The 71164-nt window shown below is 44.7% G+C and overlaps 1 protein-coding gene and 2 long non-coding RNA genes across 9 annotated transcripts; 2 read left to right on the top strand and 1 right to left on the bottom strand.

Annotated features, from left to right (window-relative positions):
* Positions 1-34186: 34186 nt before the first annotated feature.
* Positions 34187-37414, bottom strand: LOC144616150 (uncharacterized). The gene is made up of 2 exons (XR_013555180.2): positions 37324-37414; positions 34187-35939 (listed from the first exon to the last, which is right to left on the bottom strand). It is a non-coding gene; the product is annotated as an uncharacterized LOC144616150 (long non-coding RNA).
* An 860-nt stretch (positions 37415-38274) lies between these two features.
* On the top strand, positions 38275-58099 carry PITX2 (paired like homeodomain 2). 6 transcript variants are annotated; one of them, XM_060654425.3, is made up of 5 exons: positions 38434-38519; positions 42302-42357; positions 42839-42976; positions 54148-54353; positions 56842-58099. In XM_060654425.3, exons 2-5 carry the CDS (start codon positions 42312-42314, stop codon positions 57403-57405), a joined length of 954 nt encoding a protein of 317 aa, XP_060510408.1. In that variant the 5' UTR covers positions 38434-38519; positions 42302-42311; the 3' UTR covers positions 57406-58099. The 6 variants fall into 6 exon arrangements, with proteins under 6 accessions (XP_060510412.1, XP_060510408.1, XP_060510407.1 ...); XM_060654424.3 differs by lacking the exon at positions 38434-38519 and adding an exon at positions 41269-41656; XM_060654426.3 differs by lacking the exon at positions 38434-38519 and adding an exon at positions 41720-42110.
* A 1028-nt stretch (positions 58100-59127) lies between these two features.
* On the top strand, positions 59128-70695 carry LOC132692196 (uncharacterized). Of its 2 annotated transcripts, XR_013555182.2 has the most exons (3): positions 59128-59634; positions 60075-60217; positions 70522-70695. It is a non-coding gene; the product is annotated as an uncharacterized LOC132692196 (long non-coding RNA). The 2 variants fall into 2 exon arrangements; XR_013555181.1 differs by lacking the exon at positions 59128-59634 and having other exon boundaries at positions 59877-60217.
* Positions 70696-71164: the final 469 nt, after the last annotated feature.

The following is a 71164-nucleotide window of genomic DNA, read 5'->3' as shown; positions in this document are numbered from 1 at the left end:
ACACAGAGTTTGATAAAAGGAAACCAGTCTCTAGACAGAAGGTAAGGTGGGATGATAGGAGTCTGGGCCCTAATGACACCTTAGGGCTGCACTCTGTACTGACTACATCGACATTTCTTTTAACTGAAAGAAAAATCGATGTTTATGTTATCAGGCCACTCTTATTTTGAAAGGTTTTTCTCCCCTTCTTTACAGCCAAACATAATCTTAAATGGTACAAATTATCAAATTTTACCTTTAAACATAAGAACAATTTGATTTATGAGTACAAAATACATATGGTCAGTTAAATGATTATGGAATTTAAACTATAAAGGATTACTCTAATGAAACGTTGAAAATTATGGCTGCAATTTTGAGTTAGCATCCAAAATGGAAATTTTTCTTATCTTCCCCAATATTACTTGCCTCTGTACCTTGCAATACAACATGTGATTTCTCTGTGGCCTAAATATTAATAATATTGGTTATTAGTTAGTGAAAACTAAGATGCATTTCTGTGTCTTTGCAAGTTCAGAGTGAGGTATGTATATTTGTTCTCGCCGTATTCTGTAAAAGAGCACACGTACACATAGAACTTTCACTTGTAGGATCATGAGTCCCTTATAAACAAAAACTCATTCGATCAGATTTTCCTCAATGCCTCAGTCAGCATATCAACCCTTTTAAGTGATTAAGGCTGCATTTAGCACCCCTCACCACAATGACATAAAATTGAAATAACTTAGACATGACTTAGAAATCTGCTTGTTCCCTTCAATAGAGATTTTTAGGTATGGGAACCAGAAGACATGGATTCTCGTCTTACTTACCCAAGCTCAGATCTCTGCTCTTGAGCGGGACCCTTAAATGCTTTTGATCTCATTTTTCTGATTTATTAAAACGAACGTTCAAATGAAACTATCTCTATCATCTTTCTCTACTTTACCAATTGTTTTCCCAGTTCCAAAGATCCCCTGACCCTGTGACGACAAGGCCAAGCTTGTAGCAGCTAGAGCAAATGACATAACCTCACACTAAAAATCCTTAGGTGGGGCGCCTGGGTGGCTCAGTTGGTTGAGTGTCTGACTTTGGCTCGGGTCATGATCTCGTGGTCTGTGAGTCTGAGGCCTGCATCCGGCTCTGTGCTAATGGCTCAGAGCCTGGAGCCTGCTTCGGGTTCTGTGTCTCCCTCTCTCTCTGTTCCTCCCCCACTCATCCTCTCTCTCTCTCTCTCTCTCTCTCTCTCTCTCTCTCTCTCTCAAAAATAAATATTAAAAAAATATTTAAAAAAAAATCTTTAGGAACATGGGAGTAGCCCATGTGTTAGTCAGAAATGGTTACACAATTGTGTAAGTCATGAGGCTGTGTTTTCCACCCTCCATGACAACTTTTAGTGACACCGATCGTTACCTTTTACTGGGAGTTTATTATTTGCCAGGCACTGTGCCAAGTGAATTGTATACAATATCTCAGTTAATCCTCCTGACAATCCCATGAAAGCAGTGATATTATCCCCATTGCATAGATGAGGAATCAGAGGTTTAGAGAGATTAAATCATTTGCCTGAGCTACACAGAGCGTTGACTAGAACTCAGGACTGCCTGGTTCCTGAGCACGGGTTCTGCAGCACTGTGAGGAGATGTCTACAGGAAGTCAGGTGGTCCTGGCAAACTGCTCTCCTGATCCCACCCCTAGAGGCATGCCATTTGAGTCACTCATATTTAATTACACCATGAAGTCTCCATAGTAAACTTCCTTCCTTTGTGTCCCTCCGGACTCCATTCCCTTACTTCTTCTAATAATAGATGCGAACATCAATTGAGCACTAGCCACAGAGCTCTGTTCTCTAAATAGATGGTCTCATTTATCTTCACAAAAATCCTCTGAGGTAGATACTATTATTTCCTCCACTTCACAGGGAAGGACACTGAGGTACAGAAAAGTTAAGTATGTTGCCCAGCTAATAAGTGAAAAATACATGTTTGAACCTGGTTCTAATTCCTAAGTAAAATTATATATATATAAATATTATAGATATATAAATATTTAATGTAATAATATTTAATTAAATAAATATTTGATTAAATAATATTTAATTAATTAAATATTTGATTGATAATATTAATATTAATAAAATATATTAAATTAAATATAAATTATATACAATAAAATATTAATAAGTATTTAATTGTAAATATAAACATTATAAATATATACATATATATATATATATATATATATATATAAAAATTCTGGTAACATTCTAAATTAACATACATTCAGTCTTAACAATGTGCTGGACCTCGTGCTAATGATTCACATAAACTGTCACATTTAATCCTGTAAGTAGGCTTAACTGTTTTTGATGTTATTTGAAAGGTAACAAAACCCAGGCAGTCTTAGGAAAGTCATGAGAGAAAGTCAAGCAGGGGCTGTAGAACAAAATGGTTACAAGATCAGGCTTTCACCTCAGCCAGCTGGTTAGAACTACCAGGCATGTGCTCTTAACAAGTCACTTCATTTTTCCCTGCCTCAGTTTCCCCACATGTGAAACGGGAGTGCTATGAGGATTAAATGTGTTAACATATGTAAAGCTTTTAAACCAGTGTCTGGTGCAGAGTAAGAACCGGATGTATGAAGGCAAAATCAATAAAAGCCCAGACTTTGCCTTTTACTACCAAAGTTGCTTTATCTTTTTGTGCCACAGTCTTGTCATTCGCCAGATAGGAATAGTACCAGTACTTACCTTGCAGTGTTATTTGGAGGAGGAAATGGGGAAATGTGTATAGAGATTAAATGAGCACATATATGTCAGGATAGCACATGGCACCGAAGTGTTCTTTCGTTGTTGTTGTTGTTATTAGGAGTATAGCATTGTTACCATTTTGGTCCTTTTCTCAGTCATACCAAAAACTCCTCCTCTCCTTCAGCAGTGATCAAGCCAGCCCTGCCTGAAGTTTTTTTCCTCAAGGGAACAGAAGTGATGATGCCTATGGTGGTCTGCAATTTGAATCATTTCAGATGAGGAATACATGCAGGTCGCAGAATGCCTTTTTCCTCAGAACTCACCCGCAGGAGGGCAAGAATGCTTCTTAGTACCTGGGCATGAATGGTACTCACTACACCATGCAAACAAGCACATAATCATATCCCTGACTTGAAATGTTTTGTTTTGTTTTTTTTAATGTTTAGGAGAGAGAGACAGAGTGTGAGTGGGGGAGGGGCAGAGAGAGAGGGAGACACAGAATCTGAAAGAGGCTCCACGTACTGAGCTGTCAGCACAGAGCCTGACACGGGGCTCAAGCTCACAAACCACAAGATCTTGACCTGAGCTGAAGTCAGTCGCTCAACTGACTGAGCCACCCAGGTGCCCCTGAAATGTTCTCTAAGAACCCGCCTGACTTGCATGATGGCAAGGCTCTTGGACCAGGGCCTTGACATCCACTGCTTGGATGACTCCCGAAGCACCAAGCCGTAGTCCAAAGTATTGACCGATTGTTTGGTTGACCAACTAATACAACAACCGGCCATCTCGGCTGCTTTGCTCAGAGTGCAGGCAGTCCTGCTCCGGAGAGGCAGGATTCCAGGATGGTTACATGTTGCCACAGCCTGACCCCCTGGGTTTGACACCTGCCTCCTCCATTTTCTGATTAGGTATACTTAGGTAATTTGCCTCACTTCTCTGTGCCTTAAAAATGTCTAAAATAGGAACCATCATAGTCTTTATTGTGACAATTCGTTGAATTCATCGTGTCAGGACTTAGGTATCAGGATATAATAAGTGCTCAATAAATGTCAGCATTATTGGCCGGCTAGCACAACTAACTTAAACCAGTCTGGGTTGCCCAGTTCCCTCACGGCCATATGGTGTGTCCCTATCTGAATGTAGGATAGAAGGGAGCTTCCCTCCTTTTGTGGGTGTAGGCTGGCAGTCCAGCAGGGAGAAAGCTTCCACAGCAGCTGTGCCCTGCCCATCACTCTAGCAGCGAATGCATGCCAAGCGAGCATACCTCCATGAATCATTTTGGCTGTTAAGAATCATTCACCAACATGACCTTCTCTTTTCTTCTTGAGCCATGCTAATAAGGCTATATCACTTACCACCCACACTTACATACACATGCAAAATAAAATTTAATCTTGTAACAATTATGTCATGTAGACGTGTCCTTGGGCACCAAGAATGATACCTGTTCTTTTTTCCCCTTATTCTGTCAATAAACATTTACCGGAATGTCTCACTACTTAGACACAGGGCTATGCACTACAATTATAACAGTGAAAATCATTTTAGACCAGAGTTTAAAATCTGGAGGGATGAGGGGCAGAGGAGACGGAGTGTAATGAGAAGTAAACAAGCAAACATAAAACCCTGTGGTAAGAAAGCATAGAGTTTCAGGCAGGGTGTTTGGGGAGCAGGGGGGGAGCAGGGGGTTAAAAAAATTAAGCACCAAACCAAAAAATCAGGATCTCAAAGAACGCCTTCCCCAAAGAAAATGGCATCTAAGCTGAGCCTCAAGCAAAGGTATGTTAATTCTCACAAGTATTCCATTATGTGGATAGAGAAACTGAGGCCGGAGGACACCAAAATACAGTTGGAAAAACACACAAGAGTCTTCGGAATAAAAAAACATCATCCTGAAGACTTGGAGCTCTTTATTTCTACCATCGCACCGTGCTCCCTCCCTTCCTAAAGATCTAAACATTTTAAGTTTATGAGTCTGACAACTTCAATGGCATTCCTTACCCAGGCTATAAAATTCTAGCCCTGCCACCACAGAGCTGTTCTTTCTGAATTTCACAAACTTAGAGATAACACTGACTCTAGTTTTCTGGCCAGCAACAGTAATGGAGCCCAGGACCTCGGTTTACATTTGAAGACTAACTTTACAACTGGAAAAAAGCTGCTGCCTGTGAAATTCAGGCCAGGGGGTGAGGGTGGAGGAAGGAGCTTTCTCTGAGATTCCCTGCCTTGGGAACTTTCTACTTATTTCGTAAATCTTGAATTTCCCTTTGAAGTTATGTTTCAGAGAGTTTTGTTTGTAACACAGAAAAATACATGTCGTAGCAATATCTACAAATATAATAATGGAAAATACTCTCTCTTTTCAAAAATAAATACTCCGTGTGAAAAAAGGAAATAATTACGTTATAATTATTTCTCATTGATCTTGACTATACAGTAAAAATAAAGAGGTTGGATCAACATGTCAGCTTTGCACAAAGGCATCAACAGATAATCTGCCTCATACCATAGTTTATGAGTAAGGTTTTGCCTATATTTCACATGTATGCCTATGTCCATCCCCTTGGTTCTAACATTGTACAAGCCTTCGTTGACCGAGAAACTCTACATGCCACGGTAAAACTAGTTCAACCGAAATAGTTAATGAAGATCCTTTGCCAAGCATGTGAAGGCTATTGCTTTTAGAGCCAAATCTGGTTGGCTTCCACGGTTACAATCATGTAATCTGACACATGCGATATCCCTGCTCCCACCCCAATCCATTCAAGTAGACTGATTCCACTGTATTAGTCCAACTTTATAAGGAAACAGAGAAATTATTATCAGAAGAGAAAAAGATGTGATTTTGGCATAATTATAATCGGTAACCTGAGGCGTGCCAAAGTTTAGTCAATAAAGGTTATTTATAAAGCATGAGGTACCACAGTACTGTTAGGAATAAATAGAACCCAGGACTTCAATCCCTAACTTCAGCTAACAACTTTCTCAACTTAAAGAATTATCTCTGAAGTTCTAGAAAAAGAATCGTAGAAAAATATCAGCCAGACTACATTTTGCATTGTTTATTGAAAGACTATTTTAGGAATGAAATGTGATAATAATCAGATGCTCACTCCTGCAAGGAAGAATGGATTCATATCCACTTTTGCTTCCATTACCTGATGGTAAACACTGTGCCTGTAGAGCTGAATATAGGCCAAAGGGCATGGGAAGTACAGAGAGAGCTGGAGGTTAGAAGGTATGTTCACTTAGGGTAATTCTTCCCTTTATTTAATACTTTACAGTTCACAAAGTTTGTTTTTATTTTGCCAAAACTCATCAGGTGTCTTCTGCGTGCTGGCATTGTTCTAGGCATTCTGGTGTAAGTAGCCAACAAGGAAATCAAAGTCCTGCCCAGGCTGTTTTATTTAATCCTTGAAACAAACCCACAAGAGGTAGACATTATCCCTATTTTATGGTTGAGAAAAGTGAAATTTAACAGGATTAAGTGATTTTCCTAAGATCACAGAGCCATCATACTGAGAAAGTAGTAAGAATCTAAACCCTGGTCATTTGACTCCCAGAGCAGCACCCTGTACAATAAATCACTCTGCCTCCAGGGGGTGCCCTCGAGCCCTCTTGTGGCCACTTTTAGAGCTTTTTCTGTTCAAACCACCTTTCGTCTGGAGGACAGTTAGTTGATCTTTGAACAAAAGGTTGGACAAAAGGAAGAAGACTCAGAAACTGGAGATGAGGATGGAGTGGAAAGGGATGATATAAAGAAAGAGGGGTGAGACCTCATTCTCAACTCTTCTCCCATCCCCATCGCCCAAATTAAGGGAAAATTGCCATTTTCCTAAAGGAGCTACTAATTGTGATATTAATGGGTTCACACTTATTTTTTTAAATAAGTTTGGCTTCCACCAAACTTTACAGTTGCTCAAAAAGCATTTAGGTGGTTATGTGCCGTATGTCAAAGTTACTCCTAGGCTCAAAATAACGTAATATTTAGCCAAAAATCATCCAGCAACAAATCCCACACTTGTGATTCATCTTCAGGCTGAACATTAGGCTGGACAGTTTTTACACATTACCATATCCTAGGACCTTCCACGGACTAATGAAACCAGAGGTTCTGGGGATGGAGCCCCAGCTAAAATTTTTTTTTTTTTTTTTTGCTTCAAAGCTCTCCCCGTGATTCTTCTGTACACACAAGGTTGATAACCTCTGCCTTTCAGTGGTTCTCCAAATGTGTCCTGGACACCAGCAGCCCAGCCGCATTACCTGAGAACTTGTTGGAGATGCAAATTCTCAGGCCCCACCCTAGATCTACTAAAGCCAGAACTCTGGGGGTGAGACCCAGCAAGCTGTTTTAAGAAGCTCCCAAGTGATTCTGGCACACACTCAGGTGTGAGAACCAATGCCTTAAAATATTTCGTTTATGATCAATCTTGTTAAACATCCAAAATGCCTCCTAAGCCAGTTCATTTCCTAACAGTAGAAGCCATGAACTACTTGAAAAACATACTTTGCATTTGGAAAAAAAAGAGGGCCATAGTAAATAAATTGACAAGAAATGCTGTAGGGGCGCCTGGGTGGCTCAGTCGGTTAGGTGGCCGACTTCGGCTCAGGTCATGATCTCACGGTCCGTGAGTTCGAGCCCCGCATCAGGCTCAGAGCCTGGAGCCTGTTTCGGGTTCTGTGTCTCCCTCTCTCTGACCCTCCCCCATTCATGCTCTGTCTCTCTCTGTCTCAAAAATAAATAAATGTTAAAAAAAAAAGTTGAAACAAAATGCTGTAGGGGGAAGAAACCATCACTTAAGTTAACTTTTTCTGAGTTTTTCTCCCATTTTTCACTGTTTTTTTTCCCCTTCTGTTTCTGCTGATCAAATGCTAAAGGTTTCAGAGTGCTAGCATAATGTAAATGAGTTCCCTCTCTCTTTAATTGCATGAGACACATGTGACTGCAGAAATATGAGTTACAGATTTATATGTATTAATCTTCGTGAAAGCAGCATTCTCCAAGTATCATGCAAGCCTCATGTGACAGTCTTGGGTGCCACAGGCAGGCATGAGTTGTTTACATTAGCAAATACATTTCAGCAAAAACACATGTTGGCAGTTAGCGCTCTCTCAGCAACTCACACAAGCCATTCTGTGGGCAGCAAGACTCTGTTAGAAGAATTTTAAAGTCCTTCTTTTATATTTGCTTCCTCACAACCATCTGAAGATCTCAAAACATTTTGGATATGTCAGATTTTCAGTTCTCTGTAAATACAAAGGTTTAATATGACGGATCCAAAACCAGAGGGTAAAGTTAAGAAATTTAGGGGTCTGCAGGCCACCCTTGGAATGAACATCTTAACATGAATGTTTTTGGGGGAAAGGCATGGGAGTAACTTTTCATTCAGAAGCCAACAAAAACAGTCCATACTGTGGAAATGGGGACATAAGTAGTCCAGGTAAGTGTAATTCTGAAGAGCTGAGGAATGACATTCAAGTGACATAGGATAAGAACAAGCGAGCCATTTCCATGGGCAGGACTGATACTCAGCTGGTGGGGCCAAGCTGTTGGTACAGGATGTAAATACTTCTGTGTTGACTGGTACAGAGTTGATGCTCTGAGCCCCCACAGTGTTGTCTCATTGCCATGGCCACCACCAATGCTCCCTGTCCTACCCTGGGCCCTTCTGCTCTCCCCACCCCAATTCTGCAGCTGCACAGGCAAGGTCAGGAAGACCAGGGAGCTCCTGGGCCCTGCTGAAGCCCTGTAGCTGATCTCTTCTGATAGCCAGTGCCCATGCCATATAGTCTATTGAGTGTTTCGAATATCACTCTGTGCCCATCTAGGCCTAAAAAGGACTCAAAAAGGAATGAAATAAATTTTAGGTGATTTAACAAATTACAAAAGCATTTAACTTCACATGGCATAGTTTTGTTCTGAAATGCCTTTGAGCCTATATACATTTTTTTAAGCGGGGGGTAGATTTCGGCACACGAGGCCCTGTTCCTGACAGTAGCATCGGCATCGGCAGCATTCCTGGTGGTCATTGTGGTGGCAGTCACGGTCACAGTTGCACTGACATTCCACCTGTGTAGCTTCTGTCATTGCACACACTTTCTAACCAGAGGGCACCGTGGGCCACCAAACCCAGGGAAGCGTTTAAAGGAGCACGCGATGTCTTGGGAGAAAAAAAAAAAAAAAAATGCATAAACATCTCAAACTTCCAAGTTCGAATGTGAAGACTTTTTTCCGCTTCATTTCAAAGCATTCGGTTCTGCTCTCTTGTAGGGAAGGTTCTCCCAGTGGACGTGTTCCAATGGGCTGTAGATGACCTGTGTTGCAGAGTCACAGGCCAGGAATGCCCTCTTGATTGACCCTCCCCACCCTTCTCTTTCAAGACTTTTTGGCCAATCAAGAGAGGGGAAGGCGGAAGGAGGCACATGGTACTGTATAGTCCAGCACGGTGTATAAACTCCTGCTCGACAGGACCTAACTGTCTGAAGCAGGCTCAGACACAGTCATGCAGCCTCAGAAACGTTTTCCAGCCCCCACCTCCCAAACTGGCTCATTCAGTTTTGCCTGTTGTCTGACCCACACCCATCAATTCTCTCCAGCTCTCCGTTTTCATTCTCTGCCAGCAAACTTAGCCGGAGCTTTACCAGTTCTTTTACTTCCTGTCCCACCCTTGACCCCAGTGTCCCATGGCTTTATGTTCTGCAACCTGGGGACAGTTGCTTCTATACGCTCAGCCTACGTTCCTGGAAGCCAGCCCGAGCAGAGCTCCCAGACCTGCTTGCTTGGCAGGGGGAGTGAAAGAGCCTGGTTTTATCTGCATCACCAGGACATTTTCACAAGAGGAGTTGCAGACCTCTGGATCATTCACTCCCCTACACCTTGCAGCACCATTTTGTCTGCTAACCACCTCTAAGCACCAACTCTTTACCAGTTACCTTCTCAGGGCTGTGGAATCTGTAGCTTACCAGTACCTAAATTATTCACGGCAGTAGTGGAGTCAGAATAAACATAAAAGAGATATTTTAAGATCTACGCAGAAAAAAAAAAACTATTTAAATAAATGTAAATAGTTACCAGCATGGAAAACGTCCACTTTACATACCTCTTCTTACACAGCTGCTAATAAAGAATTTCTAATCAAAAGAAGCCCCAAAGGCATGTATCCCATTGAAAGTTCTGTTTCTCTTTTTTAGGGTACTCATTTATGAGAAATTGTAGGAAACGATATTAATTTAGTGCCCAAGACTTTACTTTTGCCTTGAGTCCTCTCATCCAAATTCTGATGAGGTTTACTATGTAAAGAGGATTAACTTTAAGATTTAATTTAAGTACTCTAAGGATTATATTATCCATAAATGTCAGTAAATAAGTATTATCTTTCTCCTTTGGTATACAAGGTGTAACACTCCTGTACCACACTTCTTTACCAATACCAGTTGGCAAGGTTGGGGGGGGGGGGGGCGCTTAAGAAACCGATTGGAGGAGCAATATAGGTCTAAGATGTATCTGGCATTTAAATTCCTTTATCTTCCATTCACTCCAGGCTTAGATAAGTTTTGGGTTTTAATAATCAGCCCCATGGTGATATCATTAATATCATCTTTGTCTTCTGGATTTTAGTATTTCAAGTACCTTCATTTTATAAATCCCTGCTGGTGAGAAACACTACAGTAGATAGATCTACTTTAGCAGCGGAAACGTTCAGTCTAAAACAACTTTGCTAATCAATTTATTTACCACAAATATTTTCTTTTTGTTTCTTCCTAACTTTATTATCGCGTTCCCTGTTGTTACGACTCTGCTAACAGATTTGCTTATAAATTCCTCAAAACCAGGGCTTTCAAGAAATTTCCTATAAAATCATTATCTCCAACCACTGTCCTAAGTCTCATCTCTATTAGAATTATAAGAATAATAAAGCATTTGATTTTCAATGTCACTTAAAATTCTTATTTTCTTTACTTGTCAATTATTTCATTTTGGAGTTATAGTACAATATAAACATCAGGGGTTCACTTCACTTACAAAACCCCTGCAGAACCTCCAGTGACCTTATGTAGAAATACACTCACAAAAGAAGGTAATGCGATAAAGGAGTTATAAGGCAAAGAACTGGAATACCTAAAAGCAAAAAGAAGAGACAAAAGAAATAACCAGTGCTCACTTGGTTTCTAACCAAAGTTTCACTTTTGAAAATGGTATAACACAACGATCTGCTTTTTCATGGGTTACCTTTTTTTTTTTTTTAATTTTTTTAAATGTTTATTTATTTTTGAGAGAGACAGAGACAGAGCTTGAGCGGGGGAGGAGCAGAGAGATAGGGAGACACAGACTCTGAAGCAGGCTCCAGGCTCTGAGCTGTCAGCACAGAGCCCGACAAGGGGCTCGAACCCACAGACCGCGAGATCATGACCTGAATCGAAGTCAGACACCCAACCGACTGAGCCACCCAGGTGCCCCTTTCATGGATTACCTTTAAAACTGAAATCAATTTCAATCACTCCCCCACCCTGAGTGTATTCATAATAATAGCTACCATTAATTAAAGCACAGTATCAGCCACCTCTTACATGTCACCTCTGAGCCTGTGAGTGCCAGCTGCCTCTGGGACTCTAGGCCGCCTGTTTTACTTCAGCTGCTTGCTCTCAACCATCTCTGCAGGGGCTCCTCCCAGTCACCTGGGCTTCCCAAGCCTCAGCCCCACCCACAGCTCCTCACCTCTCATGCTCTGCACACCTCTCACCTTTCACCTCCTTGGCACCAGGTGCCCAGGGCTTGTTCACCACCCTCACACGAGCAACCCGGAAGTGAAAGGTTTCCACGGAGGAAACCTTTGACCAACGGAGGCTAGGAAACAGGAAACTAGAAAAACGAAATTGTTTTCCCTTTCCATCCCCATGAGTTTCCCTACGATGCAACAATCCTCACGTCCTTCAAAAGACAGTGTCAGGAGAGTGTGTGCCCAGTAGACCCAGGCTTGGTAGCATCCCCTTGTATTTGTTCTGCCTCCTTCCTAACCCCTTTCCCCTCACTCCTGTTTCCCCAGGACTGCATTCCTTTATCATTCCTCTACCCCTCTATTTAAGAGGGGTGGCACATGACTCTACACTTCAGTCTGTCTACTCTCTGAGAAACCTTGGTACGCTCGTTAGCTATGCCTTCGTAACACAACTACAAAACCTCAGGGGCATGTGACCAGCAGCATTTAATTCTCACTCACAAATCTGCCAGTTGGCTGGGCAGCTTTTTCTCAAAGTGTGACCAGAGACGTGACTCTGCTCCTGGCTGTGGGTCCGACTGGGCTTGGCTCCTTGCTGCAGGCTGGGTTCAAGTCCGCTCCACGTGTTTTGTGTATTAGCCATGGAACTTGGACTGCAGGAGCAGTGAGGAAAGTTCTTCTTACATAGATGGCATAAGTGCAAGAAGGCAGCACCGCAGCCCCTGCTTGAGTCACATCATATAACATCTCTCATAGACCAAAGCAAGCCACATGGCTGAATCCACGTAAAGAGGGGAAGAAATGCACCTAGTGAGAAACTGCCAAGTTTCACAGCAAAGAACCTGGGTATAGGGAGAGGTACAAAAAAAAAAAAAAAAAAAAAAAAAATCAGGCCAATGATTCGATCTACCATGTCTGGCTATGATAAGCAGTCTTGTAACAAATTTAAAAGGTTATCTCTAGCGTACAGATGAAGAAATAACCATCCCCAGAAACAAAGGAACGTTATCCGTTATGACTGAGCCAGGATACTAACACAAGTGAGGTCTGTCCGACTCCAAAGTCCATTTATTCGGAAATTGCGATTGAGTGCACCGTGTGCCAGGAAGTATGCAAAGTATTGGGGATACCAAAGTTAATTTATAAGTATCATTCTGACCCCAAAGAGCTTACAGACCAGTGGAAAGACATACTGACGTGCATGTACGATATAATCAGGTAATTACTCTAATGGGAGCTTGGGAGACTGGGCACCTAAGCCAGAACTCTCAGGAAAATCAGAGCAGCACTCATTTTCCGCAATTTTCCACCACAGCAAGCTGCTCATCTCCCAGCACAGCATGTTTCCTACCTACCTCCAGAGCATTTATCCAGTTTAAGTTAAGACATTCCAGCATGGTAACATCTTACGACGTAGGAATGCCCTAGGCTTTATTTACAGGAAGATAGCAATGTGGACATTCCTTCTCCAACTGAGATCAGTTTCTTGTATAAGTAATAAAAGATAAAGTGGACCTTCCTGACACATTTTCTTGTTTTCCCAGAATTTAGGCTTATGTCACTGCTTGTGCTAACAGTCATAAAAATTACTCTTTTTTAATCCAAAAGTGCAATGCTGTCTATTCAATATAATTTCAAATTATGGAAAGACATTTTATATCTCACAACACAAAATATGCTGCAGATGTTTAGGTCAAGATACCTTCCGGGGCGCCTGAGTGGCTTAGTCAGTTGAGCGTCTGACTTCGGCTCCGGTCATGATCCCATGGTTCATGGGTTCCAGCCCGCATCAGGCTTTGTTGGGGTGGTGTGGAGCCTGCTTAGGAATCTCTCTCTCTCTCTCTCTCTCTCTCTCTCTCTCTCTCTCTCTCTCTCCCCTCTCTCTCTGCCACTCCAGCACTCATGCATCCTCTCTCAAAATAAAGAAATAAAAATTAAGGGAAAAAAAACAAGAAAGATAACTTGTGAAATACTGTATTTTTATCTTTCTTCCTTCCAAGCATTGCCATCTTTGTTCAAAATACTTAGAATGAAATTATTAATAGCAATGAAATGAAAGAAGATATTGGAGGAATAGAAGGTTTCGTCCTACTGTTAGTTACCACCCAGAACCTGCACCAGTGGTTTTCCATCTTGGCTACATATCAGAATCAGAATTTATTTTTAAAAAATACTGATGTTCAGGCCACATAGATGAAATAAATCAGAACCTCTGGATGGGGTCTGGACATCATCATTTCATAAAAGCTTCTTAGGTGATTATAGTGACCAGCCAGGATTGAGAAATACTGTTCTTCTATACCAGTAACCTAGGTTTTCTTTATTATAACTTGATTTATTTCCTTACTTAGCCTGAAGTTGCTATTTGAGATATTTGAATTACAACTAAAAATGTTGTTGTAATTCACTCATTCCACAAATATTTGCTGAGTGCCTGCTACGTCCCCCGTTCTACATATAGAGCAAAGGTAAAGAGTACTAAGCAAGAGCCATAGTCCCTTCCTTTAGGGAGGTTATGGAACAAAAAGCAAACATTTAACAAGTAAACAAAGACTATTTAAAAAGTAAACCAAATATTATAAATTATAATAAGTGCCATGAAGTAAAAGCCTGTCTGGGGACAATACATGTAAGCTGAGATTTGAGGGATAAATGAGAGTTTACCAGACAAGGAGCTGGAGAAAGAGTGCTCCAGACAGAGGGAACGGCATGTGCAAATGTGCCCAGGCAGAGAGTCAGGGAACTAAAAAAAGGAGCTGTGGCTGAGACAATGTGAAGTGGGAGAGGGGGCTAAGCTGAGAGGTCTGCGTCATTAGGGACTCCAGTTGTGTTAAGAAATATGTAGTAGAGAGGCACCTTGGTGGCTCAGTCAGTTAAGCATCCAGCTTCAACTCAGGTCATGCTCTCAGTGTCCTGAGTTCGAGCCCTGTTTCAGTCTCTGTGCTGACAGCTCAGAGCCTGGAGCCTGCTTCAGATTCTATGTCTCCTTCTCTCTTTGGCCCACCCCACTTGTGCGCTCTCTCTCTCTCTCTCTCTCTCTCTCAAAAATAAATAAAAACATTAAAAAAAAGAAGAAATATGTAGTAGGGGGGCCTGGGTGGCTCAGTTGGTTAAGCAATACTTCTTGATTTGGGCTCAGGTCATGATCTCCCGGTTTGTGAGCTCAAGCCCATGTCCATCTCTGTGCTGTCAGCACAGATCTTGTTTGGAATTCTCTGTCTCCCTCTCTCTCTGCTCTTCCTCTGTTTTCTCTCTCTCCCTCAGAAACATATAAATAACTTTTTTAAAAAAGAAATATTTAGTATACTCAAAGTACAATAGGAAGCTTTCAGGTATTTAGAAATGGGGAAAGGAGGTGAGGGAGAGTGACAAGATCCAATTCACCTCAGTTAAGGAGACTAAGTGCTCCTCCTTAACCTGCCAGGAGACATTGTAGAGTCAAATGCTCACAAAGTAGTGAGTCTGTAGTTAGTGGAATAATGTAACATAGTGTTTATGAAAATAAAGCACATACTTGTAAATCACACATATGTACGTGCATGCACACACACACACACACACACACACACACACACTACTATCACCTAAGGTTCATTCATACTAGTAATAGATGAGTTCACATCAATACTCAGCAGTTCTGTGTCTTTCAATAACTGATTTTTAATACAGTGCTTGCTATTCTGCAAAATTGATAAATGGTGTTTGTAATGACCCTCTTTTATTGCCAAACCTATTTGCTCTCTTTGTTAATTATAGAACCTGGGTTCCTCCTGAGGAGAAACACTTCATCCATTTGCCAGGAAAGGCAGTAACATTTAAGCAAAATGTTGATTTTCATTGATGAACACTAGCCAGTTGATAAATCTTCAAAGAAAAATGTATACCTACATATAAGCACAATGGATTTCTGATATGCTAATAGGATCGGTCCTATGAAGAATCTCAGCAAGATAAATATACTCTGGGAGCAAATGGATTTTTTTTGAAATGACAGATTAATGGTTTTAATGACTTTTTCCAAGTCTTCCTTCCATAAATATGGTGCCTGAGAACAAGTCACCAGGTGTGTGTTTAAATTATCATTTTATGACTTAGATGAATCTTCTATTTGTTCATTAAAAAAATAATAATAAGTGTGATCCTTTATAATACCTTTCCGGGAATGTCATAACAAATTCTACAAACTTGTTGGCTTACAGCAAAAGCAATGTGTTCTCTCACAGTTCTGGAGGCCAAAGTCCAAAATCGCTGTGATAGCACGCTTTAGAGGAAAATCCTTCCCTGCCCTTCCAGCTTCTGTTGGCTCCTGACATTCCTTGGCTTGTAGCAGCATAAATCCAGTCTCTGTCTGTCTTTACACGGCCTTCATCTCTGAGTCTGTGTGTCAAGTCTCCATCTTATAAGGACACATCACTGGATTTGGAGCCCATCCAAAATCCAAGCTGACCTCATCTCAAGATCCTTAATTATGGGGCGCCTGGGTGGCGCAGTCGGTTAAGCGTCCGACTTCAGCCAGGTCACGATCTCACGGTCCATGTGTTCGAGCCCCGCGTCAGGCTCTGGGCTGATGGCTCAGAGCCTGGAGCCTGTTTCTGATTCTGTGTCTCCCTCTCTCTCTGCCCCTCCCCCGTTCATGCTATGTCTCTCTCTGTCCCAAAAATAAATAAAAAACGTTGAAAAAAAAAAAGATCCTTAATTATATCTACAAAGATCCTGTTTTCAAATAAGGTCCCATTCATAGGTACCGGGGATAGGACTTGGATATATGTTTCTGGAGGACACAGTTGAACCCACTACACTCTTGTAAGCTCTGCAGTTAATATTATGATTGGCTACAAATGAAAGAACTCTCAAAATAATAACAGCTTAAACAAGAAAAATTTATTTTTCTCCCAAGGTAAAGCTCAAGTAGGAGGAAATGTCAATATAGCTCATATGTAGCCCATGTTGTTAAGAACTCAAACTGTTTCTATCTTGTTTATAATAGGATGGCCTCTCTTCTTAATTTGCCTTATGGACCAAGATAACTGTTCTATCTCCAATCATCGCTTCTGCATCCCAGACACCTAGAAGGTAAAAAAGATAAAGGGGAGAATACAACCTTTTATTTTAACAAAATTTCCTGCAAATTTTTCATATCACTAGTATTTACATCTTGTTGGCCAGAATTTAGTCATATGGCAAACCTAGCTGCAAGGAAAGCTAGGAGTTCTTGTTTATTCTGGGCAGGCATTTGCTCCATTAAAATTTAAAGATTCTATTACTGAAGAAGAAGAAATGGAAAATAGTATTGAAAAACACCTAAACACCTCTGTCCCAATAGTCAAATAACCTCCCAAGACTGTTTTTTTAAGAACTAAACATCCTGAATTGCTATGTTCTATAAAAAATTGGTGCCTCTATAGGATCTGAATTTACTCTAACCTCTGAAATGATCACACTTTTACAATAGTTCCCCTTTATTTTTTATTTTTTTCCTTAGTACTACCTATTTGCTTGTTTGACCTCCATAGAATACTGTGATGTCTCCACCCAATGTACCAGTTAAAAAGTTATTACATTTATTGACGAGTGCAATAGTCGTTTCAATTGCCTTGATTGCTAATCCATTATTGAGGTAATATCCCCCTATATCTTATTGGGGTAACTGTCAAAACTGACACAAATGAAAGCAAATGATTCAAGTAATAGGGGACTGCATCCCAAAGAAGGAAACAAGTGAACTTGGGGAAAAATATATAGAAGAAGCAGCAGCTTCCATTTCAGTAGGAAATAAGCAGTTTGTTTCACCCCCAAATGTGGCAAAAGAACAACTGTTTAACAATAGAAACTGAAGGCCAGTATAGGTAATGGTGAGGGGGCATCTCATCTGAGCTGATGGAAGAAAGAAATGCTTCAGGATCTCCTAGAATGGTAACACTCAGAGTTAATTACAGACCACGGCATCAACTGGAAGAGTTAGCTTAACATAATACAAAGGGGGTGGGGGAGGAAAATCTGCTCTAGGAAATAGGATTTATTGGAATGAGATCAGAAACGACCCCCAATAAGCCAGCCAGAGTAGTGGGTTGCCCTAACTCCCTACTAGAGACCAAAAAGCTAAGACAAAGAAAACCAGAAATGAAAGAGCTGTGAAGTAGGGAGACAGATTGTCAGAAGGCTCTACCAAAGATAGATTCAGTTGTGTTGGGGCACCTGGGTGGCTCAGTCGGTTCAGCATCTGACTCTTGGTTTTAGCTCAGGTCATAATCTCACAGTTTCGTGAGTTCAAGCCCCTCATCAGGGTCTGTGTTGGCAGTGTGGAGTCTGCTTGGGAATCTCTGTCTCCCTCTCCTTCTTCCCCTACCCCACTTGCACTGACTCTGTCTCTCTCAAAATAAATAAATAAACTAAAAAAAAAAAAAAAAAGATAGATTCAGAAAACTCTTGTCAGGTATTGCCAATCACAACCACAGAATAGAGTATCTTCTGGAACTTTGTCCTAAGGAGCAAGCAAGCAGAGGATATTTGCCAAGTAGTAAGTGAAGAAAACATGTCTTAATACCTTCATAGGTGGAAGTTCCAGCACAACCTGCTGGTGACATCCATTTACTAATAGTGAGGACAAGTCCCAGCGAGAGAAAAATTGACTACTACTTTCTCGAACACGTGTACTTTTGTATTTAAAGTACCATGCTAATGTCTTCATTGATCCCCATCTGATAGCTCCAGTGTTAATCCTAAAAATAAGATTGTTCCTGTAATAAAACCAACAGCTAACTCATTCCAGGTCTTCAATTTTTCTGTTCCTAGTCATACAACTCAACTTGTATACACTCATCAATGAAAACAGTTTTTATTACTCCCTTGAGTTTAACTAGAGAGACAATCCTCTTATTCTGAATCATTATTAAAATGAGCAAATCCATATTTCCCATTTATAAACCTATGGAGAAAAATCCTCTGAATTCAGGCACTAGTAGAAGAATTCACGTGTTTCCAAAATGGTAGAGAGTGAAAGGTTTTTTTTCAAAGTCATAATTTGAAAGGCAGATTTCATAGTCCCCAAGACATTAAAAAAGAAAAATTAGCTTAAGTAACATTCCTACCATTATCAAAAGTGGCAGAAACGGCTGTGTGATTAAAGAAAACTTTTGTCTATTGTTGGATCAGACATCCATCATCAGACCAGCTATAGGTCAGGTAATTTTTTTCTTTCCCAAATGTCCTTTTTCCCCATCTATAATAAGGGGAGGAAAATCCCCTACAAACACCAGAGTTCACATAAAAATCATACAAGGAAACAGGTGTGAGGGCACTTTGTGCGGCACAACGTAATATATAGATGCAAGATGTTCATATTTCAACAAAAATGAACACTTCCCTCTAGGAGTACTTTGCTCACTCTGACTCACCACAGGACCAGAGTAATTGCCAGAGTGTTGAGAGGATTTTGTTTTATGTTCATTGTTATATAGTTCGTGTTCCCATTTCATCTTTTAGGTCTTTATCTTGATTCTTTGATTTGTTTGCTGAATTTTCATTTGCTTGCTCAGGAATAAAAATCTTCTGTTTGTGATCCCTCCACGGCACAGTTTTCTCATTCCACAGCATGGAATTGTTGGTGTGTCTTTAAAGGCTCCTTTCACGGGAGGGCATGGCTTAAATAAGGAGAGACTTCAGTTGTTCTTCCCTTGCTGATTAACTTAGCAAGTCTTAGAAAGACAAGACAAGTTAATTCTGTGGATGAATAGCGGGAAGAGGAGAGCATGGATCTTCAGCCTTGCATTGTGCCTTCAAACGCTGGGAAGGATTTGAGGCACCGACTGAGACACGGGGTGTTTTCCCTCAAACAAGACCCCATCCACCCTGGCCTAAGATTTTCCCGGACACTAACAGTCACTGGGTTTTTTGAAGGACCTCAACTTGAGCACTGAACCAATAAGAAGTAAGACAAAAGAGTCAGCTAATGAGTGAAATTACCAACTTTATTACCCATACCGACTGGGTTAGAGGACTTAGGTTACTGTGAGAATCTGAATGAGCTTGTTCATTCTCAGTGTTCAGCCTCATCCTGAAGGGACCATGAGGCTGACACACTTGCCCAGGTCACTGTCTCCACTTCTCCAAGTGGGAAGTGAAAAGAAAGAGATCAACTCCCCTCATGCTCAGGACTTTTAATAGAATAGCTCCCCACAATCAAGGAACTTTGAGTAATGGCTGTCCCTAGGCAAACGCTTCACCAGGAGGAGCAAGGAATTGGTCCAAAGGTTGGGAGTACACACAGATGACCACACTCACAGAAACAAGGAATGAGAGTAGGTACTTCTCCGGAATAAATACTATAGCTAACATTTCCTGTGTGCTAGGAACTACTCTAAAAGCTTTACCTAGATTACCTGATTTAATCCTCACAACAAGCTTTTCCTCTAAGGAAAGCGCCATTGTTGTCTCCATTTTACAGATGAGGACACTGAGGCACAGAGAGGTTCAGTAAGTGAATGAGAGAAAAGGAAATCATGTCCAAGTAGAAAGCTTACCAGGAGGCAAACAACATTATATCACCTCTAGAAATTCATGGACAGTCCAGCCCAGATGCAAGAGCTTCTTTTCTTCTCTGTTCAGGGTTTCTACTCCCAATACAACTGAGACTGTAAGAAAACATCTACACGTAGTGGTACTCAGGAACTGGGCTGGCCTTGATGGACATGACAGGAAGGACAGGAAGAATGTTCTCTCTTCAAAATGTCTCCCCCTTAGGCTGGCGTGGAACCTGCATGAAATCCCCACTGATTTCTCTGCTGGGATTAATGCATCCAAAATCAGTTGTGAAAAAGAAGTCTGATTAAAATAGGTATAACCATGATGTATAAACTCCTGGCAATATATTCATGTGAAGGTGGGGGTTAGCTCTAGGCAAAGAGCCCTGAGGAAATGAGGCAGGTTGAATAAGGGTGAGAAGAAGGAAAGAGAGTTCTCAGGCTGGGGAGCTCATAAGGCTCACAGGTATCCAGGAAGCAGTGCGAGGGCACCAAGGCTGAAAGAATGTCAACACAAAACAGAGAATGGTCTGCCCCTCTCTCACACCTTCACTTGATTTGACTTGATGTTCCCAAGCCTTTTGAGGGGGGAGTTTTCTTATAAAATCCCTGTCACTTTCCAGAAGGCCATTATAGCCTATCTGTATCAGAACAAGGACACTCATCTGTCCCTGAAGCTCTTCAACTATCCACTGCCACCAGCAGATACCCACTCCCTCTGTGAGTCTGTGAAGTCAGGAATGATAGGACATCATTTCTATATAACATCAGTTCTATAATATCAGTTCTTCCCCCTACTGTATTAATTTCCTGCGGCTGTTGTAACAATTTATCACAAAATGGGTGGCTTAAACAGAAATGTATTCTCTCATAGTTTTAGAAGCCAGAAGTCAGAAACCAAGATGCTGGCAGGGCCGCACTCCCTCCCGAGGCTCTAGCGGAGAATCCTTCCTTGCCTTCTCCAGCTTCTGGTAGCTGTCTGCATTCCTTGGCTTCCTTGGCTTCTGGTCACACCGCTGCAATCTCTGTCTCCATGTTCACATTGCCCTCACATCAAATTCTCCTCTAGGTCTTCTCCTCTTCACTCAGTCTCAGATTTTTTTTCTGCCTTTCTCATAAAACCACTTTATTAGATTTAAGGCCTGCCCAGATAATCCAGGATGATTTCATCATCTCAAGATTTTTAATTTAAGGGGCGCGCCTGGGTGGCTCAGTCGGTTAAGCGTCTGACTTCGGCTCAGGTCGTGATTTCACGGTTCGTGGGTTCAAGCGCCACATCAGCTCTGTGCTGACAGCTCAGAGCCTGGAGCCTGCTTTGGAATCTGCGTCTCCCTCTCCCCCTGCCCCTCCCCTGCTCGTGTTCCGTTTCTTTGTCAAAAATAAACATTAAAAAAAAAAAATTTTTTAACGTTTAACTTAACTACATCTGCAAAGACCCTTTTCCCAAATAAATTACCTTCACAGGTTCCAGGGATTAGGATGTAGCCATATATTTTAGGGTACTACCATTCAACATACCATCAGAAGAACAAGTAAACAAAATGGGAACATAAATGGAGGAGTACGCTATTTTAGAACTTCACTCCACCCCATCCATCAAGGAAAATACTAAAATGAGAGGTTGTATAGGGATGCCTCATAGAGCATACCAGAAAAGAACAATGGGTACCTGTCCCAGCAATTTTGGCAGCCGGGTGTGTGATCTTAGATGATTCATTTATGCTTTCAGAGCCTCAGTTTTCTTTTTTTTTTTTTTTTTTTAATTTTTTTTTTCAACGTTTTTAATTTATTTTTGGGACAGAGAGAGACAGAGCATGAACGGGGGAGGGGCAGAGAGAGAGGGAGACACAGAATCGGAAGCAGGCTCCAGGCTCTGAGCCATCAGCCCAGAGCCCGACGCGGGGCTCGAACCCACGGACCGCGAGATCCTGACCTGAGCTGAAGTCGGACGCTTAACCGACTGCGCCACCCAGGCGCCCCTCAGAGCCTCAGTTTTCTAATCCGTAAAAGAGGGGTTGTGTGGGATGTTCTTTGAGGACTCTTCCAATCTCACCATGTTCTATACAAAGTCAATGCTACCCAAAAGGGGAAAAAAAAAAAAAGGAAAGAAGGAAGAAACTTGGCAAAACTAATCTGAAGAAGCAAAGCGGCCTTGTTTGCCACCAGGCATACCCGATTTTCTTCTGTGCTGTAGGGAGACTCTGTGCCAGAAAAGCAAGCGCACGGGTTTCTGGAGACTTGGTTCCATCTGAAATTTGTGCCAACTCTATGAGATCTTGAAAAAGTCATTTAAGGGGCGCCTGGCTGGCTCAGTCGGTTAAGCGTCCGACTTCAGCTCAGGTCACGATCTCGCGGTCCGTGAGTTCGGGCCCCGCCTCGGGCTCTGTGCTGACAGCTCAGAGCCTGGAGCCTCTTTCAGATTCTGTGTCTCCCTCTCTCTGGCCCTCCCCCCCCCGTTCATGCTATGTCTCTCTCTGTCTCAAAAATAAATAAACATTAAAAAAATTAAAAAAAAAAAGAAAAAGAAAAAGTCATTTAACCTTCCAGAACCCGTCTGGCTTTTGTGGAAAATAGGAAAACCGCAAGAATGCCACGGGGAAATAGTGTAGACCCACGTGGAGAAGGTATGGAAGGCAGCTGCCTGGTACACATCATTTCTTTCTGTTTGCCCTGCCCAGGGGAGAGTAAATAGATCTGATCTTAACCAAAGTTGCAAAGTGTTTGAACTTCACTTTTCACCTGCTTCCCTGCACTTTTCTTTTCCCTCTTACTGGTAACCCTTCCAGGCAAGGAATTTGTCATTTATAGATGTTTATTGATAAAACTGAAATGATTCATAACCAAAATGCCACCTGTGGCAGCCTTCCAATTATTTTGTCTCTAACTGTGGAATGCATGCCACAAGATATTTGGATGTGAGCAACCAGGTGACAGAAGACCAGGGAGCAGGAGCAGAGATGCTGCTACTAAAGTCCTCGGACGTGAAACTCAGCCCCTCTGCTGACTCAAAAAAGGACTCTTCAGATATTTTAGAATTTGCATGCTAGGACTGAATGCAAGTGCACGTAGACTCCCCTCTTTCTTACAAAGTCAGGCTGAAAACTAGAAACTCATTCTAATCTGCTGTGATTTAAATAAAATAATGAGAGCACATATGCTTAAAAATAAGAAGTCTATTCCATTGTCATGTTCACCTTCCCCAAATTTACTTATCGTGACTACTTCTTCTTCACCCAAGATATCAAGATGTATGATGAATGTTTTCGGAAATAAATTTGTGTTGTGTTAATATTCTATGAGTTTTTGTTTTTTTTTTTAATGTTTATTTGTTTTTGAGAGAGAGAGAGAGAATGACAGGGTTGGGGCAGAGAGAGAGGGAGACACGGAACTCAAAGCGGGCCCCAGGCTCCATGCTGTCAGACAAAGCCTGACACGGGGCTCGAACTCACGAACTGTGAGATCATGACCTGAGCTGCAGTCGGACGCTCAACCGACTGAGCCACCCAGGCGCCCCAGTTTGAAGAGGTTTTATTGTCCAAACCTTCCCCACAGCTCTGATTCAAGAGTACAACAAATCAGATTTCTTGTTTCTTTTCATATAAATACATTTCAAAAGAAAGTGGCAAACGATACTGAATGTAATCCAGACCGGCTAATGTTCATGTGGAACATTATATTCAGAGGGAGATCATTTTTTTCATAAAATCTAAATTTGTTGTATTTCCAATACAGTTTCAATACAGTGGCATAATTAGCCAGACCTTTTGACATAGAGCATTAAGATGAATGAAAAGGGATTAGTTTTTACCTTCCCAGGGCCAAAACAATCTAGTAATTGGAATTAGCACATGAGACGTCATCTAAGAATATTCCAACACATCATTTTTTTTTTAAATTGTCTTTTTAACGTTTATTTATTTTTGAGACAGAGAGAGACAGAGCATGAACAGGGGAGGGGCAGAGAGAGAGGGAGACACAGAATCTGAAACAGGCTCCAGGCTCTGAGCTGTCAGCCCAGAGCCCGACGCGGGGCTCGAACCCACAGACTGTGAGATCATGACCTGAGCTGAAGTCGGACGCTTAACCGACCAAGCCACCCAGGCGCCCCCCAACACGTCATTTTATGCTACTAAGACCATGTCACTTATTTTTTTTTAATTGGTCTGAGACAAAGAGGTTTTCATTAACTCTTACCAACACTCTTCCGAAGAAGAGTCAGCTTCAAATAAAGCCATATACTTTTTTAATTATGTGTAACTGTGTCAAGGTGTTCTTGGGGAGAAAAAATATAAAGCTTCCTCATAACCCTTACTAAGAATCTTACCATGGGGACTTTGCTCTTACTTAAATTAAGAGTCAATCCTTTATTAAATACATCCTAACTGGCTATCACTATTATAGGAAAATCACCTCTATGAATGAGGAGATTAGGGGTAGGAGAGGCAGGGAGAGTCTGAAGTGAATTGCTTGTTCTGTTACAATTCAGCAACACTTCAGAGATTGCTTTGCAAAAATATAAGGTGTTACTTTAAAATTTTAAGCATTATCCTCTATCAAATGTAGTGTGCAGTTAAACTTTGTGCTAGAGCTTACGGATTTTGTGAGTTCACTAAGGAATGAGATATCTTTGATAAATAAATTAGAAGTATTTAAAGAATTTATATTTCAGTTCTGTACATGAGTCAGAGAGTTTTCCCAGTTTGGTTATTACTTATCTCATTTTTTATTTGTTTTTGTAGTTAAAATTATAAGCAGATAGGACTTACAAGAAATGTTGATACATAGCATATGTATATATGTGCATAAATATTTATCCATACATTTATACAGGGTGACCTATCTAAAATCATAATGCTTTACATGGACCTCCTACTAGGAATGTTTATATATTAGTTTCTCTATATGTGAAAAACAGAATATAGACAGAGAGAATATGCTCATAATTATGTGACTGTTTTAAACTCTTTCTTAATTAAAAATGGTGAAAAATCAAATGAAACAAAGCACCAGCATAAAGTTGAGGCATTTTACTTCTAAGTGGATAGCCCTGATTTAGCTTATGACAACTTATTTGTTATAAGCTTTGTCTTAGTAAGTATAAACTCAAATATAAAGAATAAAAATCTGGCAAGAATAAAAACCTTAACAAAAGCCCTTGTTGATAATAATAATGGGGGCACCTGGGTGGCTCAGTCGGTTAAGCGTCCGACTCGGTTAAGTGTTGGACTTCAGCTCAAGTCATGATCTCGCAGTTGATGAATTCGAGCCCTGCGTGGGGCTCTGTGCTGACAACTCAGAGCCTGGAGCCTGCTTCTGATTCTGTGTCTCCCGCTCTCTGTGCCCTTCCCCCACCCACGCTCTGTCTCTTTCTTTCCCTCTCAAAAATAAATAAACATTTAACAAAAATAAAAAAGGAAAAGAAAAAAAAAGAATGAAAACCACCATCCGTGACTTCCAAAACAGTGAGATATTTTTTCAGCTCAACAGTAATGTTTATCAACTAACACCTAATAGTAAAATAAATAAATAAATAAATAAATAAATGCGGCTATTATATCACAGACCCGTTGAATATCAGTTGTTTTGAAGGTCTAATTTATGTCAATTTCTTAGTTTTCAGATATCTGCTTATAATGTGAGGTAGGAAATCAGACATAATAAATCAATTAAAATCAATGGATTTTATCCAGATCAGTAATTCATCTTATTTTAGAGATAATTGAATTTTTTTCATTTCACAAAGAAATGTTTATTTTTGTTGTTTTCCCTCTATTCCTCAGCCCCACATATGTCTTTGTCCTTCACTATCTATAGGTCCTAGCCAGGTAGGCAGAAGCCAATGATCCAGTAACAAGTAGAATACAGAAATAAGTTCATAGGGGGCAGTAAAGACTCTTAGACATGGTAATAAGGAGATAATTTGAGGGCCCCACTGCTTCTACCACAGCATCATGGCTCAAGTTCCTCTGCCCTGGCAGACTCCTCATTCCTCATGGGCTATACTATATGGCCCCCAAATTTGGAACTTCTGGGATGTATCCTCTTTTGAGGAACTCTCACAAATACCCTTACCTATGGGAGACTCTGGTCTGCTGGTTTGGTGGTAAAGCAAAGTGACAACAGCCTTGAACCTGAACTAAACTCTCACCCCTGCCTTCCTTCAAATCCTGGGAGCCCTTTGAGGTCAGGATAAGCTCACTGATTGGCTTGTAGCTTTTCAGTGAAATAATCCTTGGAGGGACCTGGAAATAATGTACTTTCCCAGTGTTTACAAACCTCCAAAAGATATGTTTAAAGGAAAAAATATAAGATAGCAACATTTAAGCCAAATCACAAAATTTCTTACAATACAAATGATTATAATAAAATGACTGGGGAGGTGAGACGTTAACTTAACCTGTAGTTAGAAGTAAATTTTCAATTTAAAAATGCAATACTGTTTAAATTCAATGTGGGAAACAAAAGACTCAAAAAACACTCTCCTGGGGCACCTGGGTGGCTCAGTCAGTTGAGCGTCTGACTTCAGCTCAGGTCATGATCTGCTGGCTCACGAGTTCAAGCCCTGCATCAGGCTCTGTGCTGACAGCTAGGAGCCTGCTTTGGGTTCTGTGTCTCCCCCTCTCTCTGCTCCTCTCCCACTCACACTCGGTCTGTCTGTCTCTCTCTCTCTCTCAAAAATAAATAAACGTTAAAAAAAATTCTTTAAAAAAAAAAGTCTCCTAAAATTAATCTGCAAACCATCCTACTCTCATCTTCCCCCAACCAGGCACATCAGTATAACCATCTCTCTCTTCTTTGATTTTTCTGTGATCATTTCAATATAATTAAAAGATTCAGTCAGTCTTTTTTTTTAACTCAGCTTATGCCCATTAAAAATTTAGAAATATTGTTTCCATCATCCAGAACTCAGCTTAACAAATGACCACAAAGTGAACCTACTAAATTAACTGAATCATCTGGTTGAACCACAATCCTAGACCCTGACTCTGCTTTTTGTTCTCATTTTAATTCATTCATTCTTTTTCCTTTCTTGATTTTTTTTTTCTCTCTCTCTGTTCAACACATTCCCATGTACTTGGAGAAGGTGGAGAATGAGGAAAGCATCTATGATCTGTGTGCCCTTTCTAACACATAAGAAGAAAATAAATAAATCTTTCAAGATGAAAAACATTACTTTCATTTTTATTGACTTTTGTAGATCCTACTTGATTTTTGCAAATCAGAAACCAGTAGAATGACATTAATGCTTTGGGGAAAGAGGGAGGAGTTGTCAACGGTGGCAAAAAAGAATAAAGAGCTATAAGAATACAGTTTTAACTCCTACAACTCACAGTACCTCTCCTGTGGGAAAGGAAGAGAATACAGAATATTCTCCATAAATGCATCCTTGAGAGAAAAGACTAGATACTTCAGGGGAGAATACGGAGGGCAAACATAAAAAATAAAAAAAAAATTTTTTTAAAGTAAAAGTCCTATTGCTTTTGATTCAAAAATTGCCTGCAGGAAAAGGGACTTTTTCACATATTCAGGTGGAAAAAAAAAAGTTGCCATATGTGAATTTGTGTATATTTACACTCAGATAAGGACAATGATGGAAAACCATACTTGTTCCAGGATTACTCCAGCAGGACATTTAAACATCTTTCAGTGAGTCAGTGATTTTAGTTTCTTGGAAGTTGGGCTTGGGAAACACACTAAATACACCTGTCTGAACAAAAAGGTAGTTATTATAACTTCAAGAGTGACATAAACAAATGATCCAACATCCTCCCAAGAGACAGTGTAAATATCAAAAGCGCTAATAAGTGGAGGCTGACCCCTCATGACAGAAGGTGTGGTATGTGTACAATTTCAAGATAAGAATGAAATCATGGCACTTAAACAGCAACAGCACTGTTAGCTACATGTAATATTTGAAAAATATGACAACCATCTCAATCTGCTCAAGTAGCTCTCATAGTAAGGGTGAAATTTTATCAACATTGGTTAACTTATGGTGTATTAGAAAACTAGCAAGGAGATAAATTGATGGATTAAAAAATAAACTACTCACAGGCAGACAAACAGAAGGACAGATAGAGTTACAATCAAATGTGGACTTTACTCAGACGGAAAGATAATAACTTGCCCCAAGAAGTGATGGGTCTGCTAGGAAAACCTTGAACACAGAATTTTCTGACTTAGTTTTTAATTTAGTTCTCACAGTGTCATGCTGCATAAGAGAGAAAAACTCTAAAAGACTCTATGACACTGTTTTCTATCTGTTAAATGAGGCTAATGGTATTTTCATACAGTTTTTTGAGGGCAAAAGACATATGAAATATTTAAAAGACTCTGGAAGAGATGCCCTCTATTTTTTTTTTAATGTTTATTTTTCTTTTTGAGAGTGAGCGCGAGCTGGGGAAGGGCAGAGAGAGAGAGGGACAGAGGATCTGATGCAGGCTCTGTGCTGACAGCAGAGAGCCCGATGAGGGACTCGAACTCATGAATGGTGAGATCATGACCCAAGCCAAAGTCAGACCCTTGACCAACTGAGCCACCCGGTCGCCCCAGAAATCCCTTCTATTAATTGGAGCTATTTGACATGACATCATTTTATTCAGTAATGGGAGTTCAGTCAATAGACAAGATATACAGAATGAATTATGAAGGGTCCTCAGGGGGTTCTTTGTTGAAAAGTGTAACTGACTATCTTCCTAGATTTCAACATAAGGTGAGAGAGGGGGTCACCCTCCAGATCCTTTCCAATTCTTATTGTATATTGATCCTAATTTCTCTTTTTTTAATTTTTTTTTTTTTTTTTTTTTTTTTTTTGAGAGAGAGATAGAGACAGAGCATGAGCAGGGGAGGGGCAGAGAGAGAGGGAGACCCAGAATCCGAAGCAGGCTCCAGGCTCTGAGCTGTCAGCACAGAGCATGACACGGGGCACAAACTCATGAACCGTGAGATCTGGACTTGAGTCAAAGTCTGACACTTAACCAACTGAGCCACCCAGGCACCCCTGGATCCTAATTTGTCCTGCACATTTAGAAAAGTGCTAACTATGAGACCCATGGGATAGAGATGGAAAATAAGACAGTGTGTGCCCTCAAACTTTACTTTCAAAAATACCATAGAATTCTCAAGAGATTGTGTGACAGCACAGATTGAGAGCCCTTTAAAATAGGGGTGCCTGGGTGGCTCAGTCAGTTAGGCATCCAACTCTTAATCTCAGCTCAGGTCATGATCTCCAGGTTTGTGAATTCCAGCCCCGCATCGGGCTCTGGGCCTACAGTGCGGAGCTTGCTTGGGATTCTCTCTCTCTCCCTCTCTCTCTCTCCGCCCCTCCCCTGCTCTCTTTTTCTTTCTCTCTCAATAAAAAAATAAACATTAAGAAAAAGTTTAAAATAGGGGCGCCTGGGTGGCTTAGTTGGTTAAGCGTCCGACTTCAGCTCAGGTCATGATCTCGTGGTTTGTGAGTTCAAGCCCCGTGTCAGGCTCTGTGCTGACAGCTCAGAGCCTGGAGCATGCTTCAGATTCTGTGTCTCCCTCTCTCACTGCCCCTCCCCTGCTCACATTCTGTCTGTCTGTCAGTTTGCCATTCTCTCTCTCTCAAGAATAAATAAACGTTAAAAAAAATTTTAGGGGCACCTGGGTGGCTCAGTCGGTTGAGCCTCCGACTTCGGCTCAGGTCATGATTTCATGGTCTGTGAGTTCGAGCCCCACATCAGGCTCTGTGTAGACAGCGCAGAGCCTGGAGCCTGCTTCCGATTCTGTGTCTCCCTCTCTCTCTGACCCTCCCCTGTTCATGCTCTGTCCCTCTGTCTCAAAAATAAATAAACATTAAAAAAAATTTTTTTTAAATTTTTTTAAAGAAAGTTTAAAATACACTCAACTACCATTTTTCATTATACGAACCACTCCTCATGCTACCTTACTCACATCACACAAAGAAATAAGAATTTTTGCCAGAAAACAGGAAACTGTATTGATTCTCCCATTTCTTCTTCTCCTGTGCTTCATAAAATTGGGAAGCTACACATCAACTTACATTTATCTTTCCCTTCTGGAAAAGGCCAAAATGAGCCAATTTTAAATCATTTTTGACAATGAGACAAACTTGAATTGGGAACAACCTTTTGGATCAGTAAGTAACTGGTCTGCTGTGATGAAAGGGACCTTGTAGAAGGTTCCCTGGCATTCTTCCCTGGCTCACATTCTACCATCAACAACTAGTATACGGTCCAGCATTGCTACCAACAGACTGTGTCCTTGGGATCATTATCTTTCCCCTTTGTCTCCTGACACCCATCTACCCAGGGTTTCTTCTTCAGCACGAGAAGTCATCTTCCTTAAAATTTCAAATGACTTTACTATAATAACAAAGGCATGAGGGTGCAAACTAGACAGGTAGGTAATGATAGGTAAAATTTCATTTCTCCTTTGAGTTCAGCGTGGTTTAGCACAATAACCAGATTCCTAACAGGTTTTCTACATTTTGCTCCTCACTCCATTTGCATGTTTTTACAATGTGGATGTCCTTGTCACTCAGTCCTTACTCGCATTTCTCTTCGGTTTCAAGATAAAACTACTCAAACCTCAATTTCAACATCTTATTCTCCCTGGGAGTATCTAGGAAAGAGTTCTTGTAAACTAGATTTCCGAGCTCTTATACTGGGCTTAGGTCAACCTGACAATCTGAGCATTAATTTTCCTACTGTTCAGAATGATCCTTGAATTTACCTTCTCTTTTCTAGAATGACCCGCCCAGGACAAATAGTAGAGCTTGGTTTTTCTGTTCTCTTTAATTCAATCATTTCCCTTTCCTTCTCTCTAGCAGGTAAAACATTTCTGACTTTCTCCATCCCCCATGTAATATATTTGCTTTTCTTATCTCTGCATTTTCCTCTCGTTTTTTTTCAAATCTTCCACATGGACATTCTATATTTCTTTCTCCAGAGGATTCTAACCCTGTAGTTATGGTCACCACCAGTTCAGTGCACTAGTTAATATTTGGAGGTAGACACATCTAGATTCAAATTCCGACTCTGCTACTTACCACCTATGTGATCTAAAGTAATTTCCCACTCATTCTGCACACCAGTGGTTAGAAGCTAGATGACCTTGGGCCCACGACATAATCACTCCAAACCTCACTGCCCCCGCATTTGTAAAATGACAGTTGCCTACCTCATAATGTTGTTGTAAGGAATGAATGTGATGATCAATACAAAACTGCTTGGCATAATTGCTGAATAAACTAAGCAGCCCATAAATATTAGTTATTATCGTTATCACTAACGTAGACCCATACTGTCTACACTTTGTGGTCACTTTGTTCTCAATACAAATGCTATTATTTCTTCAACCCAGACTTCGGCATACCTCGTTAGCCAGAGGCTTTCTCTCATGGTCCATACAAAGTTTAGAGTAGAAACCTGGGGGAGCTGGAAGGACTGCCAGACTTTTTACACAGCCAGAGCCATTGAAACACATCTGAATTTGAGTTGTGATGAGTCCTCACTTGTCCCAGCTCTTCTGTATGTCACAGCTTATGAACACAGCAGCTTTCACCTCCGGACACCAAAACCTAAACACTGAGATTATGATAAGTAGGAGAGCTACAACTGAAAAACACCATGGAACCAGAGACCTTCTATAAAACCACATGGTGAAGACTACAAGGGGACAATCCACGTACACATCAAGTGCTTCAGGATCCCACTGTGTGTGTGTGTTTGGGGTGGGGGGAGGGGGGTGTCAGTGCTCCAATTAAAGAGAAATGCAGGATGGGAGATCTGAGCCCTGCATCAGTCACTTCACTGAATTCTGGCTTGTTCCAGCTGCAACTTCCAAGGTCCCCATCCTCCTCCATTGCTCTAAAATCCATTCCTCCAGAAATGAGAGCCCATCAGAGAGAATATTTTCTGTGAGAGAGGTGGTCCAGTTGCTGCAAACTCTTGCTAGAAATTCCAAGGAAGTTTACCAGGTAGATCTATAGGATGGTGTTGAATAAAGCATTTCAAGTACCGATTATTCTACAGGAAAGAGCTTAGCTTTTAGAGTTTGTTGTTTGGGGCAGTGGTAATGATGAAACCCAACGCACTTCCCTGAAAAGTAAAGGGAATACATAGAGTACTACAAATTATTTGTCGTAACAATCGAAATGGAAGTTCTGAAGTGAAAACCGGGAGGTCTATAAATTAAACTAAAAATTTTTATTTGAAAACCAAGATTATGCCAGCAGAAAGGCCATTTTAAAATCAGCACAGTAACTGGACTTTTCCTATAATGAATGTAGACTCAAACAATGATGTCTGTTAAGTGAAGTCTGTTAAAGACTTGCAAACCCTCGCAGATTATCTAAAACAAAAATAATACTATACTCCTGAACTTACAAGAGCAGTCAACCCAAAGGCTTTACCCAGTTCAGGGTGTCTCTCGATGGCTTTACTTTCCGAAATTGCTATCAGAAATTAAAAGAAATTCCGTGTAGCCACTTTTGATGGAAATTCAGATTAGTCAAACTACATAAAATATATAAAGCCGTTTGTGTTTCAATTCCTATTATAAATGAAGTAAAACCATTGTAGACTTTGGGGGTCTTTTTCTCACTGATGATCCCAAGGTATTTATTATCCTCCCCAACACCAATAACCATGTTGACATACCCTTTCCTGTCCAATTCTGCATGTACTAAACCATATGGTTATAAATAAAACTCCGAGTCATCACTTGCATTTGAATGAAATAATCCGGAAATGATTCTGTGTTTTACTGTGGCCTTACCTGTTTTGGTCCCTGTGGGCCTCCCACTTGAAATGATTCAGTGCAGAAGATGGCCAGAGCGGACTGAGGAATCCTGAAATTGGGGGTTCTGATTCCTGATGCAATCTCTATCCCAATCTACTGCATTAGTTCCTTCCTCTTTATTCCCAGTTTGGTAAAGAATGTAGGTGGAGATGCTGTGGGCACATTTGCACACATGTTCCAACTGATTTGGAAAAGGAATGGGCGAGAGAGGGGTATCCGAGTTAAAATCAGGCAGGCATTTCAGATTTCAAGAGACAACTGAAAAGGGAACATCTGTTAGACCCCTGAGTTGGAGGGCAGTCTGTGTTAGTCTTCCTAACTCTGAGTGTGTGCACGTTGTGGAGAGGGTGGAGTCTTCCATCCTCAAACTTGAAAAGATTGAGAGATTTTGGAAGGCCCAGATGTGCCAAAGGTCAGAAGGATCAATACACAGACCCTACCACAGGAAAGGTGGTGGGGAGAGACGCGGATGGAAAACCGCTGCAAAAGGGAAACCAATGAAAGGTAAGGAAGTTTCTGAATAATTAAAAAGTTAAGAAGAAGCAAACTCAGTTGCCAAGGGGGAAGGAGGTGCGGGTGGGGGATAAAAAAAAAAAAAAAAAAAAAAAGCAGTTGATGTGGTAATTAAGAATTTGGTGAGAGCCTGGGCAGGTCACCTCCTTTCTCAGATCAGAGCCCCATCAGAAATTCTTTCAAGTGTCCTTCTGCGTCGCCAAAGATGACAACAGCAAATCAATAAGTGCTTGAAATGAAAGGGGTTGTTGGCGAGCCCCCAGGCTACAGATTTCCCGCCGCCAGCCTTTTCTGAACTCCTAGCGTGCCTTTGCACCGCCTCTCTTAAGAAGAGCTACCTTTTATTCTTATTCTCAGGACGAAGGTAAGTGCTCAGTTAGCATATCTATTAAATGTCGGCTGTATTTCCAGCTCTCCGAGCGCGCTGAGAGCGCGCTGCCGCAGCTGGCCAGCCGGTCCGCTAGGCAGGAGGAGAGGGGAAGACTGGCCAAGCGGCCAGCGGGTCCACACACCTCCGGGGCTGGCCCAGCTTCTCCCAGGATTTAGCACTGCTGGGTTAGGGCTGAACAGTCTCTGCCAGAGCAAAGGGCCTGAGTGACCGCGGCCACCAGAGCGCTCCTTCTAACTCATTTATTTACAAGCAAGCACAAAATCATTACCCACAGGAAAGAACCAATGCTCCAAAATTAACGCTTGCAATCACCGGAAACTCTGTTCTGAGTTCCAGACACTGGTCTGTTACCCTTCCAATATTCATCCCTTCCCTAATATGTCTCGGTTTAACAATCTTTCCAGAGCCCAGCATCCCCGGGACGTTTTAATTAGGTAATTCATTAGTGAGTCAATACAGACATTTATATATTCTTTTAGCTCGAGTGGTTAAGTACTAATTTCGAAATGATTATAAAACACAGGAATAGGCAACGCATAGTAATTTTAATTTATATGCAAATCAATTGGTTCATCTTAATTCCTTAAAAAAAAAAAAAAAAAAAAAAAACCAAAAACAATTATTGTATTGTAGCATCGGGGGTATGGATCAAAGCGCCCGAATGGACAATTCCGAAACCGGACCTGGACTGGGGAGGGAAATTCTAAAACCGCCAACAAATCAATAACGTTTGAGGCAGTTAAACATCTCTAGCCATTGGTATTTACATACTCGCTTGTTGTCAGATAAGGAGCTGGGGAAATTGCTTGCCTGGGTTGAGATCATAATCCAAAGTGAAGAAAGTAAATGATAGCACGCACCCCGTCAGGGCGGGCTCTAAAATAATACTGTACCTTTCCCAAATCCTGACTCTTGGGTGAGAGTGAGTTGGCGGAGGTCATCCTAAATTTGTCCTCGGTTTTGCCCGCTTTGCTCACAAAATTGTCTGTCCTCCCTATGCTTTGATTTTTGTTCTAACAGTTGTCACCCGTCTGAAAATACTAGAGGGAGGGGTATAATTCAGAATCTCACTAAAAATTCTACGAATCCATTTAGCCAACACCGCTCTTCTTATGCTGATTTGGGGGTGGGGGGGGAGGGGACGCATATGTTTAATTCCCTGTGTCCTCCCACCATTAAATTAGATGACCAAAAAAGACAGAAAAAACGGCTGTGAGAAATTATGTAGTGCGTTGGCTTACTGGAAGGTTATTACCTTTAGATATAGTTTAAATGTTTGGAAAAGTAAAAAGGGGGTATTGTTCCGGAGGACAACAAAAAATTGAGATATTCTAGAACAGTGACTCTCACTGGGGATCACCGGGAGATCCACCGGAGTTGTTTACGTAAAAGTGTAACATCCTTGAAATTCACAGATACATAAGGTCAGTGTCTCCCCACCCCCGGCTCCCGGCCCAGGCGATCTGGCCCTTAAGGAGCTGGTACCTTTGATGCTACAATCTTGTTTACATCTGCCGGGCAGGGAATTGCTTGCTTTGCTCGGACGCTCCCTCCACCCCCTTCTAATTTGAAGTAATCGGAATCTAAATACAATCGCCACGGCCCACTCTTTCATTTCTGCTCTGACGAGGGAAAAACCTGAAATCCGTGTCTTAAATCAGCTCGGTGGTTTGTAGCCCCCCAGCACCCTGCCTCTCCGCTGCATGCCTAATGTATTCCCTAGTGGTTCTGAGCATTAATTAGTTGTTTAATAGGAGTATGACTAAAAATGTAAAAGAAGGATTAGGAGCGTGAAACGTATGTCCAGCTCCTTCCGCACACTCGAGGAGGGAATGAGAATCATTCTGTATCTTCTATTTCTCCAGGAGCCATTAGCATTTCCCACCAGCTGCTCACTTCAGCTGCACTGGCGCTGGGCGAGGCGAAGACCCAAAAGCTCAGCGCGATGTCTGAGGCGGCCGGGACTGGGGTTAACCAGCCTCTGGCGGACGAGACTCCAGACAGAAGGAGGGGGGTGGGGAGGGGAACGTGAGCTTCCCGGAGCCCCTTCATCCCAGCCCGGGTTTGCAAACCTCCGAATCTTGAAAGGGGGTGGGCGGTTGCACGCGCTTATCTGCGCGTCTCTCCAGCGCTGCCCCTTTCTCTTTTCTTCGTCTCTCTGCAAGTCTCTGAATCTTCCCGTCTCTGATTTTCTCACTCTTTTCCCACTTTTCCATGAGATTCCTCATCTTCGCCACCAGATGAAGGGAGGTCGTTCTGCTAGAAGCGTCTCCTAATCTCTATAAAATGAAAAGGAAAAATGGGGAGGACATTAACCCATTACTCAGGGGAGTGGGGAGACAGCAGAAATCATTGATGGATACAGATGAAAATGTCTTTCTCAGACCACCTTCTCTGGTTTTCAGTGACTTTAGATTTCGGTTGTGGAACTTGTTGAAAGAATTTGATTTTCTTGATTCAGCAAGAGTTCAAAAACCAGAAATAAAAATTCTCAGGAACAGAGGGGAAATAAAGATAAAAACAGCACGTGAGCTGTTCCTCCTCTCTTCTCTCCCTTTAAGTAAAACGGTCTTGACTCTCCAACGGGTAGAGAGAGAAAGTTTGAGTTTTCATGGATGTTATGGAGAGGTTAGAGATGGCTTTAAAATGTAGATCTCTCAGTCAGTTTTCTTCGTGGCTGAAGAGGCTAGCCCTTTCCATAAAATGAGTCCATCTGTCGACTGTTAGCTATTTCAAAGTGAAGGGATTTAGCACTCAAAACAAATTGAGCAAGTTTGTTTGCCTGTTTTTACTGCTAACTCAAATGAATTCAAAACACGGAGTAATTCAAGAAAACACGTAACACGTTCTAGACAGCCCCCAAATGCAGGGAAAGCCCAGCACCTATAGGGTGACCTGGGTTATTTTAAACGCCAAGCTTTTTAAAGATGTATGTATTTCACACATGCTCTCCCAACAAGTCATTTATTTCCCTAGAACTGAGAGAATTGGTATCCTGATTGAGGAAGAGCAATACAACTTTTAGAAGGAACTTTATTCTCTATTGAGGACAAAAGGGGAGGGCTTTTTCATGGCGCGCCTGGGCGAATTTTGTTCCTATGCAGAAATTAATATTGATGGGAAAACCAAACCGGAACCTATGACTGCTTTCCGACGCTTTCCAAAAACATACATTAACAGGACGCCCTTGAAATTGAAAACAAACTTTGTCTAGTATGCCTGGCAGAAGCCTTCACACCTGGTCTTCCAGACGAATCATATTTATAGTCCTTACACCCAAAGGCAGGACGAAGCAAAAACACCCTGCTGGCTACCGAAATACACGCCTTGCTCCAGTCAAGAAATCGGAAAATCAGGGCTTAGAAGTAAGACACACTTTCCGAGTGAAAATGACTCCTCTAACTTCACGTGTTCTTCGATTTTTAAGAGCAAATGTGAATTTGAGAGTAGCTTCCCCTCCCACCCCCACCACCATGCCTTGCAATTTAATACCATGCTCGCCAGAAACCTTAACCTCGTCATTTTAAAAAATGAGATATCCGTGACCCGGGGTGAACTTGTTGAGTGTAGGTACAGCAGAGGAAATTCTAGACTCTATGAACGCCCGAACCTCGTCCAGAGCAATCCTTTCGTGTACACTGGTCAGTGCGCGACCGTGCCCACCTGCGCGCGGACAGCGGGTGCAGCGTGCTTGGTCCACCCGCCTTGACCTCGGGCGTGGTGTCCCGGCCGGCGGTGCTGGGCCAAGTCTCTGGGCCTTCCCCGGCTGACTAGTCTCGGTTGTCGCCTTCCCAGCCCTCTTCCCCACCATCCCCCCTCCCCGCTGGCCCCACTTTTCCAGATTACTCCTCAGTCATCCTCTCTCACCCCCACTCCGCCTACTTTCTCTCCAGCCTCCAGTGCGTCCCTCACATCACCACCACCCCCACTCCGCAATCTCTCGTTTCTGTGAACTCGTCTCTCAACCCTGCAGGCCTGAAAGAAGGTCACATACAGGCACTCTCGTACTCACACCCTACATGCCTCGCCCCAAACAAAACCCATGCACACAGTCCTTTGTTCCATTTCTTGGGCCACTTTCCCTGGCCCTTCCTCTTTCTCCGTCCTGGTTTGCTCCCCAAGAGTACGTTTCTGTCTCCCGGACGCTCCGGTCTCCTCCCCACCCCCACCCCCACCCCCACCCCCACCCCACCTCTGATTTATTAGAGCTCCCGGTTCGGCGCAGATTCCTAGTTCTGCTCCATCCCACCCTCCCCTCCTATCCTCCCATCCACAGTGGGAGTGCTTGCGCCTGCTGCTCTTCTGCTCCAGTCTCAGCGCCCTGCCCGGTCCCCTAAACCCTCTTTCGCTCTCCGGGCTCTTCCTCCGGCCCCCGAGTCTCCGGCCTGCCGGCCTCACCTCCCTGCCCTGCCTCGCTTCTCGTCGCCCCTGCTCGCTCCCCCCGCGCTCGCCCGAACGCTGTGCTCGCTCCTTGAACGCCCGCCGCGCAGCCGGGCTCGGCCGCCCGCCCGCCCGCCACTGTGCAGTGGAGTTTGGTGGAATCTCTGCTGACGTCACGTCACTCCCCACACGGAGACCGAGCTGAGGGAAGAGAGAGGGATGAGAGCGAGGGAGGGGAGAGAGAGTGCGAGACCGAGCGAGAAAGCTGGAGAGGAGCAGAAAGAAACTGCCAGTGACGGCTAGGTTCCGGCGGCCGCCGCGCACCCGTGGACTCCCTCGGAACTTGGCACCCTCGGGAGCCCCGCAGTCCTCTCGGGCTTGGCTTTCCGGCGCTTGCGGTGCAGCCTGCGCCTCGGATCGCTGGAAGTCTCCCCGGGAAGCGGTGGGACGCGGAGACAGCAGCTCTCTCCCGGTAGCCGGTAAGTGGAGGCCGTCTCTTTCCGCAGGGATGTGAGATAATGCGAGTTTGGAAATTTGTTCCACTTTGGAGAATCTTCACCGTAGGTGATTTGTGGTTCTTGGGGCTGCCTTCCCCCCCCCCCCCCCGCCCCGAAGTAACTCAGTTGGCAAACAGACCTCGCAAAGCCCTGTTCCTCTCGTCCCCAGTCGCAGACACTAACAATCTATGGGGTTGCTGAAGTCGAGTGGGAAGCGAGACCACGGCTGGCATTTAAAACGAGGTATCTTCCCTTAAATCTCGGTGCCAACACTGCAGGGACAAATCCTCAGGCTGAGGATTAGCATTCTCAAGATAAAGGGCAGGGTACAAAGTTTCAGCTACTGGAAGATTAGCCCCTTTCCCATTGTTACCAATTGGAAAAAAGATTCCATCTTAACTGGCAGTTAGTGACCTCTCAGGCCCAAGCGAATTACCTGGGAACCAGGCCTGGATGCCAAGCTTACACAATTACTTCGGATTATAAATCCTTTAAATTGATCACCAGTCAACTCCAATCTTGCACTTCAGGAGATACATTTTAAATGGGTAGAGAGGAGAGGACTATTTTCCAACTGTCGAGTAAGAAAAAAATTATGATTCTAAATCTGAGAAATATGGTTCTCTTTTCATTCCAATTCAATGACTTTACTTTCCTAAATAATTCAGAAATCAAGCCACCATAGGGCAGTGTGATTTTTACTCCTTTTTGTGTGTGTATTATGTCTTAGTAAAGTAAACTAAATGAAAAAAAAAAAACTTTTACTATTCTGAATTAAAATAACACAGGCATTCATATATTCTAAAATATTTTTATGAAAACTAATCTGACTTACAGAGATTTCCTTGCAGTTCTTAGGCCATTAGTAAGAATTAAAGGTGGTTTTAATATAAGTTTGGAAGAAATTTATCTAAAATTCAAATACCAATTATGTCAAGGAAACAAAGCACCGGCACAGAATAGATGAGGATTTTTACTAGTGTAACATAAAATAAGCGTACAAGGTTTTAATAATCAAACAGTCCCTAAAATGTGAATAGCTACTTCATTTATGGAATGTTTTACTTTACCTCAGCAAAACTACACTTAAATTATTCAGGTGCTTTGTTCCTCAAGTTGAGCATATTGTCTTCAAGTGTTCCTAAAGCATCAATATTAATTGGTTTAAAAGAAGGCTTAAACTGGTAAAATACAGAATTGTGTTAAGCAGTATTTTAATTTCCTTAAACGATTACCCACTGCAAATTAATTTAGTGGCTAATCTCCTTAATTTAGTTCATTTAAAACATATGTTCTTGTGCTGTTTATTTTTAAACTTTCCACTAAAGATTTTGTTACGGGGTAACGGAAAATGGAAAGGGGGGGAATGTAAAAGAATTTGGAATTATTAGAACTGTATTTTTTTCCTGCGATTTCCTCTTATGGCAATCATCAGAAATTACTTTTAAGAAAATTGTTTTATTTCTCAGGTTTTTACTGCCTGCTTTGGCCAGTGTGGTTCAGTATGCTTCATTAACTATGTGGTGCTTTTTAGCATACTCACAATAGAAAAGTCAAATTAGGCAAAACAAGATTGCCTGGCATATACGTTCAAACCAGGACTTGAACTTTTGGGGTGAGAACAACTTCCCATCAAGAAAAGTTGCGCATCTTAATTTGTGAGATTAGTGGTGGAGGCTGGCCCCTAAATCCTGCAGCCAAATTTGCCTAGTAAGACTTGTCTTGCTTGACAGGGCAAGTTTAAGGATCAGCAGGCAGGAATTGGAGGTTATTTTTAAAAACTATCTCCCTCAGTTATTTAGATTCAGTTCATCCAGTAGGCCTGGTAATTATATGAAGAAAAAAAAATGCAGGTCTCACGGCTCATTTTGACTGCAAAATAAATCCCCAAGTCACAAGGACACTTAGGAGTGAGCTAAGGAACACGCCTTGACCTTCTTTTCAATCCTTAGAGCAGAGTTCTTGATTTGTTTTGTATTGCTTTGTTTGGCCTTCAGCACTGAAGCTTGGGAGTGGGGGGGGGGGGAGAATGTGTAATAATTGGCTGACTTTAATATTGAGCGACCCCATCTTTTTCTTTTGTATATTTCATTTCTTAAAAAAATGAAAACTATTTGCAGTTACCATCTGCAATGCTTCGCCTACCCGCTAATAATGCAGCCAGTTCAGATGTTTAAAAAAAAAAAAAAAAAAAAAAAAAGATTATCGAATTGATGGTGACATGCAAATTTCCCCCGAAATTATCATAAGTAAACATTTGAAGTCTGGACTAATAAAATCCCATCTGTGTTACTTCATATCGAGTTAGTAGAAAGCTGTGATAATGAATTTTGTAATATCTCACGAACAGACATCTCAATCAGGGACTAATCCTGTGATTTTACTGCAGAATCACTAAATCTGGAGCCGCCAAACTGCTACTTCTGGGTCCCCGGGCCTGCAAGGATCGGCAGAGCCCCCGCCCACGTCCCAGCTAGCGGGTGGGGGGGAAACCCCTGGACACCCACGCCGCGGCGCCGGGCAGCCCCTCCTCTAAGCGGCGACCTTGGCCAGAGGCTCCCGGGGCTCGGCTTGTTCCAGCAGAGGCCAAGGATCGGGGAAACACTACCCAGACTAGAGCCAGACCCACAGCTCCCTGCCCCGCCTCTGCTCTTGCGCCAAAGGGGCAACGCCCGCTCCTCCCCTCTACCCTGGACCACAGAGAAGTGGGCCCTCCCGCCGCCGGCATACCCTGGTTAGCGTGGAGAGAGGCAGGCACCGAGATCCAAAGGGCCTGGGGAGCCCGAGACCTTCTTTCTTTCCTTCTGTCTTTAAAGCTGCCGCGGCTCTTCTACCCACCCGGACAGAGCCTCTCGCCACCCACCTCTCCCGGTTTGCCTGTGGCGGAAAAAGGGGGCGCGCGTTAAACGCTTGGCTCGCTGCGTTGTGGTTGGAATTTTGAAAAAGATTTGGTTTGCCGGGGTTGAATCGGGGCAGCCGTTCTCTGAGAGTTATTTCTACGTTCTCGCTGGGTAGAAAACCCTCCGGACTTTTGCCCCGTTCTCTTCTGTCTCACTCAGTCCACTTCGTTTCCCTCCTCTGCGATCTTAAATCTTAGTTTAGGGTAAATAAATGGCCGGGTGAGTATCTCCAGGGAAAAGTGTGGCTAAATATGGAAAAGTGGCTCCTGATGGATGAGAGGCCCGAAGCCAGCTCGCTCCTGGAGTACCCTAGGCCAAGAGCTTTGAGAGTCCCGTTCATTTCAGAATTACAGAAAATCGAGGAAAACCGCTGTCTAGGGCAGGTACAAGTTGAGTCTGATAGTCTACAAATGTTTACTTAGCGTCTACTGACCGAAAGTCCTGTGCTGAATGGTGGTCTTCCACACAACCTCTTACACAGAAAAGTCCTCTCCACTCACCCCCAAATTCTGTAGCTGCTAAGGTTGCCCCCGTGTTCAGACGGGCTCTTAACTCCTGACATAAACACCTTGAGAGTAGTTCCACAGCCTAAGTCCCCCAGGACATGATGGATTTATCCGTCGAGAGCCCCTGCGCCCATTCACCGCAACTCTGGAGGGAGATCACCCTCTTGGTAAACATTCAGTTGTTCTGGACCAGGGGCTAGGGTGGGGATGAGGCTGAGAAGCACGCCCGAAACCCAACCCAGAGTAGGCACTTAAGAGCGAGTTTGCAGTTGTCCGCCCTACAGGTAGCGTCCACTGAACCCTGCACGCTCGGAGACCCCGCTGCTTCTCACGACCCTCCTTCTCTTTTATTTTGCAGACAACGGGGAATGGAGACCAACTGCCGCAAACTAGTGTCGGCGTGTGTGCAATTAGGTAAGAACGCGCTTCTTCTGCCGGGGTCACTCGACGGGACACCGCACCATGCGAGGGCGGCAGGAGGGCACCGGTCCCTTGGCGAGGCGGCGGCGAGGGGCTCTTCCCAGAGAGACCAGCCGGGGCGGAAAGGGAATCAGAACCGGGACACCGGCAGCCTCTCCCGGGGGTAGGAACTGGGGGGTATGGATAGGGAGGGAGCCGCTCACCGCGTCCCGATGCCCGGGGCCTACTCCTCCCTCTGAGGGAGCCGCTGGCAGCCTGGGAGGCGCGGAAAGAATGTGCCGCCCTGCTCCGGGTTGCCAGAGGGTCCGGGAGACGCGAGTGACCTCCGCCCTTTCCTCTAACTGGGTCTTTGCTCTTTGTCCCTCTTTCTCTTCTTCGTCCTGCCTCCTACCCCCACCCCCAACACCCTCGCTTCTTTCCACCGCGGTCCGGGGCGTCTCTCTACCCGCTTGTGGGGCGGGCGCGCGCGGCCCAGGCGTGCAGCCGGCGGCCGTTGAATGCCTCTTCTCCAAAGACTCCGAAATCAAAAAGGTCGAGTTCACAGACTCTCCCGAGAGCCGGAAAGAGGCGGCCAGCAGCAAGCTCTTCCCGCGGCAGCATCCCGGCGCCACTGGTAAGGCCGGGAGCGAAGCGCAGGCCGCGCGCAGGTCACCCGCCTCTGGGCCTCTGGGCTTCGGGTACAGCGCACCGAGGCTAGGCCGCCAGACAGGCGCGCCTGCCCCTTGACTTAGACACTTGGTCCCTGTGTGGGACGGGAAGCAGCCGTCCCAGGGACGTTAATTCCTTTCCCCAAAATTATACTGCACTCCTGAGACCCAACACCTCTCCCTCTTGCTCTTTTTCGCTCTCTCCCTGTGGCCTCATCTCCTACGCACACCCCAACCTACCTCTGCGCCGCTAGCTGGCGTGGAAAAGTAGTCCAACAGCGACCTCTGTCGCCCGCCATGTCCCACTGCGTGTAGCACCACCAAGGGTGCTCTCCGCCCCGGCCTCTCTCAGCCTTGCCCCGCCCAGGCTTGTGCGCGCGGGGTTTGCCGCGGAGGGCATGCACCAGAGGCTTGCGTAGGGCGAAGATTCGCCTGGCCGGGAGTTGGAGGAGCTGACTAGAGCCCCGCAGAGCCTGAGGGCAGCGACTGTGCGCCGCAGCCAAGGGTGTAATGAAGTGTGCGCCCCTGTCGACGCGAACCTACCTGTTGTGCAGGTTGCAAGGCCTCGGGTTTTGGTGGTGTCGTTGCTTGATTAGCTGGTTTCACTGTGGACGAGTCAAGGGGCCCTGCTGCTCAAAGGCTTGTGTAAAAGCCAGAATGTCTCCAACTCACTGCACAGGCCTTTGCTAAACGGAAACTTGCCCTTTAGGTGTGTGTGTGTGCGCGCGCGCGTGTGTGCAAGCTTTCCCTTGGAATACATGAAAAATTCAAATTTAACAACTGTTCTATTCTCCGGGTTTTCCAGGCTACTGTAATAACAAGTGCCTAGCCTTAGGAAGTTGTTGACCTTTGATAGTGTGAGGAGATAAAGCCCCCCCACAGCCCTCGGCCCCTAACCCCCTCTTTCCGGATTAAAGTGTAAGGATACAAATGTAATGCGTGCCGGAGGGGGGCGAATTGGGACGCCCCGCCAAATAAACAAACCGTGTTGCTAAGAAGAAAACAAAGGCCCTGCATTCGTGCTTCCCGGTAAACCTGAGAAAATTATCATTTGCATAAGTAAAACTTCTAAAATGGTCGGGAGCGAAGCAGCCTGGCACTGCACACTATCGCGAGTCCTCCCGCTGGGCTAGTTAAACGCTCACTTGTCCGGGATTAACCCCATGGGGTTAAATGGGGCCGTGCAGAGATAACGTCGGGTGATTTCTGTCATTAAGATTGTGTTAAATTCTTCCTCTGTTTGATAATCGGTCGTAAAAAATAAATTATTAGACCGGAGTATGTTTGGGGTATGGTTAAAAATCAAGAACAGCGATGACTCCTGGAGAAATGTTTCGTGCGGGTTCCCGTCTGGCCAGACTAGGGGAGCTCCCCAATCTCGCTTCGCGCGGGGCGGGCTGACAATCGCCCAGCGGAAGCTGACGTTTCCCGATGCGTTGGGAGCTGGAGAGCTGCCTAACGTCTCTTATCCCCACCCCAACCCAGGGCTCCTAGACCTCAGGAATGGTTTCTGAGGACAGGTGGTCTCCATGGGAGCCCGTCCGAGGGGAAGCTAGAGATGGGATGGGAGCCTCTTAACGTGGGCAAGAAGCCGTGGTCAGCCGGGGAGTCCTTTCTGTTCCTGTCACAGTTGCCACTGGGCATCCACTTTTGATAATTAGTAGATAAATAAAGAACTAGAAATAATGAAGGACTGTTTCCTTACCCATTAACTTTCAGGTCCGGATTATTCTAGTGCACTGATCCTCCACATTGGCAACAATCTGTTTTCTACCTTTTGGACAGAAGAGGAAAATTGCTGCCTAAACATGTTTAATACCATTAATTAAGGAGAGGCATGCGATAGGGAGAAATGCTGAAAATCTTGATTTTATTGGCTTTTAGGGATGTAATAGACAAAAAAAAATGTCACACATGAGTAAGCAAAACTACAGTGCCTCCAAGGAAGGTTGCCAGAGTCCCCTTTACTAAATATAAGTAAATTTAATTTATGTCATATGCAAACCTCTGGCCACAGCCTGCTTTGGAAAGAAAGATTTTTCTCCCTTTTTTGATAGCTTTTTTTTTCTTTCAGAAAGAAAAAAAATGTTTACAATGGCATGTCTTTTTTCAAAAGGGGCCATGGTACTTTATTATTGGCACTACCCTCTCCTCAACCCCTCCAAAACACCGTGTCTTCGTTAAAGACTGAAAACAGTCCCCAAGTAGACAAGGTTAACCTCTGGAAGGCTGGGACTCTTGCGTTCCTTTCCAAGCGAATCTTTGTCCCCTTGATACCCATTGGGCTGGCCCACGGCCTGGCTCAAACCCTGAAGCAGGTGGAGTAGGAGGTCGGCTGGAGACCCCTAAATCCAGGGGTTTGAGAGAGTGTAGAAAAAGGACTGGCTAGGCATCCAAGTGGAGGCGGGAAGAGTTGGCAAGTTTAGCTGTAACCCAGAAAGAAGGCTCAGAGGTCTGCTGAGAACGTCCCCCTAGAACAGAGATCCTTGACTTCCTTGCTTTGAGTGTCCCCCCAAAAAAGCCTGCTTGCTGAATTCAGAAAGCGCTCTTGACCTTCAGGAAGGCGGGTGGGGGGAACGATCCTCCCTTGTCTGTAACCCTTAAAGTTTCGGGGCGGTGGCTCTGGATTCCGGGCTGAAATCGGACAGAGCTGCCGCCCCGCGGTCGGGGTGCCTAGCTTCGGTGACCAGACTTGGGCGGGTACCTTCTCCAGAGACGCCATTAATTTTTAAGTAGCCTTGGCTAAATGGGTGAGCTGAAAGAGTCTCACCAAGGTCTCTGGCGTGTGCCGACGTCCTTCCCTTGGGAGGGGGACCCCAAGGCCCCTTGGGGCGCCCCCAGCCAAGACACACTCTCTCAGTGGCAGCTTGGCCCCAGTCTTCTTCAGAGAACCCGGGGTAACCCCCCGCCGCCTTGGCGGCAGCAAACCCTTCATTCATTCAATCAGCAAATGTTTGCCGAGCACATACTACGTGGATTCCTAATGTACCCCCTGAAAGCAAATAAGCCGGTTTCCCTTCACCGTTATGAAGCAGCTTTAATGTTAACAAGGAACTAGCTAGAGCAGGTTCAGACCATCTCTTGCAAAACGCGATGTGGTGGTACCTGCGTCTGTGCTTGGGGCCTGAGCGTTGTTAGAAAGAAAGGGGATGCTTAGAAGGGTAGAGGGCCATTGGTGAGGCCCGGGGTAAGGGACAGGGGCTTGCAGAACGGGCAGGAGGTCCGAGGAAGAAGCCAGGAGAGAGGGGAACAGGGTTAAGGAGAGGGATTTCCATTTTCTTTTCTACCACCCCTGCCTCCCCACCCCATCCTACTCCACCCGCCACCGAGTCTAGCTTATTGTCAGCAGCTGCCTCTGCCTTTTGTGGGTTTTTTTCCCCGTCAGGGGAAATTGTACCAGTTGTGCAATAGGTAGTCACTCCCTGTGGATCCCCGCCCGCAGAGGTAGTCTTTTTACAGGTCATGTTCCTTGCTACTGACACCAAGTGCGCTCAAAGTTTCATAAGGCTGGTTGGGTTGTTATTCCAAACCGCCTGCTGTTAATATATGCAGCAGTTGTTAGAGCGACTCGGAGGGAAAAGGAAATGTATAACAAAAGCTTATTCGTGAGCAGGAATATACTAATGGAACAATCTGATGTCTTCTTAATCCTATGTAAAAAGCTTTGTCGTCTTCCTAATATTGACTGAATGGGTAATTAATGGCTCTTCATCTAGGCGAATACCCTGTAATCCAAAGATAGGCAAAAGACAACAAGCCCAAGGTAGAAGACAAAAGGCCCAACTGTGGCCGCCACCCCCCTCCCCCACCAGGGACTCCAAATAGCAAAGTTTCTTTTCTGGAGAAAAGGGCAGAAGTGGGAGAATACAGGTACCTTTCCTAGGCTGGGCTTAACCACTGAATCTGGTCACCCAGCTCAGTTCTCCACTACTCCATTTGCCCCCACCAGTCCTCTCTGCATTTCTTCTCAGTTCCTCTAGGAAGTCACCCTCGTTTGGATCCTGACCAGAACCTTTTCTTCCCCAAAGCCCCCATCTTTCATTTGGGGAAGTGATTGATAACAGAGGACCAATACACAAGGTCCTCAAAAGGCTCAGGCAGAGGATTGAGCTCCTTCTGATCCAGGTGGAGACTCCTTTCTTTTACAACCTAAGGCAGAGTCTGTGCAGACTTAGATAGTTGAGAGGGGTGGGAAGAAATTAATGGAAGGAGAATGAGCAGCAGAATTGGGTATATGTGTTAAATAGTGATCAGGAGCAGTGGAGTCGACTTCCTTGTGAGGATCTGACATGAAGAGTACCCAAAATTCTTCCACCATGTTTTTAACAGGATGGCATTTTAATTTAAACCTTTAGAAGTAATATATTACTTGGGTTACTACGATGAGGTGGGTTCCTTTTTTTTTTTTTTTTGTCAGCTGACAGCTTTTAAAATATTATTTCGCTAGGGAAATAAAAGCTTCATCTCAGATTATAGGTGGGTATTTTTGGATTTATGTGATTTATGGTCACCATGACAACTAATGCTGAATGTTAGCTACCAGCATGTCTGGGAGAGGGAAGACAGAAAGAAGGGAGAGCAAGAGAAATAGAAAAGGGAAACAGACATGAGCTAGAGAGGAGAAATAGAGAAAAGAGAAAAAGGCGAGTTTTAATCCAATTTTTAAAAGTGACTTTAGTTAGTACCTTTCCAGTTCTCTCTGGACCTGGATATTAGTGTCTATCTCATTTTCATCCTCCCCCCCCCCATTGCTAAGACATATTTATACCACTCTACTTTTACTAGTTTTCTGGGATTAAACGTTCTCGGAATAAACCTGTTGTGTTAACAAACTAACGTGAAAAGGCATTGTAGCACGTGAGTTTAATGATTTCAGCAGCATCCCCCACCAGTCCTGACTCTGCTAATCCCCGATTTTCTCTTCACCTGCCAGTGTGGGGGTGCCTCTCCCACCCCGACACTGAGCACCCCCAGCTAGTTACTCCGAAGCTCAAGTGTGAGACTAAAATATGGGTGCCGTTGGCAGACACCCAGAGAATGTAGGTGCTGCTCAGTACGTGCACAGACTTTGATTCAGAAAACAATCTGCCCCTTTTTACAAACCAGCACTTTTTAAATCCATTTAGAGAATGGGGTAGGAGGGGATCAACCACAGTAACGTTTAAATGTCTGGGTGCTTCCGCTACGTGCCTGGAGCACGGGGTACAGCGAAGGGGGCCTTTCCAGATTGGTTTGTGTGCGGAGAAAAGGCAGGCAGAAGAAGAAGGAGGGGAGGAAGGGCCACTTCTTGAGCGGGGTGCAAGGTCTCCATCTGACCTCTGCGCCTTATACCACACGCGCACGCACACACACTCACGCCTGTCACGTGGCTCTGAGCTGAGTCTGGGCCGCCTCGGCCTTGAACTGGCCTGGGCCAGAGCAAGACTCCCACCCCTCTAAGGCCTGACAGCCAGCGCAGGGAGACATCTAACGAGCGATCTTACAGGTGAGCTTTGAAGACAGATTCCACCCCACCCCCCCAAAAAAGTTGTGGATTGCTTGGTTGGATTGAAGTCCATACTTGGACCCCGCATCCCAGACTTTGGAAGCATAACCCAACCAATCTCCTCGCGAAGGCCAGAGGGGCTTTGTGCAACTAACACTAAAGAGTGTGAAATTAAATAAGACCTTAAGACTGGTAATCGGTGGCAAATACCAGCAGCTCAAAACACGCCTGACCCCGTGTCACACATTTCCCTCCTCAAGGGTCTGGCTTTGCAAGAATAAGCAAAGAAAACCCAACTGAGACAATTCTTGAATGTCTTCGGACTTGAAAACCTAAACCTGCACTGGGCTTCCCTTCCCCCCACCCCTGCCCTCCGTTGGGGCCTTGCAGCACCTCCAGCTTCCCTGAACTGACCATCCTGATATTTCTCTGGATTGGAAATTTCTGTGATGGAGGCTGAAGTCATAGTGATTTCTAGAACCAGTTAAAGAAGACTGTGCAGAGGTGGGGGGTGCAGAGGTAGTGCTCAACCTGCAAAATACATAGGATTGCTTTCAACCCCTTCCTTATCTATACTACCAATATCTGTGCACCCACAATATTAAGTGGATTAAGTTTTTGTAGACTAAGTCTCCTAAATTGCCGACCATCATCACCACTGTTTTCATTGAAAAGTGTTTGTTTGTTTGTTTGGGGTTTTTTTTTGTTTGTTTGTTTCTTTTGTTTTTTGGGTTTGTTTTTTGTTTGTTTTTTTTGGGGGGGGGGTTCCCATTACTCACTTGCTTTTCTCCATCTAGACTTTTCATGTTGGTGTGCTCCCACCATCCATGGAACTGGGTCTGAGAAGGGGGTCAGCCGATCTCACCATGTGTGAAGTGATTAGGAGATTAGGAGAGAGTTAAACTCTGGTTGGAAAAATGCAAAGAAATGCCTTACTGGCTCAGTTGAGTTGGGGGGGAGGTATATATTTCATATGTGCATTATCTAGATAGATGGTAGATAGATACATAGACATGGTTATGTTATGTTTTTTTTTTTTATTTACTTTAACCAGATATCTCCAGATAATTGTCTTTATTCTCCACTTGACTTTGCAGTGGATAGGTACAGTTTAAGATTCCTCATCTTTTTAGGCTTTTAGGCTGCCTGAAGATCACCAGCATTTCCAACCTCTACTACCCTTTAGCACTATGTTGAGCTGTCACTCGCCCTGGGGTTTTTCAGCCGCTTTGGAAGCTGGTTTGGAGACTAGGTCTTCCCGTTTGTGTACCTGCCCTGATGAGAGTTGTTAGTCAACAGAGCCACCGAGTTTAAATCAAAATTCTGTGGGTTTAATGAGAGATGAGCTTAGAAATCTATATGTTTCTGTGGAGCTCCTCAGCTCTCCTGAGTAAGGAGTTGTGAGAAACACCCAAAGCCTCCACCAAAAATTGCCTCTCCGGGGTTTGAATCTCAAAGAAACTAATACCAAGAAAGAAAGTATACTCACTATAGTTTATCATTTGTTCATATGATGGAATCTCTTCATGAAATTAAGCTTTATGGGGGTGTTATTTTGGGGACTGGAGCTATACTGAGGTTTAAAAAAAGAAACTGGAATATGATTAGTAAACACATTGGGCAGAAAAGAGCTGAATTCATATTGACTTAGTTATAGGTCATCGGCTGGCAGTGCAATGGGAGGAAATATTTACTTTACACATACACTTTATGATCTTGGGGGAATTAGAGGAAATTCAATAAGAAAACGGCTAGAAACATTTAAAACCCTTATTTAAAAGACTTAAGCAAATTAGAGTCTTATCAGATTAAAAACCACTACAAATGTAAGAGCATTGTCTTCGGTGAAACGCTGTGGGGTCTGAGGAGATTCTCCGCCAAATCTCAGGGATAAAATGCGTCATTTAAGCACCAGATAATGAGCAGAATGTAAATTAATTTAACCTTCTTTACCAACAGGCTGCTGGTGTAATATGTATAATTTAGTGATAAGATTGCAGGACCTAATATAGCTGGATGTATGAGCCTCAGCTAATGCAGACTTGTCACATGAGGATGTGTTCTGCTCTGAGCAGGTGTATGTATGCTTGGAATGGGGTGAACTGGAATAAAAGGTTAAAACTAGAAATGCTGCTTTAAAGCTTACTATAAAGAAAATTTCTCCTTTCAGCTAAATTTTTCTTAAAGTGGGATGATACTTCTGGGTAGAAACTGAAGAACAAATGTCATTTGCTTCTTTGGATAGCTCTCAAGCATGTTTAAAATGGGGGAGGAATTGCAGATAGGGTTTGGCAGAGAGAGCCCGGCAAAGTAGAGACACATAGGTTACAAACATAATTTGCAGTCTGCCTCATCCACTCTGCCCCAGACTGAGTAAGTTTCCCAATCTTGTGAACAAGGAGAACAAGGACAAGGAGGGAGTTTTCTGAAGATACCTCATACTGATGTTACAAATCATTGACTGTAATGTCAAACAAATACACATTCAGGGATGATAACACTAACTCCACAATAAAGCAATCACCAATGCAGAAACCCAGAAGAGATTAGTCTCTGCTCTCCCCATGACCTAAGTAAGCAAAGGACAAAAGGACTTTCAAAAGTTATTTTGAATGATACGTTTGTATTTCTTTAATTCCTTTGGAAATTAATTTTTTTTTTTTGAAATAGTGTTGTAAAGAGTTGTATGTCCCCAAGGTGTTTCTTTTTTCTTTTTTAAAAAATAAATAAATAAAGCTTTGGTTTTTCTGAGCTGAGTGTTCTCCTAGCTTTTGCCCTTCGCCCCCATTCTACTGCCTCTGCCTGCTTGGACTTTAAAGATTCAGCAGCCTTGAGTTCTCTAGGAAAAGAAAATGACTTAAAAAAATATCCTTGAAAGTGGTTATTTGGCAACATTCTTAATTGTATGGAAATTCATTAAAGCACATTTTATATATAATTAGCTCAAGGTTGTTGATTCTGCAGGCTTTATGGATTTGAATCTGATTGATAATAAAGTAAACAAGAGAGTCGAATTTAAAGCGGGCTCTCTCTAGGGTTAGGACAAGCTTAATACAGTGTACAAGGAATTTGAAAGATCTTGGATATGTGTCTTAATCAACGCTAAGTAGAATGGATAAGCTTTCAGCATTTTGAAAATGCTGGGTTAGGGTTTCTATTCTATTGTGTATTTTCTGTCTGGGGTCTAATAAGCATTACAGAGAACGTGATCTGAGGCGACTTTTTATTCTTGTATAAATCCAGAGTGAACCGCCAAACAGTTGTTCGTTTAAAGTCAAGGTAATTTTCTTTTGACGGGTCCATTTGCTTCTCGATTTCTAATTTATTAGCCGGCCTTCTCAGGGCTTTGTCTTCTTTGCAATTAAAATAAAGCTTCTTCAGATTAGCGCAGCATTCACTTGACAGGCTGTTTGGAAAATTTAAGATCGGAGAGGTGATGTGTTGCTGTTTTTCAATTTTTTCTGGTTTTAAGTAGCATACCCCCTTTCCACACAAGGGGGATAAAAAGGCATCTCTCGATTGGAAATGGATGTAGTGAGATACAAAAAGGAAGGGGTGCGAGCCATGTTGATCCTTGTACCTTTCAGCTCTGGACCTTTCCGCTCCTTTCTCCCGAGCCTCTTACTCCTAGCCTCATCTCTCCGCCTCCCCGCCTGAACTAAAAGCAAGATCTTCTTCGGCTGGGCCGGAGCAGAATTCCCGGGAGCCGGCCGGTGTAGACTTGGTGGGCACAGTGAGGTATTAGCCCAGCCCCGCACAGCTGATAGGTGCAGACAGGGCTGTCCCTCCGCCGGGGCTCGGGGCCTTCTGATTGGTGCGGAGCCACGTCACTCCCGCTGGGCGAAGGGTCTGGGAGGAGGCGGAGGCGGGGAGCGTTGGGAGGGCCGCGGCAAAGTGACGTCTGGGCACCAGGAAGCCCGCCTCTGGTTTTAAGATGTTAGGCCAACAGGGAAGCTCGGAGCCGCAGAGCTGGTCCGTCGCTCGCCTGGGTACTGGGAGCTGAGCTGCTGCGAGGCCGCGCTCGAGCTCGACGGCCCGAGGGGGGTGTGCGTGTGCGTGCCACGGAGGGTGCGCCCAGAGGCCCGCGTCGCTGCCGCAGCCGCTGCCGCCGCTGCGGGGGATCTAATATCAGCTACCTGTCCCTGTCACTCTTGACACTTTGCTGTCAGGGCTGCCGCGCGGAGGGCGGGCAGAGCGCGATCGCCGTTAGCTTTCCTTATTGGAGGGGTACGTGGGGGAGGGAGGGAGGGAAGAAAGGGGTCTTTGCCCACTCTTGTTTCGCTTTGGAGCTTGGAAGCCTGCTATCCAAAGACGCTCCGAGCTGCGCCCGCCTACTTACATCCCCATGTCTCCGTTTGCCCGCTGACTTTCCGCCGCCGGACCCTAAGGCTTGAGCCTTCCGAAGGAGACGGGGGCCGCTCGGTTCAAAAAGACTCAGCAGGGATTGTGCTCCCTGGCTTTGCCCGCGGCGGCCACAGCGCGGAAACTCTGCGCGTGTAGTGCCAAGCGGAGCAGGCGGCGGCGGCCACGGGGCTACGGCCGGGCGGCAGCCCAGGACTTGTAGGGCGGCGCGCTCCTTCGTCCATGAACTGCATGAAAGGCCCGCTGCACTTGGAGCACAGAGCAGTAGGGACCAAGCTGTTGGCCGCCTCCTCGTCTTCCTCCTGTCACCATCCCCAGCCGCTGGCCATGGCTTCGGTACTGGCTCCCGGTCAGACCCGCTCCCTGGACTCTTCCAAGCACAGGCTGGAGGTGCACACCATCTCTGACACCTCCAGCCCCGAGGCCGCAGGTAAGGCGCCGCGCGGCCCCGCGGACACCGGGGTCCAGCCGCCCCTCGCCGCTGGGCTCTTCCCGCCCGCAAGGAAGTCGACCCCTCCAGGGGGAGGCGTAGTGGGAGTGGTCGTTTAGTTTGCCTCCCGCAGAACTTCCGGAGCCGGGATTCTTTTGGCCCCGAGTTTCTTTCGCCCTACCTCGACCGCCCCGCCGGGGTGGGGCGAACTGCGCGAGCCATTCCCTGCCCTATTCCTATCCTGGCCTCCCTATGTTTGTTTTCTGGGTCACAAAAATCCCAGCATCTCCATTCGAAGACGTTCAGAAGCCACCACCCCTGACTCCCCAACCCAGAGTCTGTTCTCTCCGCTTTCCGCTCCCGAAAAGCTCCGCTTGTTAGAAAAGTATTTCTGAAACGATGCCGCAGAAGAGGCGGTATTTCTAAAGGGTAGAGGAACTTGGGTGGGTCACCGAATCCCAAAGTCTACCTTTACTAGTCTCCTGAAACCGCATGGAGATCTGTGGGGGTCTGAAAAATGCGCGCGTGTAGGTGTCCGGAAAAAATTTGGTGTGTCTGCGCAGAAGAGTATAAATATACTTGAAAGAGGCTGTAAAAATGAATGTGCCTTCACAGTGAGATAAACATGTAAATAAAACGTGCGGCGCTGGGGGAGGGGAGGAGATGGGGCGCTCACACCCACACTCACGTCTGCACGCCCCACAGTCGCAGCGCTCGCCGCGGCCCGGAGAGGCCGCTCGCACACTCCTCCCCTGCCTGGCAGCCCATCGCTTCCGCGGCCTCTGCAGCCCGGTCCATTTGGAGTTCACGGGTAGCAGGTGGGACTTGCTGACGGGAACCTCTCTGTGTTTCGTTTTCAGAAAAAGATAAGAGCCAGCAGGGAAAGAATGAGGACGTGGGCCCCGAAGACCCGTCCAAGAAGAAGCGGCAACGGCGCCAGCGCACTCACTTCACCAGCCAGCAGCTGCAGGAACTGGAGGCCACTTTCCAGAGGAACCGCTACCCGGACATGTCCACGCGCGAAGAGATCGCCGTGTGGACCAACCTTACGGAAGCCCGAGTCCGGGTAGGACCCCTCACGGAGCCTGGGAAGGCTAGGGAGGAAGGCATTGTAGAAATGCGGGCCACTTAGAACCGGAGGGAGTGTGGAAGGCAGTCTCCCGAAAGGCACGGTGTGCCTTTGCACAGGCAGAAGGCCTCTCCGCAGCCCCAGTCGCGAGGTTACAGCTCCCCCTTACAGACCAGCGGTTGCAGGCCCGGCGCAGGCTCCGCGAGCGGCACCCGCTCACTGCCCCACTACCCTGAGTCCTTTCGGAACTGGGCCGCGTGGCATTCCCCTGCATAGGGCATTGTGTTCCCGGCTTGCGGTCGCCGGAAGAGTGCTAATAAAATCCCTCCCAGGCCAGGAGCCGAGAACAGGCTCCAACCTGTGCGCCTTTTACAAGGAAACCCACCGGAGACAAGCAAGGCTTGGCCCTCCTAGGGAAACTTTCTCCCCCCAGGCTCGCCCGGCCCTTTCTCTCTACTCGGCTCATCCTCCTTACACAGTCTTTTCGGTTTTCGGCCATTCAGGTTTCTCCCACACCCTATCCCTTAGTTTTGTGATACACGGAAGCATTTTGACACACAACTACTATCCTGCTAGTCCTCTTAGAAAGAAAAAAGAAGAAAGACTTTTTGGTTTGGTTTATTTATCTTTCTCAGGAGATTGTTATTCACACCCTTCTTCCCAATGATAATAGTTTTATTTTTTAAAGGTGGGGGGGGGCTTACCTTTGTAGCAAATCTGTACTTTATGGATTGGGAAAAGTGAAGTTAAATAAATTACCCGGTAGCAACATCCTGGTTTATGCTGGTCAGTGGAAAACTCCAAATGTGTTAGGATTCTGGAAGCAGAAACACCCATAGCAAGATCCAGAGGCTTTGCTGTTAAAAACAAAAACAAAACAATTCTGGATAGAAAAATAGAGCCTCCAGTTAAAGCAGAGATGAAAGAACAATAAGATGGCAATAATGATGAAAAGAATAAAGACCAAAATGCATTCCCAAAGCAGAGGGAAGGAAGGTACTCTCTGGGTTGCATTTGTGTAGGGTATGAGGCTTTGCTGGTGGATAAGAGCCGGGATGAAGTTGGAGATGGTTTTAGTTTAACTGCACAGAGCTAGAGCTCTGACTCTGGCCGCGTGGTTTTGAGCAAGGTCAGGCTTTGATTAGCCCTCCCGTGCATCAGGGGAACGGGCCTTGCACGTACTCTTCTTGCCTGAGCAAAGTTTACACGGCCTAGGGTAGAAATTAAAACTAATTAAAATAAAAACACAATCAGTGGGTTCTCTGGAATCCTTCTGAAAAGACCTCTCCCACCCCTCCAGCTTTCCAGGAGTCTCTCCCAAGTCCCCCGCCTCTACCACGCTGGGCTGTCGCTCCTTCTGGCTGCCTCCTTCCAGGCCCGCTGTGTGTCCAGCCAAGTGGGAGTGAAGCGTGCTTTTTTATAGCAGTCGGGTGCAAAGAGGAAGGAGGATAAAAAGGAAATCGAGAATGAAAGGGAAAAGGGGGGGAAAAGAGCGGATTAGGCGTCTGGGCCCGGCTGAGATGTGTAATGTGAAACATCACCGATGTCAGCTCTGAAATCTGGGGCCAGGCCTCGCTCCAATACACAAAAGCCGCAGTCTGCGGCGACGGGCGGGTCCGATGTGGATTGAGAGAAGGGTTGCGTCGGGGCCACCGGACGCCGGGTGGGGGCTGACGGGCCAGGCGACGGCTTGCAAAGCCAAGCAAACCCGCTGGGCCCGGCGGGAGCAGTGCTGGCAGCCGGGGCCTATACTGGAGAGGGTGGAGGATGAGTAGGAGCGGAGGAAGGGAGGGGGAGGTTGCAGAGTGACCCATTCTGGGTTCCCAGAGATTTACAAGCCAAGCTTTTGGAGTTTAGGAGACTGAAGGCCTTTTGCTTTTTAATTCGCTATTTTGCTAGGCGAGGATAGGGGTCGCGGCCTGGCGCCAGTTGTGAGAACGAGTTCTGTGGTGTGGGGGCTGCAGGGAAGGTCTGAGACTGGAGGGAGGAGCTGTGCAAGAGAGCGCGGGCCTCTGGTGCCCTCTTAGCCACTAGTCCTGTGCCTGTGTCTGTGGCATAGCCACTGTGTCTGTGGCTTTGGAATGGAAGCAAGTTTGCAAGGTGGCAGGGTAAGAGTTAGGCAGAAAACCTGCTGCCCCGCGTTTATTTTACAGTAAGTGAGTTTGGATCCTGAGGAGGGCCTGGGTTAGTGAACAAGCCGTCCACAGGCTGCCAGGCGTTGGACTGGGGTTTGTGGCGCAGTTCAGAGCCTGGGCCTCAGCCGGCCAGGCCTCCCTCGCTTTAGACGCGGTTCAGGCAGCTCCCGCCCGCGGGGCGGTGGGGGTTGGGGGAAATTATGGTGTGTGTGTGTGTGTGTGTGTGTGTGTGTGTGTGCGCGCGCGCGCAGGCGCGCACTGGACATGGGTGGCCTCTGGTGCTTTCTGTGATCAAGGTTTTACTAATCCGATCTGTGGCATCTGTTTGCTCCTTTGCCGTCCACCCCCAGGTTTGGTTCAAGAATCGCCGGGCCAAATGGAGAAAGCGGGAGCGCAACCAGCAGGCTGAGCTGTGCAAGAATGGCTTTGGGCCGCAATTCAACGGGCTTATGCAGCCCTATGACGACATGTACCCGGGCTATTCCTACAACAACTGGGCCGCCAAGGGTCTCACGTCAGCCTCCCTGTCCACCAAGAGCTTCCCTTTCTTCAACTCTATGAACGTCAACCCTCTGTCGTCGCAGAGCATGTTCTCCCCGCCCAATTCCATCTCCTCCATGAGCATGTCGTCCAGCATGGTGCCCTCAGCCGTGACCGGCGTTCCGGGCTCCAGCCTCAACAGCCTGAATAACTTGAACAACCTGAGCAGCCCGTCGCTGAATTCCGCGGTGCCGACGCCCGCCTGTCCTTACGCGCCGCCGACTCCTCCGTACGTTTACAGGGACACGTGTAACTCGAGCCTGGCCAGCCTGAGACTGAAAGCGAAGCAGCACTCCAGCTTCGGCTACGCCAGCGTGCAGAACCCGGCGTCCAACCTGAGTGCTTGCCAGTACGCCGTGGACAGGCCAGTGTGAGCCCCAACCACAGCACCGGGATCCTAGGACCGTGCCGGATGGGGCAATGCTGCCCTTGAAAGACTGGGAATTACGCTAGAAGGTCGTGGGCACTAAAGAAAAGGAGAGAAAGAGAAGATATAAAGAGAAAAGGAAACCACTGAATTAAAGAGAGCTCCTTTGATTTCAAAGGAATTTCTTCAGTGTCTGACATCTTTCACTAAAAGTATTTCCAACAGTTGCAAGGACATACACAAATGTTTGACTGGATATGACATTTTAACATTACTATAAGCTTGTTATTTTTTAAGTTTAGCATTGTTAACATTAAAATGACTGAAAGGATGTATATATATCGAAATGTCAAATTAATTTTATAAAAAGCAGTTGTTAGTACTCTCACAACAGTGTTTTTAAAGGTTAGGCTTTAAAATAAAGCATGTTATACAGAAGCGATTAGGATTTTTCGCTTGTGAGCAAAGGAATGTATATACTAAATGCCACACTGTATGTTTCTAACATATTATTATTATAAAAATGTGTGAATATCAGTTTTAGAATAGTTTCTCTGGTGGATGCAATGATGTTTCTGAAACTGCTATGTACAACCTACCCTGTGTATAACATTTCGTACAATATTATTGTTTTACTTTTCAGCAAATATGAAAAAAATGTGTTTTATTTCATGGGAGTAAAATATACTACGTACAAATTGGTCTGGATTCTTTCTGCCCTCCTCTGTCACCTGGCCAGGGTCTCTCAGTCGTTGCTTCCTAAACAAACCAGTTTTCCTCTGCCCGCCTAGTTAAACACACAAGGCAGCAGGCCTTATTTAAATTTGGTAGAAATAAATTATAGTCATTCATCAAAAATGAAAAAGAAAAAAGAAAAGCCACTCCCAGGGGGGAAAAAAAAAAAGCCTGTAAAGTCTGGTCTTGTCTCCCAGATTTTTCTTTGGCTTAAACCCAGAGGATTCCATTATTGCTAGGAAATAATATAAGAGAGAAAGAAGAAAGGAGAAAGAAATTTAGAAAGTATGCCAGCTTTCAATGACTCTCAAATTTGGTGGGGGTGGGAGGGCGGTTCTACACATCCGGTAAATTGTTCTGGAGAAGCATGTGTGTATGTATACATGTACAGTTTATATACATTCCTCTCAAGAGGAATACATCTATAATAAGTTTACAAGGAAACACCTCCAGTTCAAAATATTTAGGCCTCCACGTTTATCTTTCAGGCTTAAGTAGAGAGATTCTTCATGTTATATTGCATTCTATTTCCAAATCCTTAGGAGACATTAAAAGAAACAAAGACCATTTCTAATAACTACAGCCCCTTAGTTTCCCGAAGAGCCCAGGGGGTGAGAGGTGAGAGTGGAGTTTCCTGAATCTTGTCGAGCAATATGTAGTTGAGGCAAAGGTCATGCTCCCCGTGTTTTGTTTTAAATAATATTGACCCATTAATTCTAAACCTGCTTGTTCCTGAAATTATACAGGATTATAGTTTGCAAACTGCGGGACAATGAAGCAAATCAAGATGAATTACAACCCTGGCCCTCCCTCCCATCCTCTGACATCTAAACGGGGAATGAGGTCCGTGTGAGTGTTTCAAAGAACTTTTAAGCACCCGCTCTTCCTTTGTTGGTGGTTTTCAGCTTTTTTCTTTTTAATGTGAAATTCGATTTCGTAACAAATCGTAGCAAATACGACTTAGTCCGAAGGAATTCATTACCGAGGCGCTGGGGGAAGGGGAGTGAGGGGTAAATCCTGAGGTCCTTTGCTATTCTGGTCACCGTCCTCCCCCCGGCGGGTGAGGATAAACACAACCCTAGGGAACAAGGAGTGAAAAGTAGCCCGGAGTTTTCTGGAGCCGAGAAAACCTGTGTTTTTGCGCTTAGGTTACTTTTATCTAACTGAAACTTTACCTATAAGCTTTTGAGCCTCGGACACTGAGTCTTTGTTCTGCATAGGACTGCTGCTGCCACTTAAAGAGATCGCAGATAATGTCCCCGGTTTAAGATCAGTGCTCAATGCACATTAACTTTCTTTCTTCTTTCTTTTTTAAGCTCTGCCTCTAACCTACGGAGGGATCACGCGGCAGTGGGGGGCAGATAAAAGCCCTTTGGCCGAGGGTCACCTCCGTCCTTGTTGTTCACTTGAGAGCAGTGGAGAGGAAAACGGTCCCCACGGGCGGACTTTGGCTTCTGGAGCCGCGGAGCCCAGCGGTCCGGGCCTCCCCGAGCTCCGCCCGGTATGGGGGGAGGGGCGACGGGGGAGGGGGAGGAGGGGACTGGGAGAGGGGATTTGGGGATGGGGGCTGGAAACGCTAACGAGACCTGCTGGGAGGACTTGCGTCTCCTGCAGGTCTAAGAGTGACTTGGGAGAGCGGGATAGAGGAGGCGGACCTGGGCCTAGTTTGCTGGCTGAAATAGAACTCTATTTCGAGGAAATCAATCAGTCTGCAAAAAACAAAAATGGAAGTCGAGGTTTGGGAAGAGTTGTCTCATCCCCAACTTGAGTGGTGCGGGCTTGGGGGCGGAGACTCGGGACTGAGGAGAAGCCCTTTTTCCCACCTCAGCTCCTTTCCCTGGACTTCCAGAAAGAAGAATTACCCTCCTCACCCCCCCTTCTTCCCCACACCCATCCCCGCTCGCCCGCCAACCTTTTTCTGCACCTCTTTTTCCCTTCAAGTGAGAAAAGCCTAGTTCCTGAGCCAGTGGAGTCGGTCCTCTCGCCCCTCCCGCTCCCACGCGGGTCCCCCCTTCAGCCACCGCTACTGCCACCACCTCGGTTCCACTCAATCGATTTTTGCTGCATGTCAACACTTATTACCGGTGAGTGTGAGGGTCTTTTTTCTCCTTCTCTAGGTCTCTTAATGATTTCTGAGCTAGTTGTGTATTAAAGCGCTTAAAGGAACCTTTAAGGTAATCTATAGCATGAACACCACCAGCCTCCGCTAGGGACCAAAGATGGCGAGCCGGAGGTCTGACCCCCAGGAGCCCAGGCCTCGCAGGCCTAAGCCCTCTGCGCGCCCAGAGGCTGGGGCGGGGGGTGCTTGGGGCAGGAACCCCACACTGATAGTTCGCGGTCTCGGGGCTTTCCCCTCCCCCCTCCCCCCAAACAACCACCCCTCACCTGTTACTCTAACCCTTTCTCCCGCCTGCCCTCGGTTTTTAAACTTTTAAAATTCCTGAGGCCTCAAACTCTTCATTCCCCTAGTAGCGAATTCAGACTGGCGGAGACCTAGGAAAAGGTGTATGTGCCCCACGTTTGTCTCAACTTCCTTCCAGGTCCTCAATCTGAGTTTTACTGCCCGCAACTTGGTTAGAAATCTAATTTTAAAAACAATGTTGGGCAACCTGAGCCGTGTAGGCGTCTTGATTTGTAGGTAAATCCTCCCTTCGCCTCCCGGCCCTGCTCTTTCTTCCACCCCCCACCCCTGTCCCGCGAGGTGCTGAAACCCGGGAGTGCCTTTAGGAGTGTAACAACAACAAAAAATAATGAGAAAAAAATGAAGAGCATCTTAAAAGTCCCAGTATTCCTCGAAAGCCCCATAAATTAACCCTGTGAAAAGCAGCGAACTCTTTTAAGGAGAGTCTATAAAAACCTGGCGCGTTCTCCAAGGAGGATAACCTCACCCCCACCCCCACCCCATCCCCCCACCCTCACCCCCACCCCGCGTCGCGAATGTGACCAAACAAAGGTCTGTCCTGCAATCCACATCCTAATCCACGGGCGCCTTCGCCGCCGTCGCCCGGGGCTGGCCAGCCTCCCGCCCGCCGCTCTCCGTCGACGCAGGCAACTTTGGGAGTCCCAGGCTAGCCGATGTAAATTTTTTAGAGAGGGGGAGAAAAAAGGGAGAGGGTGTAATCAGATCAGAGGCCTTTATGAATATAGAGTCCCTATTGATTGATTTATAAACCCCCCGGCAAGCAGCAGTTAATCTAAGCACAGGGGGAAAGCAAGAGACGTGGCTGATTGAGAGAGGAGAGGTCTTGAAGTAAACGGGAGAAATTTCTTGTAGCAGATTTTCAGAAGGAATTTTTAAAAACTATCCTTCCTTCCCCAGTGTCCCTAATCTGACAATTGCATTTTAACTGAACTTGAGAAAGTGATAATTGAGGAAGAGATTTTTAAAAAATAATAATGGGTTAAGTAGAAATCTGATTTTAGATACATAACTAATTTTCCTTTTCAGGTTTTAGCAGACTAAAGCAGGGACATTTTACTCTCATCTTAAAAGTTTATCATCCTGCTTCCCAATCCCCCCACCCCCACCCCCCACGAAGGGAGGCCTTCTCATTGTTAACTTTCTATTTGGAAAGATAGAATCCAGAATTTACTGTGTTTGGGATGCATAACTCCATTCACTTCTGAGTATTTTATGCATTTTATGTAAATGTTGATATTAGATTTTGTTTGAAGATTAGAGAAGGCCTGGAAAACATAAAATATACCATTAAAGATGTATGTAATTCTACTTAATTGCCTTTAAAAAATCATTGCTACTTCTGTTGTAACAACGTATGAACAGTTCAGTGGCAATTGTGGAAAACAGGAGATAGTTGAGGCTTAAGTTACCTAGCCAAAAAAAGTGACTAAAAGAACTATCTAAATTCCTCTTTATAAAAACATTAAAAAAAAAAACCATTTAATGGATGTATGGTAAAGTTGTTTGGTTTCGGAAGGTTGTGTGGGGGGTTGCATTTTTTTTTTTCCTCTCTCTGAAGGGCTAAGAGAAGTTGAGACTCATTGATTTGGTCCTCCCTGAGCCGGGTGTGTGTCTGCACCCTCTGACTTTGATGGATCTTTCCAGACCTAGTTCTCCTGTTCTTCCTGCAAAAATGTTTAAAGTGTCCCCCACCCCAACCTTGCCCTGTCTCTTTCTCCTCCCCCCCCCCCCATCTTCTCTCTCTCCTTTCTTTACCCATTCTAAAGTTTTTTGTCCTTGCTTTTTTCCTGTTCTATCAACTTAGAAAATGGTCCGCTGATGCTGGGACCTCATATACTAAGCAAGGCTAAGGCTTGGTTGGGGTGGTTTCCTTAGAGCCCCAGGACTCTCGACCAATGCTTCCTCTGTCCAGAAGTAGCAAGGCCTTTCTGTCTTCTGCGACAGTTTGCGGCAGGGCAGCGCGGGACCCCCTGGCACGCGGTCCTGGGCAGGAACCTTTATCCTCGTCCCTCTGGGGAGATGGGACCTAGAACTGTCTCAGCTGAGAAGGCAGTGGGGCAGCACATGCAATGTGACGCGGATCCCAGACTAGTGGCAACCCACTTCTTGGACTCTTTCCCCCTTCGGCTTGTGTCAACAACCCCCTCAACTCCGCTTCTCTGGGTTTCGGGGTGGGGCTGCTGAACCCAGTTGAAGTTTGATGGTATCTTTCTCTGTCCTCCGGGATGGACTAGCGGGGCCTTCTCTGTCGTCACTTAACGCGGCTGCTTGCGTTTGGTTACGGACGAGTGTATCTGGCTGATTTCACCAGGAAGTGTGCGGGCACCGGGTAGTGGGAGGGTAGGGGACGCTGATGTGGACAGAGGTAGAGACCCTGCAGGCCATCCCCAGTGCCGAGGAAGGGGCTTTGCCGGCCAGAGCCCAAGGCTACAGACGACAGGTCACTTTGTTAGAAAATAATATAATATCAAACAAACCAATAAAAAAAAAGGAAATTAAAACCCTTCTTCTGCGGGCCTCGGGCGATGTTCATTCGCAGTGTTCTACTAACCTTAGCGCCTCCACCCCTCGCTTAAAATCCGTGAAATCTTAGGAGCCACTCTTATCTGATGAGGCAGGGTCTTGTTTGTTTCTTTGACAGAAAAAAAAAAAAAAAAAAAAAAATCCCGCCTGCGGAATTCTAGGCTGCTGCTCCACGGCATGAAGCTCCCCTCCCCAGCTCGGAACCTCCTTTTCCCGTGCAGCACCCCTCCCCCCCCCCCACCTCTGCCCGCTCCACCTCTGAGCTCCAAGGGATGGCAGTCTGGACATCTGACCAGGACTTTCTGGACCCATGGATTCCGCGGGAGCCACGTGGCCCAACTCTCAGAAGGACTCTAGGTGCCGCCGCTCTACCTGAACTTGCCCCCAAGGGTAGCTTCGCCTTGGGCCTCACTGAAGCGCCTGAACTGTGGATCGGGGACAGCCGTGTCCCACCGCCTTCTATTGACCAGAACAGCTGCTTTATCTTAATGTTCTTTTTTATTTTTTTTAATTTTTTTTGGCCCTGCAACAAGGGGAAAAGGGCGATGGCAAGTCGTGCTGCCTCGCATTACCCTGACGATATTTTCAGAGGCACCCTGAGAAGTGGCGGCCCAGAAGGCAACCTACGCACCTCCGGGGATCCCTTTCGTGTCGCCGCACTAGTGTTTGCACGTCCCCTGGGACAACAAAACGGAATCTAATCCTCAACTGCCGCCGCGCACCCACCTCCCTCCGGCGTCCCCAACCGGCAGCGGCAGGCTGGCGAGCGTCGAAGCCCGGACGCTGGGGCAGCACAGACTCGCCCCCGGGGTCCTTCTGGGGCAAAGTGCCCGCCCTGGCTTCCGCGCACTCGTCGCCCCCGCACGCGCCGCTCCCGACCCCAGCAGCGGCGTCGTGGGCGGTCGGGGCCCAGCCCGAGCGCAGCCTCTTGGCTGCGCCTCGGGGACGCCTGCTGCGCCTCGGCAGCGGACCCGCTGGTTGCTCTGAAGTCTCAGAGGCGGCTTAAGGAGGCCCAGGCCGGAGCAGCGACCCCTCCCGCACCCCCACCACTTCTCTCCTCACCCTCTCTTGGGCTTCTGTGCCTTCATTCCCGAGCGGCCATATACCTTGAGTGGGTCATTCCTGCCTGCCTCCCTAGAGCTGCCTTTCGAAGCCCTAGGGTTGAACATTAACCAGCCGGAGCTATAGAGTGGGGTAAAACGTTACATATAAAAATGAATCATCTATCCGATCCTGGGAGCGAGGACCTATAGAGAGCTCCGCGCCTGGAGCTGCCCGGCTACGTCCCCGGCCCAATGCACAGACCCTTCTGGCATCCACTTCCTAGGGACCATTGAGCCGCCCGCGGCTGAGGGTGGGTGGAGGCGGGGAGAATGGGGGTTATCGAACCTGCCGTTCTCCTTGAGTGGCCTGATGTTTAAGCTTTCTAACGCAAGCGAATTTCCTTTCCTTTTACACTTGAGGTATACAGGTCTGGAGCAGCCTTTCCTATCTTAGCAAAGTTAGTGGGAGTACCTGAGGTTCTAGGAGGGGACGCTGCCCACAGGGTCGAGAACCCAGGCTGGTCGGTCGACTCTGGGAATCGGCCGCCAGCCCTGGCGCTCCCGATGGACCCTGAAAGGCAGGCTGGGCGGGTAGAGAGTGGAGCCGGAGCTCTGCAAGCCCAGGTTGGAGCCTGAGGGGCGGCGCACGGTGGGCGGCGCAAGGGGCGGGGGTGGGGGGTGGGGGGGTCTGGCCGGGAGGCTGAGCCCGTGCGCTTGCCCCGGCCAGCTGTCCTGCTGAAATCCCAGGCTCAGGTCGCACTCCCATCCCCCCTCGCCTGGGCCCTGCCTGTTTCCGATTCTGATTTTTTTTTTTTTTTAAACATTAAGTACTGACTAAACCCACTTGCCCAGTCAAATACACAGAATTTATGAAAAGATAACAGCGGGGAAAGAGTTCAAGAGAGCGCACGTCCTCAGTTCTTATGCCCTCACCTGGAATCATTAGCAACCCGTGGTGCTTGGTAAATCCCTGAATAGAAAGGTGATTCCGTTTGTGTATCTCTCGCTCCCTCTGTCTAACCTCTCCATTCCCCTCTCTCCCATTCAAGAAAAGAGATAAAGTTAGGTGCTAGCAAGAGAAAGCTGTAATGTTATAGAAAGCTTTCAGGAGTTGCCAATCAACCTGCAGAGTAATTGTACTTCTTAAGATGATTGGTTTATTTCTATCCATAGTGGCTGCTTTACTCAAAATGTGGTGCCTGGCCCATAATAACCTCTGAATAAAGATTTCTTTAACAGGTAACACCCCCTACTTCTTACCCACACCTTGGAGTCTATCTCTAACCTGTTCATTGAAGCAGCGTAATTTTTACTGAGAGCATTCACCCAAATCTTTGTACTTAGGGGTGTGAGGAAGTGGCTGTGGTGGTGTGCATATTTGGTGTGAGCTGTGCATCATGCCATTACTCTCATGGTCATGCTTTAGCTTCTTAAAAAACTACTTCTTCTCTAGTGTGTTTATAGCCTGTACAGCAATTGTGAGAATTTCTGGCAGGAGGTAGAGACCGACAACAGTGACATTCAGGGGACAAGATTTCAGAGACTCAGCAGGCATCAAGCATGTGATGAATACCATATATTTGTATTAGTGGGATATTAGTTCCAGGAGAAATGACTTTGAGTGTAAGATGTAATTACAGAATGTTCCTCACTTCATGTAATGTCAATGCTCTGCCTTCGGAGCACACAGTATTCTATGTGATTCCCAAAGAGCAACACAACCCAAGATTGTCATCACCCAACTGTGTGCTATCCCACTTCTCCAAGAAAAATAGAATGGACTCAACTGTTCTACCAGTTAGCTCCCCAGAGGGAATGAACACATCAAGGCAAAGAAATAAAAAGAGAGATGAGTCACACTCAGTTGGCCCACAGTGACTTACAGACACAGAGAAACATAGGTGGAAAAAGGACATTTACTTTTAAAGGTGCAGGTAGCTGGGGAAAGGGATAAGATAGAGAGTATTGCAGTGTTCACTCAAACTGTCTTCTCCCCCATCAAATTACCATGTTATCTGACACTCTCAATCTATTTGTGTCCTGGGTAACAGTTTGACCAAGAGGTCATAGACGAGAGGGCTTGGGTGATTGGAAACAAGTTTGACAAGAAAGGAATCTGGGTGGGGTGCCACCGTGGAGGTGGAAAGATGAGGCCACCGTGGCTGCAGCAGCCTGGGAGCCCCAAGTCTCTGCTGGACTCTGCATTCACATGCAATGCCTCATCAGAGACCAGAGAGGAAGAGCTATCCACACAACTTTATGGACAGGAGAAGCTTATGTCTCTCTCTTCACAGCCCTTGTCTTTATCTTCTCTTTATTTCCTGTCACCCTCATTTCCTCCTTCTCCTTTTGCTCTTTTCCACCTCAGTTGGCTCTCTCCAGAATTCTGGCTGCTCTTGGGGTTATCCTCTACCTGGCTCCTCTTTTGAATCAAGGCTTTAGATTGTTTGTAGTGTTTACAACTCCAGATATGAAAAGTTGTTTTATCCAATCAATAGCCTGCTTGTAAACTATGTGTATTCATAAATATAGGGTGCTTGTATGAACAATAAAGGTGTCAGGGCCAATAAGTAAAACATGCAACATTGGAATATGTCTTTTCATAGCAACAGAGGGACTGCGAACATTCTTTTACAAAGCCCCATTGAAGACTGGATATCCTGGAAGGGTCAGTGAACACACTCCTTTAATCCCAGGAAGCATCACCCTTGGCATTATGACCAGCAAGGTGGTAAATCTCAGTTCAGTTTACTACTCTCAACTTGGAAGCTCCTCTTCTGCCTGAAACCACCACCTGTAGGCTTGGACACGTTCTCAAAATTATGTGTTCTAAAAGAGCAAAGATACAGTTGGGTGTGGAGTTTATGTGCTAACATGAGTTTCTTTCTGCATCTTTCCGTATAAAGGTACTTGTTTTTCTTGTACTATATCCTATTGTTATTGGCTCAGCAGTATTTTTTTGGTGATTTTCCTGCCTTTTATGGTTGGAAAGCACCTTCATTGTCATCCTCCATTTTCAGATTAGAACTTAATAGAACGTTGTCTTTCTCCATAGAAGATTTGTCCCATTACCATCCTTCTTTGATTCCTTTTCCTTTGTAACTTCTTCCAACATCTCTTTTAGGGATAATTCTAAATCTCACAATTCTCTTCCTTTTTACTTTTTAAATTTCATTTCTGGGCACTTAGTGTTCCCATACCTTAAACCTCTAGATTACTCCTTTGTCAATTACCATGTGGGATGTATTACTATGAGTTGAGATTTGGGACTTATTTTCTTTTAAGCTTTTTGTGGGAGCCTGGAACAATACTTGCTAAGTAGTAGATGTTCAATAAATGCCTACTGATCAATTGGTAGAATTAAAACTTTTGTCCACAAAAATTAAAGTTCAAAGATTAAAATCTATAGAAATAGCATGAATTAAATCTCAGATTATTTCTAATTCATTTCTTTCTTTTTTAATGTTCATTTTTGAGAGAGAGAGAGAGAGCGTGAGCTGCAGAGGGTCAGAGAGAGAGGGAGACACAGAATCTGAAGCAGGCTCCAGGCTCTGAGCTGTCAGCACAGAGCCCAACGTGGGGCTTGAACTCATGAACCATGAGATCATGACCTGAGCTGAAGTCAGCGCTTAGCCAACCGAGCCACCAAGGCACCCCAACTCTAATTCATTTCTAATTTTCTCTCAACAAATCAGATATGTGAAAGAATTCCATAGTAGAAATTTCATCGTGATCTTTTTTTTTTTTATCATCACTACTATCATTTTTATTACATCAGAGCATTTTTAGGATAATGAATCAAATCATTCATCATTTTTAGGATGATAGTCAGGGCTTGTAAGATACTGGAAAAATTTTAATGTTTCTTAATAAATAGCATGGAGAATGTGTGTGGTGAGGGAGACACTAAGGAGATGTGTATGTGGTGGTTGGAGGAGGGGGGCACATAGATGACGGATGTATCCAGCTTATAATGTCAGGAAGTAGAATCATGTTACTAGTTAAGGTATTATGATCTCCAATCTTCACAATTACTTAACGCACTTAACAATTTCACTCTTTATAATAAATAGTAAAACATAGTGCTTCACAATATACAATAGACAAATTTCTTTTTTTCATTTTTATAGTTAGAGATAAGGAACTTGAGAAATTAAGTTAAACTGTTAGTCAACCCCAGAACAACAAAAAAGTATTAACCCGATCAGACTCTCACTAACGTCATAGACCAAACAAACCACAGTTATTTTTATTTCTGCTAATTGTTGCCCCCACAAACCTCCAATATTTTTGATTAATTTATTGGTGGCAAAATATTCCCTAGATCACTTACCCTATCCACTCCCACTTGCCAACTGCTATCGTAAACAATAAATACATTTCGCCAGAACAGTAGGAAGATTGTCATTACCTTTGATGAGACAAGTATGAAGCATTTAATAATTCTTGTTACATACAAGAAAAAAATGTTTTACCTTATTATGCTAAAAAAAAGCAAACAAACATACATATGAACAAACAAATATATAAATGGGGAGGCTGAAATGACAGAGAGTTACAATAAGGTGAGTTTTACGGTGCCTATATGGCTTTCGAAACCACCATCTCTACGTCCCTGCCCTGCTGTTCTTTAGAAGAACGCTCTAGACTAGATGGCTGAAGATTCAAAAAATCAAGGGGGAAGATGACTGGGAAACTATACGATGTGATAGGCAAATTACCTTTGATTGGTTCAGGCACTCTAATCATCAATTAAAAAAATGATCTATACACTCAAGAAACAATGGGCCAATATTATTCTCACAGTACTTTAAATATATTTTTTCCATTATATTTTGACCTGATTTTATATATAATCTTTTCTAAATGTAACTATAAGGTGATGCAAAAGATCATCTGAGTTACTGAATATTTATAGGAGCTACGTACTGCGCTAAGCGTTTTTCACATATTATCTCAATCAGTTCTCATAACAATCCTATAAAATAGATACTGTTATGTTTTTATTTGTCAGATGAGGAAACTGATGCTCAGAAGTGACTTGATTCAGGATGCCTGGCCAGTGAGTGGCCAGGACCAGGCCTAGAATAGGACTCAAACCAGGCACAGTCTGACAAATCAGGCCAATCTAAACAAATGACCACTGTAAAAGAATTCAGTCTTCTGTACCACTTTCTGTTGATGTCATTAGAAAATGTCATTCATAAAAGACATACAGATTAAGGAAATATATTAAGAGTGCTATGAAAATAATGTTGCCTAGTTTATGAAATGATTAGTGTTTGAAAAAAATGATGATTATAGTAACTGAGACCATTAATGGTAACGTTATTCTACTCTTCTGTGTGTGTCTCAAAGCACGTTTCTCAGACTAAAGTAATAGGTATAACCTCTTAAGCTATTTTGAAGTGTGACATTTTATTATTTTTAATTTTTTTTAAATTCTTTATTTATATTTGAGATTGACACAGAGTGTGAGCAGGGGAAGGAAAGAGAGAGAGGGAGACACAGAATGTGAAATAGGCTCCAGACTCTGAGCTGTCAGCAAAGAGCCCAACACGGGGCTCGAATTCGCAAATCGTGAGATCGTGACCTGAGACGAAGTCGGATGCTCAACTGACTGAGCCACCCAGGTGCCCCTATTATTATTATTTTTAAAGTAATCTCTACCTCCAATATGGAGATTGAACTCATATCCCAACATCAAGAGTTGCATGTTCTACTGACTGAGTCAGCCAGGTTCCCTTGAACTATGACATTTTAGATATGATAGGAAACGGAGCAAACTGTTGCTAATATTAAAGAAAGAATTTACACACACACACACACACACACACACACACACACACACACACACCAGTTGGCATATGATGAAATGATTTTTCCTTGGTCTTGTACGTTATGACCTGCTTTCTCCTTTCTTGCCTCTCCTCACCCTCCATTGTCCCTTTCAATGCTAACTCTAGGTATCAGCTTAGATATCCCTGGAAAAGGCTTCCCTGACATCTTAGCATTGGATTAGGTCAAGGTGCCCCTCCTGTATGCTCACATACCTGTAAAAAAGCATATAACACACTTCCATGAACTTAACACTTTTGAAGATTATAGGTCAGTTACTTTTTAGAATGTTTTTCAGTTTAGGGTGTGTGTGTGTGTGTGTGTGTGTGTGTGTGTGTGTGTGATATTTTCCTGTGATTAGATTCCAATTACATATCTTCTATGATATTCAGAAATATCACAGAAGTGATGCTGTGTTCTTAGGCACACAATGCCTGCTTAAAATTTCATGATGTTACATTGCTTATTTGGTTTAGGTGACATCAGCTAGCTTCTCTATTGTATTATTACATCTCCTCTCTTTGTAGTTAGTATTTCACAAGCATGAAGTGTTTCTTTACAGTGAGAAACTGAAGCCTCCTGCCAACAGCCATGTATGTGAGCTTGGAAGTGGATTCTCCAACTCTCTAGATGACTGCAGCCCTGGTCACTAACTTCACCCCAAGCCTGAGCTGCTCCGAGATCCCTGACCCTCAAAACTGAGTGAAATAAATATTTATTGTGTCAACAAGTTAAATTTTGAGTAATTTGTTACATTGCAATATGTAACTAATCCACTACATACAGACTTCCTATCTTCCAAAAGTTTCTGTCACTTTTTATCTTTTATAGTCCTCCCACTTCTTTGCACTTAAGGGTTCTCTCTCTCCCCCCACCCTACCATTTTAATAGCATTTGGGGGGAAAAATAGAGATACATCTATTTGATCTGCCATTTTTTTTGTTTATTTATTTATTTTGAGAGAAACAGAGGCAGCACAAGTGGGGGAGGGGCAGCGAAAGAGGGAGACAGAATCTCAAGTTGGCTCCATGCTGCCAGCATAGAGCCCGATGCAGGGCTCAAACCCACAAACTGTGAGGTTATGACCCCAGCCTAAACCAAGAGTGGGACACTTAACCAACTGAGCTACCCAGACACCACTTGATGTGACGAAATTTTACCAGAAGTCCAAGGAGGGGAATCTTAAGCACAGCTTTGAAGGAGGG

This window comes from Panthera onca, chromosome B1 (assembly GCF_046562875.1).
Source record: "Panthera onca isolate mPanOnc1 chromosome B1, mPanOnc1 haplotype 2, whole genome shotgun sequence".
NCBI classification, from domain to species: domain Eukaryota; kingdom Metazoa; phylum Chordata; class Mammalia; order Carnivora; family Felidae; genus Panthera; species Panthera onca.
The sequence above is the reverse complement of the archived record's forward strand: the minus strand, read 5'-3'. Positions and strand labels throughout refer to the sequence as shown.

Coding starts and splice junctions, on each gene's coding strand:
- PITX2 (XM_060654423.3), top strand. CDS start 53,080: ATGAACTGCATGAAAGGCCCGCTGCACTTGGAGCACAGAGCAGTAGGG. Junction 53,288..54,147: donor CTCCAGCCCCGAGGCCGCAG/GTAAGGCGCCGC, acceptor TTTCGTTTTCAG/AAAAAGATAAGAGCCAGCAG. Junction 54,354..56,841: donor TTACGGAAGCCCGAGTCCGG/GTAGGACCCCTC, acceptor GTCCACCCCCAG/GTTTGGTTCAAGAATCGCCG.